The 60,948-nt window shown below is 36.9% G+C and overlaps 6 protein-coding genes, 1 long non-coding RNA gene and 1 pseudogene across 8 annotated transcripts; 4 read left to right on the top strand and 4 right to left on the bottom strand.

Annotated features, from left to right (window-relative positions):
- The first annotated feature begins 660 nt into the window (after window positions 1–660).
- On the top strand, window positions 661–1,617 carry LOC121764140. Its single transcript, XR_006042549.1, has 2 exons — window positions 661–975; window positions 1,356–1,617. It is a non-coding gene; the product is annotated as an uncharacterized LOC121764140 (long non-coding RNA).
- Window positions 1,618–6,455: 4,838 nt separating this feature from the next.
- On the top strand, window positions 6,456–9,499 carry LOC121765780 (ACT domain-containing protein ACR6-like). Its single transcript, XM_042162007.1, has 7 exons — window positions 6,456–6,736; window positions 7,144–7,189; window positions 7,318–7,432; window positions 7,563–7,630; window positions 8,040–8,651; window positions 8,772–8,876; window positions 8,949–9,499. Exons 1-7 carry the CDS (start codon window positions 6,669–6,671, stop codon window positions 9,264–9,266), a joined length of 1,332 nt encoding a protein of 443 aa, XP_042017941.1. The 5' UTR covers window positions 6,456–6,668; the 3' UTR covers window positions 9,267–9,499.
- A 272-nt stretch (window positions 9,500–9,771) lies between these two features.
- Window positions 9,772–11,469, bottom strand: LOC121766146 (60S ribosomal protein L7a-2-like). Its single transcript, XM_042162494.1, has 6 exons — window positions 11,418–11,469; window positions 11,097–11,343; window positions 10,507–10,676; window positions 10,291–10,419; window positions 10,116–10,208; window positions 9,772–10,033 (listed from the first exon to the last, which is right to left on the bottom strand). Exons 1-6 carry the CDS (start codon window positions 11,418–11,420, stop codon window positions 9,902–9,904), a joined length of 774 nt encoding a protein of 257 aa, XP_042018428.1. The 5' UTR covers window positions 11,421–11,469; the 3' UTR covers window positions 9,772–9,901.
- A 12,592-nt stretch (window positions 11,470–24,061) lies between these two features.
- Window positions 24,062–25,857, bottom strand: LOC121766094 (60S ribosomal protein L7a-2-like). Its single transcript, XM_042162434.1, has 6 exons — window positions 25,783–25,857; window positions 25,465–25,711; window positions 24,828–24,997; window positions 24,612–24,740; window positions 24,439–24,531; window positions 24,062–24,356 (listed from the first exon to the last, which is right to left on the bottom strand). Exons 1-6 carry the CDS (start codon window positions 25,783–25,785, stop codon window positions 24,225–24,227), a joined length of 774 nt encoding a protein of 257 aa, XP_042018368.1. The 5' UTR covers window positions 25,786–25,857; the 3' UTR covers window positions 24,062–24,224.
- A 453-nt stretch (window positions 25,858–26,310) lies between these two features.
- Window positions 26,311–31,072, top strand: LOC121765297 (annotated as a pseudogene).
- Window positions 31,073–31,325: 253 nt separating this feature from the next.
- Window positions 31,326–32,464, bottom strand: LOC121765296. Its single transcript, XM_042161386.1, has 2 exons — window positions 32,139–32,464; window positions 31,326–31,906 (listed from the first exon to the last, which is right to left on the bottom strand). The coding sequence occupies exons 1-2, from the start codon at window positions 32,314–32,316 to the stop codon at window positions 31,569–31,571; spliced, it is 516 nt and encodes a 171-aa protein (XP_042017320.1). The 5' UTR covers window positions 32,317–32,464; the 3' UTR covers window positions 31,326–31,568.
- Window positions 32,465–47,891: 15,427 nt separating this feature from the next.
- LOC121765064 (GRAS family protein RAM1-like) lies at window positions 47,892–50,066 on the top strand. Its single transcript, XM_042161113.1, has 2 exons — window positions 47,892–48,856; window positions 48,945–50,066. Exons 1-2 carry the CDS (start codon window positions 47,951–47,953, stop codon window positions 50,064–50,066), a joined length of 2,028 nt encoding a protein of 675 aa, XP_042017047.1. The 5' UTR covers window positions 47,892–47,950.
- A 515-nt stretch (window positions 50,067–50,581) lies between these two features.
- Window positions 50,582–53,267, bottom strand: LOC121766158 (membrane-anchored ubiquitin-fold protein 4-like). 2 transcript variants are annotated; one of them, XM_042162510.1, is made up of 4 exons: window positions 52,837–53,267; window positions 52,218–52,388; window positions 51,227–51,285; window positions 50,582–50,738 (listed from the first exon to the last, which is right to left on the bottom strand). In XM_042162510.1, the coding sequence occupies exons 1-3, from the start codon at window positions 52,964–52,966 to the stop codon at window positions 51,230–51,232; spliced, it is 357 nt and encodes a 118-aa protein (XP_042018444.1). In that variant the 5' UTR covers window positions 52,967–53,267; the 3' UTR covers window positions 50,582–50,738; window positions 51,227–51,229. The 2 variants fall into 2 exon arrangements, with proteins under 2 accessions (XP_042018444.1, XP_042018443.1); XM_042162509.1 differs by lacking the exon at window positions 50,582–50,738 and having other exon boundaries at window positions 50,962–51,285.
- Between the last annotated feature and the right edge of the window lie 7,681 nt (window positions 53,268–60,948).

Here is a 60,948-nt window from a genome sequence, read left to right as displayed (position 1 = left end):
AAATTACTTAAATATCCAAAGCTAAGGAAGCAACTTAAGTAATTTACATCCTAAATAATGATGAAAACATGATTTGATGAGTCGTAATTTACATATAAATGCATAGTCTAAGGGGACAAAATGTAGGAAATATGCTTCGCATCAAATTCCTCGCAACCAAGCAGAAATCGTAAGTTAACAACTCAGATCCGACAGATGTAACAATGACAACAAATTAGTTGACAGATCATCGTAAAACGGAAATCAAAGATGATTCAGAGAATTCATGCATGGAATAGAACAGTGCAAGGTAAACAGAAACAATTCATCGGATATACTTCGCAAAAACATTAGAGTTAATAACAGTAAGAAAACATAAAACCAAGTGTAACAAACTCAAAAACAACATATTGTATCTTCGTCCCTTCTCGGAACGGAATTACAGAACCAGAATGAGAGTTTGAAAACCAACACCCAACTAGGGGTGAGCATAAAACAACCGGAAACCGAATATCCGAACCTAACCAAACCGAAAATTTGAAAAGTTTGAAAATTTTGGTTCGGTTTGGATAAAAAAAAACGAATTATATTTTAATATATATATATATATATATATATATATATATATATATATATATATGGTATATTATATAAATAGTACTTAAAACAGTATAATCCTAATTCACTCCTTTACCGTTCCGCCTCCATTCTCTTCTCCACCCCTCTCCGAATCGATTCTCTTCTCCACTCCTCTCCAAATCGGTTACGGTAAAGATTCTCCACCTCCAAAGTTCACTCCTTTACTGTCGCCATCTCTTCTCCACTCTGTCGCCCATCTCTTCTCCATCCCGTCGCCTCCGCCCTCCAGCCGTGCTCCAGAGTCTTTTGCCCGTCGGCTCCTCTCCACGTCAGCGCCCTTCCACCCGACGACTCGTCGCCTTCCAGGAATCCAGCAGTCGCCTCCTCCCTCGGCCAGCCACGCTGCTCAAGAAGAAGGTAAAATCTCCTACTCATTTGATTCCTATTTAATTTGTGTATTGCATCCAAAGTTGAGTGTAATTTTTTATTTAGTGAAATTGAGAGTTTAATTTTCTAATACAATAAAATTTGAGTGTTTAAGGCTCTGATACAGTGTATAATTTCATAGTATGTTGAATTGAGTGTTAAAATTTTTGATACAGGGTGGTTAATTTTCTACAAATTTTAATTGTTGTAATTTATGCATTGTTAGATGTTTAAATTGAGTGTTGTAATTTTTGATAATGGAGTGTTGAATTTCATATGGTGAAGATTGGAGATACCATTGTCCATTGATGTTATAATTTTCTCCAATTTATGATTTAATGTTATAATTTCTTAAATCTTTCTTCTTGTAGAGGTTGAATAATGAAACAGAAACCATTGGATTCTTCCCTTGATACTTGGAATTTTGATAAGAAAAGGCTGAGAAGGCTTTAGCTTCTATGCGAACTTGCCAAGATTAAGATAGACATTTGAAACTAAGACATTGAAGAGTGGACATATTATTAGATAGTATGAAATTTTATTTTGGTTGACATAGGTGGCATTGCCTAGATATGTACATTTTGTTGGTAGGATGTTAATCATGTTATTATAGTTTTGTGATTTTTTTTATTATTTTGGTTTTTTGGTTTTTGGTTGATATTCATACAATTTCGATTTTTCAGTTTTTAAAGTTCGGTTTTCAGTTTCGGTTCGTTTCTGTTTTAGCCTAAATTCGATTTTTCGGGTTCGGTTCGGTTTAGGCGAAAAAATGAACCGAAACCCGAATGCACACCCCTACACCCAACCCCACTAAAACTAAAACTAAAACTAAAACTAAAACTAAAACTAAAGAACCAAGTGTGTGTGTGTGGCGAAAATCAGGAATTTGGAGTGTTGGGAGCCCCCATTTCAACATTGGCAGAGAGCTGAAGTCTATTGAGTGCTACCTCCTTCCTCCTCTATTTCCATTTATAGGAAGGAGTGCGGTATTGATCCCTAGGGCAACTGTCCTCTGAAAAGTCTGTATTGCCCTTGCTTTGGGGGATCTTTCTTGTATTTCGCTCCATCTCCCAATCGAGTGCTCCTGTTGCCGCCAATTGCTTTGTCTTGATCCATTTATGCAGCAAAACAACTCCTCTTCCTTGATCCGCCTGTCCGCCCAACTGATCAGTTAATTCTCCGAATATGGCGGACCTTTGCACACACCTGACTCACAATTGCACGTTAGAATACAACATTGGACGTAGTTTTAACACCGAACACATGCATGAAATGAGTCCTATCAGTATATTAAATAGACAGATAAAAAAGTAAGGAAAAGAGAAAAATATAGATAATAGAGTAAAAAATAAATAAAGTAAAGAACAAAATAAGAGAGAGTTAAGTTTGAGTGAGAAAATGTTAATTATTAGTATCACTATAGTCTTTATATATGGATATGACTCAACTACAATGGAACTTTCTAAAAAAAGTAACTCAACCATGAAGGACAAAGGAGTATACTACTAGTACTAGTTCTAGTTTAATTAGAAATACTTCATCCGTCTGTCATTAGGAGTCTCATTCTTTGACGGCGGATTTCAATAAATATTTAGAAAAGTGGGTGAAAATGTGAGTGGAATGAATTAGTAGAATGCGAGACCTTATTATCATTTATGGTAAAAGTAAACCGGAACTTTTATTTGCAAATGGAATAAAATAAAAGAGTGAACTACATTAAAAGTCCCTAACTTTTCGGTTTGTGACACTGCAGGTCCCTAACAAAAAAAATATTGCCAGATGACCCTAACGTTAAACATAATCACGAATCATATTTTTTTAGCCACTTTTCAGACGAAAATGCCCAAATGGGTTGAAGGGCATTTTTGGCAATCCCTAAATTCGCTGACCTATGAATTCTGTCACATTTATGTCAACAACTTCTTATGTGATATCCTAATAAGTTCTGATACTTTATATGTGATTAAAGTTTTGTCAATATTTGTACACAAAAAAAAAATCTTATATTCCTCTATTTCTAGTTAGTGGTAACAATATACTAGGTATATCATATAGGAAATTCATTGAGAAACAACAAAAATATGAAAAAATGAAGTTATTTATGAAATAAAATCTAAATCAATAATACACAAAATAAAAAATATTTCATATTTAATTAAATGATACAATATTATTTTCTTGAACCACTGACATTTAAAATATTTTTTCATTATATATCATCGAACTAATTTGTTAATGTAAGCCTAACTTTAATACGATTTTATATTTATTAATATTTTATTAAGAATTATAATTTAGCTCAAACTGAAATTTTTAACATCATATGAATATTCAATGTTTATATATAAATTTGCATAGTTTCTTGTCATTCATGATAAAATTGAAACATGAGTAATATTTTGAAAGTATTCAAGCAAGTGACATTTGCTATTTAATCCTTGTAGATTTTTTTTATTAATAATAGTATCTGAAATTAAGACAATGTAAATTTCTAAATTAATACTGCGAAATTGGGATACTATCATAATAAATAAAATCGATCGATAAATCAAGGTAAATAAATAAATAAATATTAGTGAAAATAGAAAACATCGAAAAATACCTGAAAGTGAGTTTTATAAGGAAGAAAGGGTCTCATTTTATTATTTTCATATTAATTAATGCAGATAATGATAAATATGTATATTATAAAAAAATTAGAAAGTGTAAATAATGACAAAATTTTAATTACGTATAAAGTACTAGAATTTATTAGAAAATTACATAGAATTTATTAGAAAATTACATAATAAGTTGCTGATAAAAATGTGGCAGAAATCGCTTGTCAACAATATAATGGAGTGACAAAAATGCCCTTTTAGGGCCTAAGGGTATTTTGGTCCGAAAAAATATGATTCGTGATTATATTTAACGTTAGGGTCTTCTGGCGTTTTTTTTTTTTGTTAGGGACCTGCAGTGTTACAAACCGAAAAGTTACGGACTTTTGAGGTAGTTCACTCAAAATAAAAAACTCCAGAGGGAGTAATGAATAACAAAATTTTAAAAAACTCTAGAGGGAGTAATGAGTAACAAAATTTTAAAATTATAATATTTTATTGGTCATGTCACATGGCCATCCTTTATGTTAAATTGTTTTACACGGCCATTTCATTAATTTTGTGGTATGAAAGATCATACTTTTCTTAGTACAGGAATTGATGTGAGATATTTTCCCCCCAATTGTAAATATTGTTCTAATAAAAAATTAGTGTAAAAGCGACCGAAATAAAGCGGTGGGAAAAAATAGTGAATTAATTTATTGATTTGAAATGGATGTGGGCCGAAAAAGCAGTCGCTGATGGCATCATTAACTTCGGCCGGTTTCATGCCCAAATCCCCCCACGTCATTATTCTCCTAAATTTGAATCTTAGACCCCAACTACTCTAACCCTACAGGCCACAACCCTTAGTCGCAACTAATAATTGACACTATTCACAACTTCAATCTATTTGACTCGTAAATGCAATACGTTGAACAATTCAAACCGGAAAAAAAAATTATTTATTCAAAAAAAGAAATTACAAATCCTAGAAAAAAAATACAAATGCAAAAAAACTAAAAATTAAAACATAAAAAATGCAAAAAAACTAAAAATTATAACATAAAAATGCAAAAAAATTAAAAATTAGAAAATTGGATCCGCCGCCCCTCTTCTTCATCCCCCTCCCTCTTCTTCCTCTTCCAAATGCAAAAGAAATCAGAAAATTGGGCTCCGTCACCCATCTCACTCTCCCTCTTCTTCCTCTTCCTCCCTCTTCTTCCTCTTCCAATTTTTGGCAAAAATTGCAGCTCCGTCATGCCCCCGAACCATCCAACGCGAGCCCGGACGGGACCCCGGGACCGTCCCCAGGCCGCAACTGCAGCCCCGAGACAGGCCCAGCCCTCAAATCCTCCCCCTCCAACGCGCGTCTCGGGCCGAGACTCGCGATTTGTGGCCCGACCCCTTGCGTTAATGATGCTCTGATATTCACACCATTGCCGCCAAAACTGACACACTCCATACATTCAAAGCCACGTGCACTAATCACTTGCCACGTCATCCTTTTCGATGGTTCATATTTTATTATTGATATATAGTACTTCCTCCATCCAAGATATTGGACTATTTTTTTGGCACATAAATTTAGGAGGAGTTGTTTAGTGGTGTAAATGAAGTTGTTAATAAATTAGATTAAGTGATGTGATGTATTTTTATTTTTAAATTTAAAATAAATGAAATAATTATTTTTTAAACATTAAATTAATTAACATTATTTTAATGATATTGGACTATTTTTTTGGCACATAAATTTAGGAGGGATTGTTTAGTGGTGTAAATGAAGTTGTTAATAAATTAGATTAAGTGATGTGATGTATTTTTTATTTTTAAATTTAAAATAAATGAAATAATTATTTTTTAAACATTAAATTAATTAACATTATTTTAATGCTAATTGTAATAAAGGTGTTAATTAAACTGTAGCCAAATCATACTTAAATTTTCTAATTTTTTTATCATAAATAGAAATAGTTCAAATGTGTTGAGACATCCAAAATAAATTAAGAATCTAAGTCAATAATCAATTAATGTTTGTATTGAAAACTAATCTAATGGTAAATGGATAATGCCACGTGTGCCATCGACAATACTCCATAGCAGAAAATTCCGACAGCCACACTTGCAGTTGCCTCTTGGGGTGTTGGGACCGCCGCACCTGCTGCCAAACGGTCCCCGATTTTGGAACGACCTCATACAAATTTACTTTAATTTTATTTACTAGTACTAAATAGTTATATACTTATATCTAATGGCAAAATAATTCGTAATATTTCATTTATTTGTAGTTGTAAGCGATAAAAGTCTTGAGCTAGCACTAGTATATGAATAGAGAATGATGCTTTTTTTAGCACCACATATATCACCTTATAAACATGATATAAATAAAATTTTAGAGACTATTCACGTTGACATTAATACATCGATCGATCATCACACTCCACCAAACACTATTTTCATAAGATAAAACACGTTGATCTTGATATATCAAATCTAAAAAACGGTGAACACTATTTTCATAAGATAAAACACGTTGATCTTGATATATCGAATCTAAAAAACGGTGAAACACGTCGATAACCCTTTAACCTCATGATTACTAGAAGAATTAAGTGGCCACGCCTCGAATATCTCATAATAGATATATTATTCACAAAAGTTTGATTCTATGCTTAATTCTCCAAAGAGAAAATCACATAGTAGAAAGTAAGAGCATATCTATTCTTAGCCCAATTTATTTATATTTATTTTGTACCACACATTATGTATATTGAAACAAATAAATATGAATGTTTTATTGGGATGCACCGAACCTCTGCATAATTAATTAATTAATTAGAGTAATTAATTAGGAATTGAAATGAATTAGGAATTAATTACTACTCTTTGAGGCGAGTGAAGGGTCGCCTACACAACTGATTCTGTCTCCCTACTCTCTCTCTCTCTCTCTCCCTCCATTTTTCTGCAAATATTCTTCCTCCTCAGATATTGGAGAAGACTCTGTTTTACAGCGCATACGCATACGCATACGCATACGCACTCGCATTTTCCCTCCCTACTTTTCTCCACTTCAATTCTCTTCCTTTTCTCAAGGAAAATTTCCTCAAAATGCTCCACAGATTTGAAGAAATGGATGACGAGTTTGCCAGGCTTCTCCGTAGGATCAATCCACCCAGGTTTGCTCTTTTATAATATTACTAGGGCTTTTTTCTAGTTTGATTGTATCCGATTCTATGCTGGATTTTTTTTGATTTCCTGTGAATTATTCGTATTTCCTTTTTTTTGGCGTTGGAACTGCTTTGTTTTGGTTTTTGCTCTTGGTAAATATAGATGATTTTCAATTGCGGTGAAGAGCTTGATTAAACTAGATGAATCGTGTTCCGTTAGTAATTAGGTTATCACTGAGAAATTTAGGGCTAGGTATCTAGTAATAGTGTTAAGATGCTACTAGCATCACACACATACATATTGAGTTCCATATTGTGTCAAAATATGGATGCTGTTGAGTTATGTTTTTCGGCTTGCTGTTATTTTAGAGAAATTCATATTTGTATGAGGACTTAGTTATTGATTTTTATTGCAGGGTTGTGATAGACAATGATGCTTGTGAGGATGCAACTATAATACAGGCATGCTTCGTCCCTTGCCCCATAGAAATTTAGAGTTTTTTTATGCTTTTGAGTTTTACTAATGTTTGTTTTCATTATAGTAATCTCTTCTAAAAAATCTTATTGGTAGATGGTTTTAATTTGTCTAGGTTGACAGTGTCAATAAGCATGGAATCCTCCTTCAGGTGGTCCAAATTCTCACAGATTTGGATCTTGTGATTAAGAAGGCATACATTTCATCTGATGGAGGATGGTTCATGGATGGTAAGCTTCATACACTGATTTTCGGAAGTTGGGGAGGGGGAACATGGGTGATGAAGTAATAGTGTAATACTTGACTTAAGTTTCTAATATTTCTTCATGTCAACAATATATCTAACCCAATATCATACAGTGTTCAACGTGATTGACCGCAAGGGGAACAAAATTAGAGATCAAGAGATCATCAGCTACATCCAAGAGGTTTATATCTCCATTTTTCTTTCTTAATGACTGAAACGTGAACCACTTTGCAGTATATCATTTCTTCAAATAAAATGCTTGAATTTTTATTATGTTGGACATGCATTGGTTGCAATTAGACCTTAGAAATGTTAAAGCATTTTACATTTTCTGCATCGACTGGGATAAATTAGATCTACCTTATCATTCTTTATATGAAGAAAAAAGAATGCCGGGCTATGCCTAAGCACATGGAATATATTTGAGGAACATGCGTTAATCTAATTGGATATAGGATGTTTTATTTTTTTGTGAGCACATATGTAGATTATGCCAAATTGCACAAGGAAGACTGCATATTATATTTCATTCGATGGGCTCTCTGTCCTCATTTATTTTCTATTTCTGATTACCACTTAACTATCTGCAGAGACTTGAAAGCAATGATGATTTAGTTGAACCTTCTTTGAAAGAACTGGTTGGATTAGTACCTTCTGAAGAGTATACATGCATTGAGCTAACAGGAAGGGACAGGCCTGGTTTATTATCTGAAGTCTGTGCTGTCCTTACTGATCTTGAGTGCAATGTGGTGAATGCCGAGATATGGACGCACAATGAGAGAGCTGCAGCTGTGGTTCTTGTCACTGATCATACCACGGGTTTTGCAATTGAAGATCCAAAGCGCATAGCAGCAATAAAGGAGCTCTTGTGCAACGTTCTCAAGGGAAATAGTGATCTAAATTCCGCAAGAATGACACTTCCACCACCTGGTGCTACCCACAGGCAAAGAAGGCTACATCAGATTATGTTTGCTGATCGAGACTATGAAAAGGCTGACAAATTGGTTGGTGGAAAAGTCCATGCCAAGACCTCCAGACCTCATGTAATTGTAACAGATTGTGCAGAAAAAGATTATACAGTCATCACGATGAGATCAAAAGATCGACCCAAGTTATTGTTTGATATTATCTGTACTCTGACTGACATGCAGTATGTCGTCTTTCATGGGGTAGTCCACACAGGACGAATGGAAGCATATCAGGTACATATGCTCAGTGCCTGCAATTTCTTGTATATGTGATTTATGCTTTCTTCATAGATTAACTGAGTGGTTGCTCAGAGCAACATGCTGAAACTAAAAGTAAATTCTTGGTGAACATAGGAATACTATATCCGGCACATGGATGGGGTCCCTATTAGTTCAGAAGCTGAACGAGACCGTGTGATGCAATGTTTGGAAGCAGCCATCGAAAGGCGAGGCACTGAGGTACAGATTTCGAGCTAGACAAAAAATTGCCCTATGAGTAAACAGGTTCTTATAATTGAGTGCATTTTTCAGGGTCTTGAGTTAGAACTATGCGCGGAAGACAGAGTTGGACTTCTCTCTGACATCACCAGGATATTTAGGGAAAATGGTCTGTGCATCAAAAGAGCAGAGATCTCAACCAGGGGCGGGAAAGCTAGGGACACATTCTATGTCACGGACGTGACTGGCAGCCCCGTAGACACTAAGACTGTGGACTCCATCTGTGAACAAATTGGTGGAGGCATTTTACATGTCAAATGGGACATAAAGTCTTCCCCAAAGCCACAACAGGGGAGCACAATTAGCTTCCTTTTAGGAAGCTTCTTCAGATCTCGAACCTTTTCTGGTTGAAGGAGGAATGTGGAAAGTAAAAATAGTGTATATAGATGTATGGCTTAATGGCGATATTCCTCAGTAGGAGAAACCACCCCATACTGTTAATAGGTCAAACAGGGTGGTGTAGTCTTGTACATGAATATGTATACTCTCTACTGAGGAAGCCAAACTCTTGTACAGTATATAGAAGAAAAATATGTCAAATAAGTATTGAAGCATATAATGTTAATGAAAATGCTTCTTGTGTATAATGTGGTGAAGTTCGATGTCTGCAAAAAACAAGTGGTTTTCTACTTACAATATACATTGCTCAACATCTGCTAAATTTTAAAACATCAATAAAGCTGAAAATTTAAATGGATGAAAACACAAGAGAAGGAAAAGAGCATTGAACAAACTTACTGCGCCAACAAATTTCTACTGAAATCTATCACAACACTAGTTTAAGGTAGATATGAAATTACAAAGATGGAAAGAAAACAAATATTGCAATAAACACTGGGAAATAAAACACGATCCATTCAAACATAAACAAAAAAAATTGCATAGAAACAAAAACAAAATTCATGTCGGATTTAACAATGGCAAAAAGTAAGATATCTTAGATTTGACACTATTAACTAATTGGCAAACAAAGACACAAGAACTGCTTAGGTCATCCTCTGAGCAGCCTCCTTGGCAAGAACCCTCTCCTTAGCCTTGGTCTTGGCCTGTGACTTTGATCCCATGACACCACCTCCCCACTTCTTCCTGGTCTCGTCGTATTTGTCGTTGAAGTTGGCCTGTAACAACAGCAGATTAAAAGAGTTAGATCTGTCATTAAACATCCAAACTGAAAGACCATATTTATGTTGGTCCAAGTACCTTGATAGCCTCAAGGATTTTGCTGAATTCCATCTTGTCCTCATTCTTTACTGAGGTCAAGCACAAAACTGAGGCAGTTTTCTTGTGGACGATCTGTGCAGAACAAAACAGTATCATATCAGGCTAAAACTAATGAAGATGAAATCCCGACTTAAGCAGGTGAAGTGCAACTTACGCTTCCCAATCTAGCTTTGCCCTTGACAATGCAGTACGGGATCTCCATCTTCCTGCACAAAGCAGGGAGCCACACAACCAACTCAATGGGATCAACATCATGAGCAATCACAACCAACTGAGCCTTGTTCTGTACACAAAGAACCCACAAAATCAGTAAAAAAATACAACACCAGTGAAATTAAGACGGCAAATGGGAACAGGAAGAAAGCAAAACCTGCTCAATCAGGTAAGTCACATGGTTCAGACCATACTTGACCACAATTGGCTTCTTGGTCTCAGGGGTTTTGCCCTCAGCCTCAGCTTGAGCTCTCTTCAAAAGCCTGTCTTTCTTTTGTGCTCTATCCTCAGGCCTGTACTTGAGAAGTATCTTGAAGAGGCTAGTTGCTAATACAAACATTAAAATCAATATACAATGTCAGTCTAAAGCAGTAAAGCATAAGATAAACTAATTTTAAATTGTTATGCAGTTTCTTGTCAAAAAATTTTGCAGACATACAGAGACAAACCACATAAAGTTTAGAGCAAACCTAATATAATTTGAAACGCTGGATTAGAAAATCACATATCCTAGTAGTATTTGATAATGTGGGACTAGAAACCTCATAAAACAGGTAACAGCTTCTCAACAAAGCATAATAGATAGACATTACTCTATTAAATTGAGATATATGGCATACTAGAAAAATTAAAATTCACTAGAGTAAACAAAAAAACTCATTCAAACGAGTAGCTATCCAGTCCTAGATAAAACAAAACTAAAACTAAAATATATCTTAAAGCACAAAAATCAGAAAGGGTCATTACCCAAATTCTTGTCAAGCGTTTTAGAGAACTGATGAATCGGCGGCGGCACCTTCAAGCGCTGCTTCAAGATCATCTTTTTGCGCTGAATCCGCACGACTTGGGGCCATCTCACGAACCTGTGAAGGTCCTTCTTAGGCGGGAGGGCGCCACCGATTCCGAACTGCTTCGGCCTCTTCTCGAATAGTGGGTTGACAACTTTCTCCACCTTTTTCTTGGCGGCGACCGGCTTCACACCCTTCTTTGGAGCCTGAAATTGAACATAATTAGATATGAACGGAGGAGGTGAGAAGATCACGGCGACAGATAAATCGATTTTTTTACCATTTTCTTCAGCTGCTTGAACGAAAGAGTGAGCCAAACCCTAAATTCTATAATGCGGAGACGACCGTATTTGAGAGAGTTCATAACTTATAATCAACGGAAATTGGCCCAAAACCAAAATTAGGCCCAAAACCAAAATTGGGCCCAAACGTTTTAACTCAAATGTGTTAAAAGATCATTTCCTAACCATGTATCAGTAGAAAATTTCTTCAATTATATCACATGTTCAGACTATTTTTGTATTTTTTTTATAAACCAACACCAAATATAGAGCTACTTCAAATATATTTATGAGATATATACTAAAAAAAGATGTAAAATGTGAGTTTGGTGTGACATATACTCAAAAATTAATTTAAATTTATCGTAAATGATTGGAGATGCGGCATGCACACGGTTCAAAAACCGCCGGTTTCGATTCGGAACCGGCGGTTCACGGTTCAAGATTTCCTTGAACCTGAACCGGCCCACCAAGGTCCTCAGCGGTTCCGGTTCAAAAAACCGGCGGTTCGTAAATTTTTTTCTTCTTCTTGTTTTCGTGTTTATTTCAACGAGACTACAAGTCACAACTTATAAGTTACAATTTACACTTAATGTTGGACTTGAGGCTTTGGGTTGAAAAGAGAGTGTATTGGATGATTCCCTTTTATAGTTACATGTTCTTGGATGTGTTGCTCTTTCTTTCAATGTGGGATAAAACTCCTTATTTATAACTACATGATACATCTCCATCATCTTTGTTTATATTAGTTTATATCTTGACTATCTTCTATTATTATAACTTAACAACAAATATAATTACATAAAGTATTATTCTTTAATTCTTTATCATTATCGATTTGTTTGTGTATAAGTTTATGTGTATGTTAACTAATAAATACCATTATACACATTAAGAGAATAATTATTATACAAATTGTATCAATCTAGCGATAACTATAATATTTATAATTATTTATCTATATACAAATCATATTACTCAATAAGTGTTTATTCTTATCTATCAAGAATATATTCACAAATAATAATTTTATTTATATTAATTATACTACATCTATTAGAATAACAACTATTATACAAAATCATACTATTAGTCTACTACTAATATATAAATATATAAACTATATTATACCACTAAACAAATCATTCTTTAGTTATCTATTTTTATCATTATTATACCAATTATATTAATTGTTGTTTTTTCACATTTTAATCAATATATTGAGAAAAATTAGCAACATGCTTACATTTAAATCCAATTATTTGAACACGTCCACATTCTATAAATATACAAATGATTAGCAACATGCAACATTCAAATTTAATTAAACTATTCTAGTTGATGCTATTATTATCTATAAATTTGTCTTAGAAAAAGAATCATAACAAAAATAAAGATAAAGTTAGTGAATAATAAAATGTAGTAAAAAATAAAGAAAACTAGAAAACATAAAAAAGTTTTATATCCCACATTGGAAAAAGATGAATGAATGATCTAAACATGTAGTTAAAAGAAACTTCAACATATTTTGTCCCACATTGACAGTGAAACAAAAAATATTCAAGGATGTCTCTATAAAAGAGAAACAACCTAGAATGGTTTCATAAATTCGCAAGTCCATCAAATATATATGGGCTATTATGAATTTCTTGTATTCATTTATTTGTAAAAAATGTTTTTAAATATAAAAATCAATTATTATAAATATATATTTTTTAAATTTCAGTTGAACTGCCGGTTTAACCGTTGAACCGGCGGTTCCGGTTTCGCATTTCGTTGAACCGCCGAACCGTTCGGCGGTTCGGAACCGCCGCGCCGATTCTGATTCTGGTTTATGAACCGGCGGTTCCGAACTGGCGGTTAACCGCCGGTCCGGTTCGGTTTGTGCATGCCAAGGAGATGCCTAAGAGCATTAGCAATGGGGCGCCCTAAGGCGCGCCCTATGCATTTTCTTTTATTTGAATATTTAAATAACTAAAAAAATTGGGGAAAAACTTCATTTCATTTATAAAAATTAATATATTACAATACGAATTAAAAAAATACGCAAACTCAGCGACGACGGTTACGGGCACACACTTCTTCAATCATGTCGTTCATGAGCTGGGCATGGTCTTGTTGGTTGCGCATTGAGGCCTGTCTAGATAGAACCTCATTGAAGCCCGTCGGTAATCCTCTAGAGGGGGCTCGGTCGTCGTGCTGGACGAGCTAGATGCACCTTCATCGTCGTTCCAGTCGGTGATGGTCCCACCTTCATGCTCGACTATCATGTTGTGCATGATTATGCACGCATACATGACATCGGCGATGACTTCCTTGAACCAGAGACGAGCCGGCCCTTTCACAATTGCCCACCGTGCTTGGAGCACACCAAATGCCCGCTCGACATCCTTCTGCGCCGCCTCCTGCTTTTGCACAAATAAAACCCTCTTCTCACCAATTGGGCAGCTGATCGTCTTCACAAAAACAGGCCACCGTGGGTATATTCCATCGGCCAAGTAGTACCCCATGTGGTATTGGCGCCTGTTGGCAGTGAACTCGATGGTCGGGCCGTTGCCATTGCATTGCTTGGTGAAGAGGGTGGATGAGTTGAGGACATTAATGTCATTGTTCGACCCGGCCACGCCGAAGTAAGCATGTCAAATCTAGAGCCGATGGTCAGTGACGGCTTCGAGGATCATCGTCGGGTGGCTGCCCTTGTATCCATTAGTGAATTTACCTCTCCACGCCGTCAGATAATTCTTCCACTCCCAGTGCATACAGTTGATGCTCCCTAGCATCCCAGGAAAGTCGTGCGTCGTCTCGTGCATCTTCATCAGGCCCTGGCAATCAACGGCAGCCGTCCTGCACAAATGTGTGTCGTCGTAGGCCTCCACAACTCCTCTACAAAATCTCTTCAGGTACTCCCGGCCTGTTGTCTCCCTGACGTGGAGGTACTCGTCGAAAATATCCGCCGTGGTGCCGTAGGCCAACTGACGGAGTGCAGCCGTGCACTTTTGCAAAGGTGTAAGGCCGGGTCTGCTGACGCCATCTTCCCGATACGTCATGTATTCATCACGTGACGATAAAGTCTGGACAATGCTGAGAAAAAGGTAACGGGGCATTCTAAACCGGCGGCGGAAAAAGGTCGATCCCCACCGTGGTTGCTCGGCAAAATAGTCTGCAATCAGACGTTGGTGAGATGCTGCGTGGTCGCGTCGGACAACCGTCCGACGTCGAATATGCCTGTGGATCTGTTCCGCCGCCTCCTCGCGCTGCATTTCGACTAAGCATTCCACCATGGCCTCTTCAACGGCTACATCTAAGGCTTTCGAGGTCAGACTACCTGACTCCGAGGAACTAGAACTAGTGTCGTCGTCGTGGTTCATTTTGGTATGTGAGAGAGGTAGAAATGTGAGAGATGAGAGAAATGAGAGATGCGAGATGTTCGTATGAACAAGTGAATGAGAAACGAGGTTTAAATAGACAAAATTCGAAAAAAAAAATTAAAAACACGTGCCATCGTCCCGCGCCCATCGTCCGACGGGCCCACAATGGTGCCCGATGGCACGGACAATAGACCATCGTCCGCACTTCTTCCGCGCCCGAACTTTAGGGCGTGGGCATAGGGCGCGCCCTATGGCGAGCACCCACAATGGAGGCATCGTCCGCGCCCGAGGATGATGGCACGCATAGGGCGTGCCATCGGACGCCTCATTGTGGGTGCCCTAAGTATAGGAAGAAGGTCAATAAAACGGCTTACGAAGACAACTAGAATGTGTTTATGAATTTCACCCTTCATGAATAGGAGTCTAATTTCTTTCAGCCACGTATTTTTAGAAATGTTTTAAAAAGTGGGTGGAAAAAGTTAGTGGTATATGATCTCACTTGTATATATTACTTGTAAGTGGGGTGTGCATTCGGGTTTTGGTTCGGTTTTTACCTAAACCGAACCGAACCCGAAAAACTAAATTTTGCCTAAAACTAAAACCGAACCGAAACCGAAAATTGAAAAACCGAAAACCGAACTTAAAAACCCGAATTAAACCGAAAACCGAAATTATATAAAAACTGAAAAACCTTAAACCGAAAACTCGAATTAAAAAACCAAAAATCTGGAGAGAGAAAAAACAGTCCAGAAACTTAGAAATTTTCAACCTACAAAATATAACATGATAAAAATGATAATATCCCTAATCCATCGAAGGCATTAACCAACAAATACAAATATGCAATCAACATTCCACAATAAAAACATCAACCAAAATGTCTTCAATAGTTTCAACACATTACATCAAAATAAATACAAAATGAAGTTCCATGACAAGTCTTCAATATTGTCCAAGTGCAAGCAAATTTCAACAAATAATGGAGATTGATTAATTTGTTGAATCTTGAGTAGACATCAATGCAATACCTACACAAAAAAGAGTTATATAAGTACTATTAATGAAATAATCAATAACAAAAAACTTAAATGTATAAAACTACCTTCTTCTGTCTTTTGGACATCTTCAAGAATTTCTTCAACACTAAATTTGGAAGATTTGCGAAGCCAATTTTGACCACAAACAAGATACTCGACAACTTTAGGACTTAAAGAGCTCCTAAATGGATCAAGAACTCGGCCACCAGTGCTAAAAGCGGACTCAGATGCTACAGTGGAGATATGAACTGCTAGAATATCACGGGCAAATTGGGAGAGTACAGGATATTTATATTCATTATTTTCCACCAATCCAAAAGGTCAAATTTTGGCCCACCACTCTCAATATCCTCATTAAGATATTTATGTACATCATTGACTTCATCATACCTTTGGTGAAAAGTCTCATACAAGGGACCCACCATTTTCATTGCATTCTTCAATACATCATTATCATTAGGTGTAGCATTCAATTTCAACTCTGCATGTCCTACATTTTGTTGGACAATTGGCTGTTTGTAATCACCACACATGTTAACTAATTCAGCCTCAGCTTCATTTCCAAATGAGTTAGCCAACTCCTCAGCGTACATATGTGCCAACACAAGTTTCACCAACTTCAACTTGTATCGAGGATCAACAACAACAACCATGATAATGAGCTTATTCATCTTCCTAAGATTCCCCCAATACTTGTCAAATTTTTCTTTCATTTTCTTTGCCATGATACTCAATTCGAAATCATCACCCTCGATGAAAGCCTTCAACAATGCATGCACTTTGTAAATCTCATGAAGAAATAAATTAGAGGTAACATATAAAGATCCAAAAATCCTATTAGTTGCCTCATAAAAAATCCTCAAGAAATTCAACATTAATTTTGCTTTCCTCCAATCTTCCTCTTTTGGCACCCCGTGAACTCTATCTCCATCCACATCCTCATCCTCATCCTCATCATCATCATCATCAACTTCAAGATCCTTATGCCTTACTTCAAGATCCTTTTTATATGATGAGTCTATCAACTCATACCTATAGAAAGCTTTCTCAAAAGTTGTCGCAGCTTCCAACATGAAGAATGTTGAGTTCCATCGAGTTGCAACATCTAAGCACAACATGTTGTTACTAGATATTTTTTCTAGTTCACAACACTCCTTAAATTTGCCCAGCCTTGTAGATGAGTGCCTAATAAACCGAATTGCATTTCTGATTTTCTTCACCGAAGGTCCAATCTCTTTCAAGCCTTTTTGCACCACTAAATTGAATATATGAGCAATGCACCTCATATGCACATAGTCACAATTTCCTACACTTTCCCCCCATTGCCTAATAGTTTTGTTCAAATAAACCAATGCAGTATTATTCGAAGAAGTATTATCAACAGTAATCGTGAACACCCTATTGATTCCCCAATCATGCAAGCACTTCTCAATTTCCAAACCAGTATCTATACCTTCATGACTAGAAATTGGACAAAAATTAATAATTTTTTTATTCAATTTCCAATCATTATCAATATAGTGAGCAGTCAAACACATGTAGTTCACCTTTTGACAAGAAGTCCATGCATTTGTGGTAAGACACACTCTTTGGTTGGCCGATTTAAGCAATGTCATGAGCAATTTCTTTTCATCTGCATAGAACTTAAAACAATCACGTGAAACTGACCATCTAGATGGAATCTTAAACTGAGGACATGACTTCAAACAAAAGTATTTAAAACCCTCCAATTCAACAAACTTAAAAGGCAACTCATCCACAATGATCATATAAGCTAAAGCTTTCCTAACCTCTTCTTGCTCAAAATTCCAACTACAAAGTGATGAGCTTTGACCAGATTGTAACACCAACTGTGTTTGCCTAGGACATGTAGTTGAAATTTTATTGCATTTACTCAAATGTGCTTTAAGTGAAGAAGTGTCATTCTTAGATTCTCCACACAATGTTTTGGCACAATGCACACACTTAGCTCTCTGTTTCTTATTGTTATCTAAGAACGGAGTAAAATGGTCCCAAACCTCTGATCTTTTCTCCATAGTTTTCCTCTTTTTTGCCTCTCCTTTGTCTTGAGGATCCTCAGATGGAGTATCTTCAGTTGCATTATTTTCGATGGTATCTCCAACCGCTTCACTTTCATCACACAACATCTATAATAAGAAATTTTCAGAGATACGTAGCAATCAATTTGCAACTTAACAATACATAAATTACATCAAAATTAACGAATAACTTACATTACAACTTGTTGCTGAATAATCTATGTTGTAGAGTGGAGAAAAACTGTCTGCCTTTTACTTACTAAATCTGAAATCTGCAAGTACGAAAGAATTAAAGAAACATGTCAAAATTAGCATAGCAGTATAAGAAATCTGCCAATCTGGAAAAAAATTCATTGATAGATGTTGTGTTATTTCTTCAAACGCTTACGGCTTACACGAATTAAACAAGATTGGGTAAAATCATGTAACTGAATAATACCTTTAGACAAAAAAAAAAATCATACTCCACTTGAAGGTGGGTTTAGGGATGCAATTGAAGGTGTAAGTAGAGATTTACCTGGAGTCGGAGCTGTGAAGAGTGGAGACAACGGTGTGAAGGGCCGACAGGAGCTGGCGAGGGGTGACGGGGCGAGGGGTGACAGGCGACGGGGCGAGGGCCGACAGGAGCTGGCGAGGGGCGAGGGGCGAGGGGCGACGAGGCGAGGGCCGACAGGCGACGGCTGGAGGGGCGACCGGCGACGGAGGATGATGGAGTTGGTGGTGGATTGGTGGAGGGATTTAGGGTTAGAGGGAGATGAGAGTTGGACGATGGATTGTCGGCGGATTACTCAATTAGGGGTGTATTCCGTGAGTTTCCAATTACTCAATTAGGGCATTTACTTTTAGTTTTTTAGTTATAATTAAATAATAGTAATATATATATATATATAGTATAAATAATTAAATAAATTCGGTTATTCGGTTTTTTGGTTTTTTTCTTCACCCGAACCGAACCAAACCGAAAAACTGAAATTTTTGTATTTTCAAAACCGAACCGAACCGAAAAACCGAAATAACCGAACTGAATTTCAAAATTTTGGTTTGGTTTGGTTCGGATATTCGGTTTTCGATTTTTTTGCTCACCCCTACTTGTAAGTGAAATTGAGACATATTGTCATTTATAGTAAAAATGAATCGCTACAATCCGCGGATGGACGGAAATAAAAATGGGACTCCTAATTGCAAACGGATGGAGTATTTATTAAAATTGAGAAAATATTTTTTTTGTATTCAGTGCTAGTGAATTTTAAAAAAATAAATTGAATATCTATCTAAAAATAATTGACGTTAAATACTTCCTCCGTCCCAACTCCCTATGTAGTTGAAGAAGCATTGATTGGGCATGGGAGTTAACAAGATTTATGTGGTAAAGGTTAAAGTGAGAGAGGAGCTAAAGTAAGAGAGATGAAGAGATGATAAATATGACGAAAGATAGAATTTTTACTAAAAAAGAAAATGACTAAACTACTTTGGGATAACCCAAAGAGGAATACGACTCAATTACCATGGAACAAAGGATGTATAAAATAAATAAATTAATAATTCAATTGTATTTGAAAATATTGCCAATCAAATCTCTATAAGATGAGAAAAGAAGAATTGTATTCACCTATAAGTTTTTAGATGAAACGTTTAAAACGCTTAATCACATGCTGCAAACTACGAACCCAGGTGGAGTCGACCGACCCAACTATTGGTCTATGAGATCCACCGGAAAGCTACATAATTTTAAACTTCACCTCTAACCCCACCAAGATTGGAGAAATATAAGGAATAGAGAACTAGCAATTTTGTGGATTACTAAAATTTGGGAAGAAAGTTATACTCCATTCGTCCTATAAAAGTATGCACTTTCTAATTTTGGAAACTATTTTCACTCTATTGAGGTGACACGCATTCTGCACTAACAATACTTTAATTATATTTTCTTTTGATCACTCTTACTTTAACAATTGTGCATTAAAATCTGTGTCTGACCCAAAGTGCATACTCTTGTAGGACGGGGGTACAACACAAGAAGCAAATAGAGCATATAATGTAGAAATTTTGTACAATTTGCTGAAAATAAATCACGAAGAAGAAGATGCGGGTTCTTTTTGTGATATTAACCTAAAAACATCTCCAACCATTCACACTAAACTCCCTATGTAGTTGAAGAAGCATTGATTGGGCATGGGAGTTAACAAGATTTATGTGGTAAAGGTTAAAGTGAGAGAGGAGCTAAAGTAAGAGAGATGAAGAGATGATAAATATGACGAAAGATAGAATTTTTACTAAAAAAGAAAATGACTAAACTACTTTGGGATAACCCAAAGAGGAATACGACTCAATTACCATGGAACAAAGGATGTATAAAATAAATAAATTAATAATTCAATTGTATTTGAAAATATTGCCAATCAAATCTCTATAAGATGAGAAAAGAAGAATTGTAATCACCTATAAGTTTTTAGATGAAACGTTTAAAACGCTTAATCACATGCTGCAAACTACGAACCCAGGTGGAGTCGACCGACCCAACTATTGGTCTATGAGATCCACCGGAAAGCTACATAATTTTAAACTTCACCTCTAACCCCACCAAGATTGGAGAAATATAAGGAATAGAGAACTAGCAATTTTGTGGATTACTAAAATTTGGGAAGAAAGTTATACTCCATTCGTCCTATAAAAGTATGCACTTTCTAATTTTGGAAACTATTTTCACTCTATTGAGGTGACACGCATTCTGCACTAACAATACTTTAATTATATTTTCTTTTGATCACTCTTACTTTAACAATTGTGCATTAAAATCTGTGTCTGACCCAAAGTGCATACTCTTGTAGGACGGGGGTACAACACAAGAAGCAAATAGAGCATATAATGTAGAAATTTTGTACAATTTGCTGAAAATAAATCACGAAGAAGAAGATGCGGGTTCTTTTTGTGATATTAACCTAAAAACATCTCCAACCATTCACACTAAACTCCCTATGTAGTTGAAGAAGCATTGATTGGGCATGGGAGTTAACAAGATTTATGTGGTAAAGGTTAAAGTGAGAGAGGAGCTAAAGTAAGAGAGATGAAGAGATGATAAATATGACGAAAGATAGAATTTTTACTAAAAAAGAAAATGACTAAACTACTTTGGGATAACCCAAAGAGGAATACGACTCAATTACCATGGAACAAAGGATGTATAAAATAAATAAATTAATAATTCAATTGTATTTGAAAATATTGCCAATCAAATCTCTATAAGATGAGAAAAGAAGAATTGTATTCACCTATAAGTTTTTAGATGAAACGTTTAAAACGCTTAATCACATGCTGCAAACTACGAACCCAGGTGGAGTCGACCGACCCAACTATTGGTCTATGAGATCCACCGGAAAGCTACATAATTTTAAACTTCACCTCTAACCCCACCAAGATTGGAGAAATATAAGGAATAGAGAACTAGCAATTTTGTGGATTACTAAAATTTGGGAAGAAAGTTATACTCCATTCGTCCTATAAAAGTATGCACTTTCTAATTTTGGAAACTATTTTCACTCTATTGAGGTGACACGCATTCTGCACTAACAATACTTTAATTATATTTTCTTTTGATCACTCTTACTTTAACAATTGTGCATTAAAATCTGTGTCTGACCCAAAGTGCATACTCTTGTAGGACGGGGGTACAACACAAGAAGCAAATAGAGCATATAATGTAGAAATTTTGTACAATTTGCTGAAAATAAATCACGAAGAAGAAGATGCGGGTTCTTTTTGTGATATTAACCTAAAAACATCTCCAACCATTCACACTAAACTCCCTATGTAGTTGAAGAAGCATTGATTGGGCATGGGAGTTAACAAGATTTATGTGGTAAAGGTTAAAGTGAGAGAGGAGCTAAAGTAAGAGAGATGAAGAGATGATAAATATGACGAAAGATAGAATTTTTACTAAAAAAGAAAATGACTAAACTACTTTGGGATAACCCAAAGAGGAATACGACTCAATTACCATGGAACAAAGGATGTATAAAATAAATAAATTAATAATTCAATTGTATTTGAAAATATTGCCAATCAAATCTCTATAAGATGAGAAAAGAAGAATTGTATTCACCTATAAGTTTTTAGATGAAACGTTTAAAACGCTTAATCACATGCTGCAAACTACGAACCCAGGTGGAGTCGACCGACCCAACTATTGGTCTATGAGATCCACCGGAAAGCTACATAATTTTAAACTTCACCTCTAACCCCACCAAGATTGGAGAAATATAAGGAATAGAGAACTAGCAATTTTGTGGATTACTAAAATTTGGGAAGAAAGTTATACTCCATTCGTCCTATAAAAGTATGCACTTTCTAATTTTGGAAACTATTTTCACTCTATTGAGGTGACACACATTCTGCACTAACAATACTTTAATTATATTTTCTTTTGATCACTCTTACTTTAACAATTGTGCATTAAAATCTGTGTCTGACCCAAAGTGCATACTCTTGTAGGACGGGGGTACAACACAAGAAGCAAATAGAGCATATAATGTAGAAATTTTGTACAATTTGCTGAAAATAAATCACGAAGAAGAAGATGCGGGTTCTTTTTGTGATATTAACCTAAAAACATCTCCAACCATTCACACTAAACTCAAACACATTTTAGTGTAAATGTCATATCAAATACTCCCTTCGTCCACGAATTAGGAGTATCGTTTTTTCATTTAGTCCGTTCGTGAATTGTAGTCCCGGTTCATTATTACTATAAATAGTAATAGGTCTCACATTTCACTAACTAATTTCACTCTCATTTCATTTAAAACTAATATATACAAGTTGGATCCATATTCCACCAACTTTTTTCCACCCACTTTTCTTAAAACCCGTGCCGCCAAGGAATGAGACTCCTAATGGCGAACGGATGGATTAGTTAGTTAAATGTTTCTCTTTTATCTTAGCTTTATTTCCTTCATTTCTCTTGCTTTTGTCAACCACTTCCTCATTCAGCCATTTATAGTCACATTTTGACTCGTCACAGGTCATAAGAAACCATTTGACTTTAAATCGCAGCCAGGGGGAGTACTATAACTTCGTCTTTCGCCTTTCATCTTCATTTTGCTTGTGATCATAACAATTAACAATGCCCTTCTCACTTCCATGTCTGCAACCCAAACCCTAATTTTTTTGACTACGGACAATTCGGGTTATAATTGTTTTTTGTTTTCTTTTCAAATTGAACCCTAAACTTTTAGGTTACAGAATAACACATCAGCTCAATCAGAGTTCAAGACAATTTAGAATTCTTTTAGCTAAGCAATATTTTTATTGATGATTGTATATCTATAATAAATAATTGAGTGTTATTTCAACTCTAAACTAATAAATGTACCTCGACATATAGGGGTGAGCAAAAAAACCGGAAACTGAATATCCGAACCGAAATTTTGAAAATCGGTTCGGTTTGGTTCGATTTTGAAAATACAAAAATTTCGGTTTTTCGGTTCAGTTCGCGAAGAAAAAACCGAAAAACCGAATTATATATATATATATATATTCTATTAATTTAATATATTATATTATATATATATATATATTCTTTTAATATATTCTACTATATAATACATATTATATGTATTATTAATTTTATACTCCCTCCGTCCCGCACTACTCGCACGTTTCCTTTTGGGCACGGAGATTAAGGAATGAGTGATAGACAAAGTCAACAATTACGGCTGTAGGTATAAATTGTTACTAAAAATGGAAAGAGTGCAAATAACTTGAGACGCCTAGAAAGGAAATAAGTGCAAGTAGTGCGGGACGGAAGGAGTATTATATATAAATATTGTATTAGTATAGATAAAAAAAATAAATTACACACACACACACACACACATATATATATTAATATTAATATTATATTTATTTTTTCGGGTTTTTCGGTTTTTTAAGTTCGGTTTTCGATTTTTCAGGTTCGGTTCGGTTTGGATTTTGAACTAAATTCAGTTTTTCGGTTGTGGTTCGATACCCAAATGCACACCCCTACTGATATAGTTGATACTGAATTCAAGTTAGGGCACAAACAGTAGAACCTTCATTCGTCACTCTGGATGAATACATCGAGCACTACACTAACACTAACACCGCCCCAAGATAAATCAAACGCATAGTAAAGAAAAAATTATTGAAAAAGAAAAGTAAAGAAGGGAGGCAGTATTGTGGATGCCATATAAATAGTCTATTGGAATAGTATTGCCATCATTAAGTAAAAAGTAGCATAGCAACAAAACCAAAATTCATGTCTAATGTTTGGTGAAACAATGACATGTAAGAAATATCTGTTTTGACACTATTAACTAATTAGCAAACAAAGACACAGGAACTACTTAGGTCATCCTCTGGGCAGCCTCCTTGGCAAGAACCCTCTCCTTAGCCTTGGTCTTGGCCTGTGACTTCGATCCCATGACACCACCTCCCCACTTCTTCCTGGTCTCATCGTATTTGTCGTTGAAGTTGGCCTGTAACAACAGCACATAAAAAGAATTAGATCAGTAACTAAACATCCAAACTGAAAGACCATAATGATGTTGGTCTAACCACCTTGATAGCCTCAAGGATTTTGCTGAATTCCATCTTGTCCTCATTCTTTACTGAGGTCAAGCACAAAACCGAGGCAGTTTTCTTGTGGACGATCTGTGCAGAACAAGCAGCATCAAGTCAGGCTATAACTAATGAAGATGAGATTAAAATTAAGCAGGTGAAGTGCAACTTACACTTCCCAATCTAGCTTTGCCCTTGACAATGCAGTATGGGATCTCCATCTTCCTGCACAAAGTAGGGAGCCACACAACCAACTCAATGGGATCGACATCATGAGCAATCACAACCAACTGAGCCTTGTTCTGTATACAAAGAATACATAAAATCAGTAAAAAACTGAACACTAGTCAAATAAACACAGAAAATAGGAAAAAGGAAGAAAGCAAAACCTGCTCAATCAGGTAAGTCACATGGTTCAGACCATACTTGACCACAATTGGCTTCTTGGTCTCAGGGGTTTTGCCCTCAGCCTCAGCTTGAGCTCTCTTCAAAAGCCTGTCTTTCTTTTGTGCTCTATCCTCTGGCCTATACTTGAGCAGCATCTTGAAGAGGCTAGTTGCTAAATCAAGCATTATAATCAACATACAATGTCAGTATAAACTCTAAAGCAGTAAAGCATAAGATTAACTAATTTCAAATCTTTATAGAAAACAATTTCTTCACACAGAGTTTAGCAGACATACAGAGTCAAACCACGTACAAATTTATAGTATAAACTAATTTAAAAATGACTGCTTCGACCAATTATATTAAATCTACTTTGAAACCATCTAAAAACCAGATTACAACTCTGGATTAGAAAATCACACATACTATTCTCTTTGATAATGTGGAACTAGAAAGCTCGTAAAACAGACAGCAGCTTCTCAACAAAGCATAATAGATAGACATTAACATTCGAGGTAATTGGCACACCAGAAAAAACATCCACTTTAGTAAACAATAACTCAATAAACAAGTAGCTATCCAATCCTAGATAAAACTGAAAAATAGCTTAAAACACATTAAATCAGAAAGGGGCAATACCCAAATTTTTGTCTAGCGTTTTGGAGAATTGATGAATCGGCGGAGGCACCTTCAAGCGCTGCTTCAAGATCATCTTTTTGCGCTGAATCCGCACGACTTGGGGCCATCTCACGAACCTGTGAAGATCCTTCTTAGGCGGGAGGGCACCACCGATTCCGAACTGCTTCGGTCTCTTCTCGAAGAGTGGGTTGACAACTTTCTCCACTTTTTTCTTGGCGGCGACCGGCTTCACACCCTTCTTTGGAGCCTGAAATTGAATATAATTAGATATGAACGGAGGAGGTGAAAAGATCACGGCGACAGAGAATCGATTTTTACCATTTTCTTCAGCTGCTGGAATGAAAGAGTGAACAAGAACCCTAAATTCCACTTATATCGCGGCGACGAAGGGGATTCAGATATTATTACTTAATCAACAATAATTATTTATAGCCCAAAATTAGGCCCAAAACCAAAATTGAGCCCAAATATTTTACAAAATTTTCAAGCTAAATTTAACATGCAATTGATATTAAAATAATTATGGGTAAATGACACTACAGTTTGGTTAAATTCTGATACAAATTTAAATAAAGGTTAATCATATCATAATTTTGATATTTTTTAAAGGTGTAACATAGATTATGATTTGGGGGAAATTATATTATGTTTTAGTCTATTACGCGGAGTATTTAATTTCTACGTACGTTGATAATTTAAGAAATGTTTCATGATAAACATTTTGGTATAGGAGACTGGAAAAAAAGATGAAAGTTATGATATAATTTGTTATTTCTTTAAAAAAGGTTTATTTTTAAAGGGTTACAGTTACTACTGATTACAGATTTACAGCATTGATTTATAGAATCATACAAATAACAAAATATGTAGGGTAAACTAAAACACTTGAGAGAAACCATTGAATTTGAGAGAGGTGATCCTCATTGATATTTTAATGGAGCTGGTATTCTTCTGAGTGATATCCATGGATAGCCGGAACGTCGTCGTTTGCGACAACGGCACCGGTGTAATTCCCCTCATCTTCAACCACCTCCACATTTCCGTGTATCGATCGATCATCTATTTGATTTTATTATTATCGCTGCTGCATGTCTAGCTGATCTTGCAACACTTAAAAGTTTTATTGACTGCTGAAAATTTTAATTTCGGATGTTGATCTGGCCTGTTAGTCTTAGTTATAGGTTTTTATTATGTTTTTAGGGTACTTTGAGTGTGAATTGCATCAATCTTGCTGTTATGCTTTTGGTTATTACCGATGCTCATGTCATAGGTTTTGTATGAATTGATTGCAGTATGTGAAGTGTGGATTTGCGGGAGAGAACTTCCCAACGTCTGTGTTTCCGTGTGTTGTTGGAAGGCCAATGCTTCGTTATGAAGAGTCTTTAATGGAACAAGAGATCACGGTTAGCTTGTTGCTCTTTTAATGCTTCTACTTTTAGTGTTTGTCCTATTTTCAGATTAAATTTCGCACATGAACTCGTGTGTAAGTTCCATTTAATATCAACTAGTATTAATTGAAAGAGAAAGTGTCTAGTTTGCTCCATATAGGTTCACGAAATAAATGTTGTATTCAGTTCTTCATCTGTGGGACAGGACTCACGTTCAATGTGGATAAAGGTGGATCAATACATGTAAGTATACCCTTAATTAAAACAAGGGGGCAAAGTACGACTAGGAGCCAAAGGAAAGGTTGGCCATTCCCATTAGTAAATTTTGGTTGGTACCACAAGGTTCGTTGGAGTTTGGAAGCGAAATAACTGGATCATTAATCATTCTCTACTCCCCACAATCTCAATGCTATGGTTCAGATGCCTACTTTTAATTCCTATCATGATTCTGATGCCAACTCTTGTCGTGCTGCGCCAACTTATTGTCGACTCAGTTGGATTTTCGAATCTTTTTGTTCCTAGGACACTCTTGTGGGTGATGCTTGTTTAAAGTGGAGACACCAATTGGACATATCTTATCCTGTAAACAACGGAATCGTTCAAAATTAGGATGATATGGGGCATGTGTGGGATCATGTATTTTCTAGCGAACTAAAGGTTGGTTTTTTTAGTTTAAGTACGTGCAATCTCGTTTAAGATGATATCTAATTTCTTCTACTGGTTATCTGTTTAAAGGTAGATCCCACGGAATGTAAAATCTTACTTACCGATCCGCCTCTGAATCCATCTAAAAACCGAGAAAAGATGGTGAGCTGACACCTTAAAATGATATGCTTAGATTTGCTTCTTAATGTTCAATATTGACTGATCTAGTTTCCACGTTGTCCTTGTTTCAGGTTGAGATTATGTTTGAGAAATACAAATTTCAAGGTGTTTTCATCCAAATACAAGCTGTTTTAACGTTGTACGCTCAAGGTGCTTACAAGAATACTTGATCTTTTAGATGTTAGAAGCAGAAGCTTCTAGTTTTAACTGCTGAATCCTGGTTATTATAAATCTGGTCTGAAAGTGATTAACTAATGTAATCCCTTGTTAATGGGTTTGTTTAATGAATTTGATGTCAAAAGATTTCAATTTGGATATAAAAGTGATGTGCTTTTAATGCTTTCTTGACCTGACTCAGGTTTGCTTACGGGACTTGTAATTGACTCTGGCGATGGAGTTACTCATGTGGTAACCATTATGTAATGTTGTCCTTGTAAATGCTTTTGAGGTGATAGAGGACGCTTGATGTGTCGTACATTCAAAATAAATTGCAAAGATAATTACAGCATTGTAAAGTTGGTCTCTAGTTTGATGGTGCCAGATCAAGTCAGAATTTAACTGGTTATGTTATTCTGAATATGTTAATGAAACTTATAACCCAGGTTCCAGTTGTTGATGGATACTCATTTCCCCATCTTACAAAACGAATGAACGTAGCCGGGCGCCACATAACATCATATCTTCTTGATTTGCTCATGAGGAGGGGGTAAGTGTTCTTGAAATTTCAGAACTCAGTTGTTGCATTATGTTGGTGGGGCTGGGCAATGTGGCATTTTTCTCATTAATGGGATGCCTTTTATCTGTGAAGGTATGCTACGAATAGAAATGCTGACTTTGAGACAGTAAGGAATATCAAAGAGAAGCTTTGTTATATAAGGTGAACATGTCTTTACTTCTTTCAATGACCTGTGACTGGATATACAGGTTTTAAAAGTTGCCTAGTTTCCTGCAGTTATGATTACAAAAGGGAGTATCAGTTGGGACTTGATACTACCATCCTTGTAAAAAATTATACTGTAAGTTGTTTTTGCTAAATCTTGTCATTTACCAAATTTATAGGATAATGTGCTGTGTTGGTGTTGATATACCTATAATAATTAGCTCCCAGATGGAAGGGTCATAAAAGTTGGGAATGAGTGGTTTCAAGCACCTGAGGCTCTATTCTCTCCCGTAAGTATGTTTGTGCCATATTATGTTGTGTCTAGTTGCCTACTTTCTAATTTGGCGTCCATTATGTTGTGGCAGGATAAGAAATGTTATTGGAAGCCTAATCTTTTATTCGCGTCCCTAATTATTCTTTTCTTAGAAATCTTTCGTGTGTGTGTGTGTGTGTGTGTGTGTGTGTGTGTGTTTGTGGGGGTGGGGGTGGGGGGGGGGGGATAATGAAAAATGCTATGTTATGAGTACTTTTTTTATCCACACTTCTTGACTGTTATGCATCTGCTGTTGTAATTCATACAGGAGCTAATAGATGTCGAAGGAGATGGAATGGCTGACATGGTATTTCGTTGCATCCAGGAAATGGATATTGACAATAGGATGATGGTACTCATATTTGTTTTAACTGCAAAGCGTCCATGTGATGCATTATGCAGTTTTTGATGCACTAGAATCCTTTTCTTCTTGCAGCTGTACCAGCACATTGTCCTCAGTGGTGGAAGCACAATGTATCCTGGATTGCCTAGTCGGTAATATATTATATCCCTCTCTCCACTTTCAACTAGACAGCAAGAAACATGATCGTATCGTAATATACTAGTGTATATTCTACGGAAAGTCCATTAGCTTAATTTTGTTGAGGATAACCTATTGTGTGGGTTCATTGTGTAAACTATTGCTCTGAGATGCAGAGAGAATATCATGCTTTCTTATCTTTATTATAATGACAACTAGGCTTTTCCTCAATCTCATAAAAGGCTGTGGCTGGAAAAGGTTCCAAGCCATGCCAACCCTGTGATACCATGTGATGTAGTACTTCATGCATCAATCGCCTCTTTAAAAAATTTAATGTGATGAAGGGCCTTTTTATTGATAAATTATTTATCTGTATAGCTATTCATACTGTCATTTTCTATTAATCTGACTGCATCAAAATATCATCTTTTCTTGTTAGTTTTTACTTTTTAGGTTCTGTATACATACTATGCTCATTATAATAGTTAAAGTTAGTGCAGAATCTTGCTGGTTCCTGGTGAATTTGTTATATTAGGATTGTGTTTTTTCTTCAATTCTCTTGAAACTCCTTTTAACTTGCTTATTTATGTCATGTTATTACCACCTTGGAGAAAGAATTATCGGATCGTTATCTGAATTCTGTGTTAAAGGGAAATAAGGACGGATTGAAGGTAAATTAATTCTAATTCTGCTTCTATCCTTTTCAGTTGAATAAGGACTGATTGAAGTTATTTAGTAACACTGCTTAAAAATTACTAACACTTACAAGTAAAATACATAGCAACCATATGCTAAGATTTCTCTCTCTCTCAACTTGACCCATTTATAACCTTCAGGTCTTTGATATCAATAAGATCTCTCTCTCTCTCTCTCAACTTGACCCATTTATAACCTTCAGGTCTTTGTAATCAATAAGAACAACTTAATCTCATCAGGTTCGATGTGCAGCATAATTAACGTGGTTTTTTGCAAATAAGAGCTGACTCGATCTTTTGAGAATTCCCAGGCTCAGTCTAGATCTACTCTATATTATTAATATGTGGATATTTGCATTAGTAAGATGCTATTTTGTTTTTACCACTCTAATGTCCACGATCTGTGGCGTTTACCAATGCTTCTTATTACTGTAAAATCTAATAACCAATAGTTTGTCATCCTCAAGTACATGTCACAAGACTTTCACCACGACCAAGTCGAGCCACCTATATTATAGTTGCTTTTGCTCCTTTTTGTCTAAAATATGAATTAAATGATATTAGTATATTTATTGTTGGGCATAGAAATAAAGGCTGCGGATAGAGGATCCACCACGAAGAAAGCATATGGTGTATCTTGGGGGTGCAGTTCTTGCTGGAATCATGAAGGTTCATATTCTTTATCCTCTTCCACCAATGCATATACAAAGATACTATATGTGAATGTCTTAAAATTGCTGATCATTACTTCAGCAAGTCATGACTCATGAGACCGTTTAACCACATTGCAGGATGCTCCGGAGCTCTGGATTAGCAGACAAGACTATTTGGAAGAGGGAATTGCTTGTTTGAGCAAACTAGGTCAGGCATGAGATTCACCCCATCATTTTCTGATTTAGCCGTTTTTTATTTCTAAATTTCTCATTAAAGCCATAGAAGTTAAGGTGGTATCATATATGTATCTATGACTGTGTTTAGCTAAATAGAAAATTTTAGTAATAAAAAGAAGGCTGTGCTTATTTTGGATGTCCAGTTCACAACATTATCTCAGTGTTTTCTGTCCTTGATACAAATTATGACTGGATTAAGGTGAAGGCATTAGGGAATTGTGAACAACTTTTGCATCTTATATTGGTCTAATTTTAGGGTTAATTATCGATAGACGTTTTACACCTGCTGAAGAAGCAAGTAATCTTTCTGATGCAATCTTATGGAGATGCATAAACTTGTGTGTGTGTGTGTGTGATGAATCTGTGAACTGTATCAGGACAGGAAAACAAAAACCTTAAACAGATGTACATTTTACTTGAAATCTATACACACCATATTATTAATGAAGTACAGTAGTGCACACAATTGACTAATCAAACAAACCGATTACTACATATAAAGATTGCAGCAAAAGCTTCAAGAAATTCCAAAAATCATCTCTTTATGACGTACTTATAATGTTCAAGTAGAGATATCGATCATAGGGGTGCATGAGAGGGGGAAAGAGTTGTGGTAGAACCAATTTATTGATTCATTTCCCACATAGAGAGACGTCTCTCTTGGATGGCCTATAACTCAATGCATTGAGGCTGTAAATGCACGTATTGGCTTGTTTCGATTTGGTCAAAATCTGGTCAGAAGTGGACTGGAAGCTGGGGACAGTGCAGGCCGGAGACGATGTCGAGAGCAGAGTTGCTCGGCAAGTGCTTCCTACAGCCTTATCCCTAGCACATTCTACTCCATCAACAGAAGGTACCTCCAGCTTATAGATACCATCCTTATTTGTTGTTCTGTTCACTGAAAATGATATTTGCTCAGCAGTTCTAGGAGAAATTGCCTTGAACATGCAATCTATTCTAACTTCAACTCCTGTTACATAAACAGAACCCAACTAAGAGAAAACCAAACACATCCTAAATTAAAGAAGGTAAGCATATTCTACAACTCAAGAAAAACAAGAACTTCGTAACAAGATGCAATCCTCTAATTGAAATGTTCAAACAAATAAAATGGGCCAAAAACTACATGCATTTTGCATATATCTGCTGAAGTAAAAAGGGAAATAATAGTTGAAGGTTGCAATTGACAAAAAAGTAGGAACCTGGTAAGAAGTAGCTATGTGTGGAGAAGGAGTTGTTGGAGCAGATGTCGCAGTAAACCAAGCCCATGACAGTAATTTGGGGATTAACATGGGAGTGAGATTTTGCTGCTTCAAGTTGCAGGAGGAATAATGAGAGAGTTGAAAAGAAACAGAATGCAGAGACTAATTTGGAGGCCATTGCAGCAAAGAATAGCAGTGGATGAATGAGATTATTTTATACAGAGGCTATGGAAATCTGGCTACATTGCTATGGAATTCTCATGTGAATGTGTGTGTGTGTGTGTGAGTGGATAATGAATGACAGAGCAGTTGTGTTGGAGCAGCATGTACTACCTCTTTTAAGCTTAGGAGTTGCATCACCTTTTTTGCTGTGTGCATATAAAAACAAGTGCATGTGAATTTCCTTTGGCTTGTTATGGAGCAGGAAAGAGAGCACTTTTTGGTTGATGAATTATTAAATGAGTGTTGGTATTATTGTCGAGGGGATTGCCAATTGGTGAGATATTTGATTGTTGGAAACGACAATTATGAAATTATCATATTTAGAGGTGATTATAATTTTAAAAAGTTATTCTGATTTTAAATTCAATATTACATGTCCCTCCTTCTGCACCCCACCCAAACCATCCTCTGTATATCTACATATGCTACTCAATCTTATATAAACGTATATATCAAAATAAAGTACAATATAGGTTAGGTATGTCAAAAATTTATAGTACTATAAATACTAGTAGTAAATTTTACTATAATAATTATAGTAAGTAGTGCAGATATGGTTCATACGCTGATATAGTAGTGTCTGGAGTCGGCCCATTTAAAATTTGAGCCTGTTTATACTGCGTACTCACGCCTATTCCATGAAATCATAAAGCCTAGAAGAAATTGCAACTCTTCTTGCAAAATTTGCCCCTGCGGACAAAAAAGAAATTGTAACTCTTTAGCAAGTAAAATGGTGCTCAATACAAATGCCAAGCACTAAAGTGCTCGATAACGGGTTATAATTGGGTGCTTGGTAGTAATGCATTACTATTGTTGGTGAGAAATATTGCCAAAGGAAAAATTACTAAGCACTAGTTGTGAGCACTTTGGTGCTCATTGAACTAACTGAAGTACTTTTCCCCAAGCAAAGGTAAAATTTACAAGCATCAAGCGCTCGCTAATTTCCTTCTCCCGCCCAATTTACATTTGCCATTTGTCACCAAAAGAGATGTCAAAAGTTTCCCTGAAGAATGAAGAGACGGAGTTTTTATCTTCCTCTAAAACATTTCTCAATTAGGGTTAATTGATGAAATGAATGCTTCTTTCTTGGCCGTCAATAGAGCTCACACAAATAAATAAAACGCCATTACATGCTTTATGTCATTATTCTTCAGTAATTTATACTGCCAAATTTCCTTATATGCTTTTTCGTAATATTATTATAATTTATAGCCTTGCAACAATGTTATTGGAGAATTTACGTTGTTTCGGCAAGTACAATATTTTATTAAGTGATTTTAGAATTAGGTACTAAAATGCCAATTCCAATAATCTAATTAGGTACTTTTGTATAAGCAAAAAACATTTTGAAGTCCTTATAATAATATATATGGGAATGTATGAAATGTATACTATAGAAAGTGAGTGAATGTATATGGGAAAATTTCACACATGAGGATATAACATTATAACTATGAATTTATTGATGAGTTAGATACATTTATTAATTATGTCGCGCATCAACTCTCTAATGTAGTTGTTTTGGTTAAAAAATTAGATATCCATGCAATTATGTTATAATAGTAAGAGCTTATATATAATCTATTATCATTATTTAATCAATTTGGAAACCAATAGATTTCATCCACACACATGAACATAGGGAGCATTATTCTCCTTTTCATCCCTAAGATCCTTTTCTCTTCTTAATATTACGCGTTAGCTCTTATGCATCAACAGATCAGATTGATTCTACAAATCTAGTTCCGCGTTGCATTATAGAGGGTGTTTCTATGCATTACAGGGGTAATATAGACATTCGGCCGAAATTGAACAACCATACTTTGGTAAGTGCGAATTTCAAGGGATTTGAAACAATCAGTCTCTTCATCTTTCTCATTCATTACTCACACATCCGAAACCACTCCATCCACTCTCTCCACTACCGAAAACCCTAGATCTCACTCCCCGTCGCCGTGTTTGAAGAATTAGCAGCATTCTACCAAGAGTTCGGCGACAACTAGCCACCGACGCTAACATCTGCTCCAAAACACCGACACCTTTCGACTAGGTATGTTTGAAAAGGGATTTTGGTATTTTTTTCGCGATTTTGCAGAGCCGAAAAGTTAAAATTGAAACTTTGAATATGCCCAGGCTCATAAATTTCAGAAATAACTTGTTGTTAGTTTAAGGTTTTCTCTGAATCTGCCGTGTAGATATTGGGTTCGGTTAAATAGACATGAATTCCGGTGTCTTATGTTTTTTTGTTTTCTGGCAGATCCAAAATGCCTAAGAGAGGTCGACCGCTCTCACAAGCATCAGAGGCTGCAGGTAAAATTTGCATCGAACCTTATGCAATTCAATATCTTATTTGTTGATTGTGTGAAATATTATTAGCAACTCTGTTGATCCCGCATTATCCATGTTGTGTGGTGTGGTGACTAAACACAGGAAAGAGTTCATATGTGCATATTTTAGTATAGACTATGCATTATGGAACATAATGTATGCATTATGGAACATAATGTATGCATTATGTTTACTAAATTTTGCATTACTCAGGGTATTGGAAGTGTTGTAATATATGCTCAGCCAGGATGAGTTTTTTGTATTATGTTGTGGGGGGCAATGCATTGTGGAACTGTAATCTTGCATTTTTTTTGTTGTATTGGCTGCATTATATGCGTTGTATTATTTATATAGTTTAATACATTTTGTGTAGTATAGACTATGCATTATGGAGCATAATTTATGCATTATGTTTACTAAAATATGCATTAGATAGGGTATTGGATGTGTTGTAATATATGCTCAGTCAGGATGAGCTTTTTTTATTATGTTGTGTGGGCAATGCATTGGGGAATTGTAATAGTGCATTTTTTTTGTAGTATTGCCTGCATTATATGAGTGGTATTATGTATATAGTTTAATACATTTTGTGTGTAACACATGTGCATTTTCATGTTAAGAAAATGCATTATCAGTAATATTTAATGCATTATGAGGCTGTGTTATGCATTAATTCATATGATATATGCATTAATATGTAAACATCTGTAAGCATTATGTAGTCTACTTTATTGAAAATGTTATGATAGATTACTTTGTTTGTTCAATTTCAGAGAAGCGGCTAAGATCAGAAATCGACAATGCAGTTGATGATGTTATTCCAGTTGAATTGGCTAAGAAGTTGAGGGATAGGTTGGCAGAGGGTGTCCCTAGTACATCCACAGGTGAAGGTGAACAGAAACAGATTAAGGGACGAAAGAGTGATCGTCTGTAATATATGCTCAGTCAGGATGAGTTTTTTGTATTATGTTGTGGGGGCAATGCATTGTGGAACTGTAATCTTGCATTTTTTTTGAAGTATTGTCTGCATTATATGTGTTGTATTATTTATATAGTTTAATACATTTTGTGTGTAACACATGTGCATTTTCATGTTGAGACAATGCATTAGCAGTTCATATGTGCATATTGTAGTATAGACTATGCATTATGGAACATAATTTATGCATTATGTTTACTAAAATATGTAAATTTCAAAAATACTTCATTTATATATAGGTCAACCGCGCGCTATTTTACATCGTTGTTATTAATGTGTAAGTACTATACCCTAGCCCCTAGGCCTATTAAACCCTTGGGGTAAACAAGACACGTGTGGCAAACATCGAAACACGACACATGAAAACACTAATTCATGAGGCATACTCGCGGTCCATCATTAATTCCTACAACGTATTATGCATTATACAGACAATAAATTTCATTATGCACTTTCAGTTGGTGCATTATATGTAACCGTGCACCGTTTTCATAACTTTATTCGGTAAAAAATTTTAATTACAAAAATACGTGATTTATATATGTAAGTACTATACCCTAGCCCCTATGCTTATTAAACCCTTGGGGTAAACAAGTAACGTGTTCCAAACATCTAAACACGGCACATCAAAAACACTAAATTCATGAGGCATACTCGCGGTCCATCATTAATTCCTCCAACGTATTATGCATTATACAGACAATAAATTTCATTATGCACTTTCGGTTGGTGCATTATATGTAACCGTGCACCTTTTTCATAACTTTATTCGGTAAAAAATTTTAATTGCAAAAATACGTGATTTATATATGTAAGTACTATACCCTAGCCCCTATGCTTATTAAACCCTTGGGGTAAACAAGTAACGTGTTCCAAACATCTAAACACGGCACATCAAAAACACTAAATTCATGAGGCATACCCGCGGTCCATCATTAATTCCTCCAACATATTATGCATTATACAGACAATAAATTTCATTATGCACTTTCAGTGGGTGCATTATATGTAACCGTGCACCTTTTTCATAACTTTATTTGGTAAAAAAATTTAATTACAAAAATACGTGATTTATATATGTAAGTACTAAACCATAGCCCCTATGCTTATTAAACCCTTGGGGTAAACAAGTAACGTGTTCCAAACATCTAAACACGACACATCAAAAACACTAAATTCATGAGGCATACTCGCGGTCCATCATTAATTCCTCCAACGTATTATGCATTATACAGACAATAAATTTCATTATGCACTTTCAGTTGGTGCATTATATGTAACCGTGCACCTTTTTCATAACTTTATTCGGTAAAAAGTTTTAATTACAAAAATACGTGATTTATATATGTAAGTACTATACCCTAGCCCCTATGCTTATTAAACCCTTGGGGTAAACAAGTAACGTGTTCCAAACATCTAAACACGGCACATCAAAAACACTAAATTCATGAAGCATACCCGCGGTCCATCATTAATTCCTCCAACGTATTATGCATTATACAGACAATAAATTTTATTATGCACTTTCAGTGGGTGCATTATATGTAACCGTGCACCTTTTTCATAACTTTATTCGGTAAAAAATTTTAATTACAAAAATACGTGATTTATATATGTAAGTACTATACCCTAGCCCCTATGCTTATTAAACCCTTGGGGTAAACAAGTAACGTGTTCCAAACATCTAAACACGGCACATCAAAAACACTAAATTCATGAAGCATACCCGCGGTCCATCATTAATTCCTCCAACGTATTATGCATTATACAGACAATAAATTTTATTATGCACTTTCAGTGGGTGCATTATATGTAACCGTGCACCTTTTTCATAACTTTATTCGGTAAAAATTTTAATTACAAAAATACGTGATTTATATATGTAAGTACTATACCCTAGCCCCTATGCTTATTAAACCCTTGGGGTAAACAAGTAACGTGTTACAAATATCTAAACACGGCACATCAAAAACCTAAATGAATGAGGCATACTCAAGGTCTTTCATTACGTCCTCCAACGTTTTATGCATTATACAGACAGTAGATATCATTATGCATACTCATTTGGTGCATTATATGTATCCGTTTTTTTAGACGTCGCTACTAAACCAAAGCCCATCAACTAATTAAACCCTTAGGATAAACAATAACCGTGTGCCAAATAACGAAACACGTCGCATCTTATTCGTATGCATTGCGGTTCATTTAACATTATTGTAACTCCCCACTTTTCGAACCCTAAGACGATTTCTTTAATTTCTTTAATGTCGCGAATTAAATGACGAATTGTTATGTGATTCCTTTGGCGACCTAATTTTGATTTGACCGAGTCAAAATTGTTGATTTTATGACGTGGCTTTAATTAATTGATGTGGAATGAAATATATATATAGCCGTGAATTATATTTTATTTTGGGGAGTGAGAATTAAATAGGATCATCAACAGTACCTTACCCATTTTTGGAATTTTCGACCACTATGAATTATTGGAGAGGAATTCTATTTTTCTTGGATTTAATTATTTGCTTGGGATAATTATCCAATTAAATCCAAAGCCAATTATTCTTTATTTCCTCCATGGAAACTTCGACCCCTATGACTTGTCCATGGAGATTTCGAAATCTCCCAATTTTTGGGAGGTGTGAATTATTCATTATTCATTTTGATCCCTTATATATTTCTTTCCATGATTTAATTGGAATATCCTATCAAATCTTACCTTACCTTAATTTATTAAAGATTTAGAAATTATTCCTTGTGGGAGAATTAAATCACATGCCTCTTTCCATATTGTGGGAGGATTTTATTTAATTTTCCTGCTTCGTATTATTTTATTCTACTCCGTGAAATACCAAATAAAATCATAGGTTAATTAAATAGCCCATGATTTTCGAAAATCCTCCTTATTCTCCCTCATATTTCACGCCAATCATCCCCATCAAATCTCCCCAAATCCTCCTCTAATTATTTCCCCCAAATCTTTGATTTAATGGTGAATATTCTATTCCTAAATTCTATAAATGAAAGACTAAACTAAAATCTAAACCTAGCCCCCAAATCACACGCCTACACTCCCTCTCACACGCCCATCTCCCCTTCTCCAATCCTCTCCCCTTGTTCTTCTACTCTACTCAAGATCCTTTCGATTCGCCAAGAGTTTGTTGAAGAATCAAGAGTTATATTCGTTTCCACCGATTGTTTCGTTCAAGAAAGGTACAATCAAACCTCTATTCTTCATTCCTCTCCATCCAAACATTCTTTTGACTCCCTCATGCATCTAGTGAGTGTAGGGATTTCAAATCTAAGGATTTAATCGGTGAGGAATTTGCATTTGTATGTGTGTATGCGTGATACGACCCTTTGTCGTATCCCTTTCTCCGGCGTCCTTACGTAGGATCGGCGGCGATCTAGTTCGTGGCTGTGCGCGGAGCTCCTCCGTCGGACAGCGGCGTGACTAGGTTTGATAGAACAATTCACGATTGTTTGTGGAAAAATAATATTTATTTCATTGATTGATTGAATTCCTAAAATGATAACACCCTATCTATTTATAATGCTAGAATATCTACTTAATGAACAAGAAACAAATATATGAAAAGATATTCAAATCCCTAATAAATCTAAACTATACGAAGGCTCATATCAACTCTCCCCCAGTTAAAATCCACCTTGTCCTCAAGGTGGAAACTACGAAGCAACAAAGTGTCGAACGCAGAAGCTTTGACGAGGCATCTCCTCCGGGATCAAACACATATCGAACAGTTGAATGCCTTCCTTTATCACCTCCAAGAACACTCAAATATGGCGCGTCATTGCACGGAGGGATGAATCGCGCATCGACGACGAGTGATGTCGAACGATGAACAATACTTGGAACATCGGCATCAACGAAATCCACATAGAAATAGGCAATTGTCCTTACACCAGTGCAATCACCACCTCTCTTAAACCCACAGTTCGCACCATCCGTCAATGACATTTGAGCCACATTGAACGATGCGATTATCTTCTCCCCTTTACCAATAGAACCACTCTCCTCTTTATCTTCTAGCAATGTCTCCTCTTTATCTTCTAGCAATGTCTCCTCCTCTTCTAGCAATGTGTCCTCCTCTTCGACAATCTTCTCATCATATACCCCGACGAGCCCTTGCAGCGGCATATTGTCGGTCTTATCGATCTCTTCTATGGCCTCGTCGTTTGGAACATCAAGATTAGAGGTCCCCATTGTGAGCGGCATTGTTGGGAACTTTCTCATCGTAAGTGGCCACGCCCTCATCTCCCTCCTCGGCGTAACACAATAAACACTGTTTGCACACATGACCCACCACCCATTTATCTGGGCAGTAATAACACAGACCCAACCGAGCTCGTTCCGCCTTTTCTGCCTGCAAAACCCGGACCCTCGGCGGTCTTGCCTGATCAACCGGACGTCCCGGACCTCCCTGGGTCTGAAACGGCATCTGTAAAGGTTGCGATGACTGCTGCGCCGGAGTACTCAACTGTAGCCTCTCCTTCATAACTGGTTTAGGGCCTTGATGATCAAAACGATCAAGCACATCCTCCAAGAAATCCTGCCACGTCACGAAATCGTTATTTGCAAAATAGTTGAATACCCAATCCGCCGCTGGTTGATCAAATAACATGACCGCGTAGTGCAATCGTTGGGCATCGGGCATCATCAAATGATTGAAGTAAGATTGGACCCTCGAGATCCAATTAGATGCATTTGTCCCCGCGAAACGAGGAGGATGCATTTTGACCCGCTCCGGTTTGACATACCCCGCGATTTGAAACCTCTGATGTGGGTCCCAGCAAGACGGCGGGCGATCGACTGACTGATCGTACCCGTTGGACTGGTTACGAGATTGGCGATAACCCATTTCCCAAGGTTTCTGTTGACGAAAATCTTCATCATCGAAGTCCTCTCCGTACTCGTATCCCAGTGGAGGTTCTGTATAGCGAGACCATGCGGGTTCCAGGTTCTCAAACCGCCGATCAATCTTGTCTCTCCACGCAATCAGCTAACCGGATCATCATGGTGTGACCCCTCTCCGGGTCTGTTCTCCATCTCACCGTCGTCGAACGGCCGACGGTTGTAATTCCCAAAATCACGACATCCAACCGGCTGTTGGCGACGTGAAAAGACATCGGGTCGGGACGATCCCCAAACCGACTTACCGTTGTTGTTGAAGCGTTTCATGAGTACATAGGATGAAAGCACCAGTTGATACGACCCTTTGTCGTATCCCTTTCTCCGGCGTCCTTACGTAGGATCGGCGGCGATCTAGTTCGTGGCTGTGCGCGGAGCTCCTCCGTCGGGCAGCGGCGTAACTAGGGTTGATAGAACAATTCACGATTGTTTGTGGAAAAATAATATTTCTTTCATTGATTGATTGAATTCCTAAAATGATAACACCCTATCTATTTATAATGCTAGAATATCTACTTAATGAACAAGAAACAAATATATGAAAAGATATTCAAATCCCTAATAAATCTAAACTATACGAAGGCTCGTATCAATGCGTTTTGAATGCAATTTCGTGAAGTCTAAATAAATCATTGGTGAATGATGTGCGATTTTATGAAAACATGAGTGTGAGGACTCTTTTAAGCATGTTTGTGTGTTCAAAGCATGAAAAGGTTGTGTTTGAATGAATAGGGATAAAACCCTAATTCGAATTTTGAAACATGAAAAACTGTGAGTTCAGACAGTAGATTCCGACATGTTTTTGACTAACCAAATGAACTCCTTTTTGTACGATTCATTTTTCTGAGTAAACTTCATGGTGTCTTCTGTGTTGTGTGTGAATTTTAACCTATTTGGATGAAAGATGAATTTTTGGTGAATTTTTAAAGTTGACTGCGCATTTCTGCCAGAAACTGTTTTCTCGACCAGTGAGTTACGTTTTCTATTTGACCGACCTAAAAAGGTTATTTTGACATGATTTTTTAAACTGGAAGTTATTTGATGAGTCTACTGCGGTGTGGTAAAATTTTAGCCCCAACGGAAGTCGTGTGAATTTCTAGTGATTTTTACAAAATGATATCGCAGTGCTGCCAGATTTCTATCTTTACAAAAGCAACTATGTTGTTATGTGAAATGATATACATGATTTATATAAGTGTTTAAGAACCACTCTATGATGAAGTGATGTGTTATTCGTTGATGTGAACTATGGTGTGTTCCCTTGTGTTGATGAACGTTTGGGAATGGGTACATTAAAGAGACGATGGAAGGAACGATAGGGCATGCATAATAATTTATTGTGATAAAAGGCTGATTGGATTGTGGTGTTAATAAGAGTGGTCGTGCGTACGTGAGCACAAGGAACGGGGTTTGCGTTGAGTTGTATATTGTGATATATAAGCAAGCGAGGTGGGCTCTCTTTTACTAAACTCTGTTACGTTTAAAAAGTATGATTGTGGAGCTATAAGAGTGGTTTAAAGTGTTTATCATGCTGTGATTTATTTTAACGTGCCTATCTGATATGGTTTTTGCCACTATTATTTAAATCGAATTCGGGTCCTCGTAGGGCCGCAAACCCTACTTGGATTAGTGTACACCTACGGTAGACTGTGTGCTAGCGTACGGGCTGGCCGGTCTAGTGACCTGGTTTGCGGCCGCATTCCTTGTCATGTATTGGCAGATATGGCTAACGTCTATGGGAAAATGACTGATCAGTCGACTTTTACAATGGGAACGATTTTGAGTGCCTCGGGCTTTTCTAAAGCTAAATCCCGATGGTTACTTACGAATGGCATGATAAACTATATCTTTATTGAAAATATTTTCGGCATAAGTCCACTGAGTATTTTTATAAGTACTCAGCCCTGCATGTGTTTTCCTTATGTGCAGGTTGAGCGGTGACGAGCGGTTGGCGGTGTTGAGCAAATTAAACAAATTGATAGTATAGTCTTGAAACTCCGAGTGTCGTCGTGTCTTCACACATGACTTCACTCTTTCTCTTGGTCGGTTTCCGCTGCGATATTTCTTTTACTTATTTGCTGTTGGGCTTGAACTTGAATTTGTTTGGTTATTGGATATTTTAAAGTCTTGTTGGATAATGTCAAACTCTTAATCTTTTCCTTGAATATTAATGTCCGGCCCAACTCATTTTTTTAAACCCGGGTCCTCATCTTGTTTTATACTTAATTGCTCATTTAATATGTTGGTCAAACCTCCTTGATGAAACCCTAGCCTATTTTCCTTGTTATATTTAAGTCTGTTTAAGTCGCGATCGCCGCATTTATTATACCCTAGAAGGGCGGTCGTGACAATTATATAGTCAATAATATCCATTACTAGTTAACATGTGGTGCATTATTCGTATCTTTTAAACTACAACCATATCCAGGCCGATAACTACACCCTTAATAATTCTCACATACACGCGATCCTCCATCACGGGACATGTTTAAACACAACCGATGCATAAACAACGAGCGATTAATCAGACTAATCGGACTTGCTCACCAATAACCGACTATTCGGACTGATCTTTATTGTTATTAACACAATCGATACAAAACAAACGAACGCGGCGCTTAATTACATTCTTCCATTTTTGAGAGAACAACGATCTCTACAACGCCGGCAACAAACGATAGTACCAATGAGGAAACGTGAACGGAGATTCGATAATTGGAAAGAGTGGCTGATCGAAAAAATCAATTGAAGAGTGAAGAATGGAGTAATTCACGTCTGCAGCGAAAAAATCAATTGGAAGAAGGAGAAAAACCGTGAAGATCTTGAGAGGAAAAATCAATTGAAGAGTGAAGAATGGAGTAATTCACGTCTGCAGCAAAAAAATCAATTGGAAGAAGGAGAATAAACTTAAAGATCTTGAGATGAGTAAATTAAGGAAGTTGCCATAACCAACAAATAATTTGATTTCCATTTAAGCCTTTTTCGGTTTTTTTACTGATTAATTTAAATGATTAAACTCACTAATTTAGGCCATAGGATATAGTAAATCAACGGCTAAGATGAAGAAGGAAATAAGAGGAAATATGGAAATAGGAAATGAATATATCCCTATATATATACATACACAGCCATATTCATTCTGCTATGTATCATTATCTACTATAATTCGAGGTCGAGGACGCCAATGAATTTCATCGAATGAAACACTCAATCATAACACAAAATGATAGTAACATCGTAGTAGTATCTATCAAAAAATCTTGTTCGACAATATTATAATATTACAAATATTTATACATATGGACATTCAGTACAATCCACCAATAATTCAGCGATCCAATACATAAAGTCATGGAATCTATATTTAGTAGTATAATTATATATTTGTCTTTTATTGAAATGGAACCAATCAAAGCAAGCCACCGACGTTCTCTAAACTTAGGTATGTGCTCAAGCGATGGAGCCAAACTTAGAAGTTTGGGATAAATCCACTTCTTTACTCAATTTATTCCAACAAATTTTCATTGCACTCGTCGCTTCTAAACATGAGATTTGTCTTTCCTATAAAAAATTAAATGAATTTCTTCAAATGACCTAGATGTGCCTATTCAAATTGAGTTAGATACTGATGATGCATATAATTTAGAATGCCCACAAATAATATACTCCATCGGTCCTAAAAAAAATATAGTAGTTTTATCATTTTTGGTTAGATCAAGCTTAAACATGAAAAGTTCTTACCGATTACAAACTACAAACAATGTTAACTCCACAATCCACTAATATTACTTCCACTATCTTTTTTCCCTTTATCTTACTTTTTCCCAATCCTCTTATTTTATCAATTGCTTATTTAAATTCATATTATTTACAAGTTTGTCTTTTTTTTTGGACGGAGGAAGTATTTGGGAAATTCCATGGCATGCCAAAAAGAGAATTGAGAGTGTTTAAATGTTGATGAATAAAATTAATTGAAGCATAGCTTATCAAAAATCTGTGATGATGAGAACTAAGAAGGCCTTAAAGTTGAACCATTTTTCAACAAAATAAAAATAAATAATTGATTTGGAGTAATGAAACTCTGTCAATATCATAAAAATACTCCCTCCCGTTTCTCATTAAGTGTTCCAGTTTTTTATTTTGATTCGTCCCATATTAATTATTCCACTTCATTTTACCACCTTTAGTAATAGACCTCATATTGTACTAACTTACTCCCACTCACATTTTATTACTCCCTCCCTTCTATAAAAATATGTGTTCTTTCAATTTTCGTCTGTCACATAAAAATATGAGTATTTCCATTTATCGAAAGTTGTCCCCAACTCATAACTCATAAATATATAGTCTACCATTATAACTCATTAAACACTAATAATATTGTGGGTTACACTATCCAATAACTTATATTAGCCACCATTCTCCTCATTTCTCTTACTTTACCAATTGTGCATTAATTTTCGTTCCATTTTAAATGCCCATATTTTTATGGGACAGATGGAGTATAAAACTAATACTATGCAAAAGTAGGATCCACATTCAACTAACTTTTTCAACCCACTTTCTATCACATTTCTTAAAACCCATGTCAGATCAAAGTGGGACACACATTGAGGGACAAAGGGAGTATCAAACACAACTTTAAAATTTAAAAATATACTCTCTCTGTTCCTGGCTAAGTGATTCATATTCCTTTTTAGGATGTCCCAGGATAAATGAGTCATTTTTTCTCTGCTTTATTTTCTCTTTATTTCTTTTATTTTTTTTCCTTTGGATATTCCTTTGGCATAATTTCTCTTATTTTTTTAGGATATTCCTTTTCAGGATATTCCTTTTGCATAATTTCTCTTATTTTTTTCTCTCTACTTTATTTTCTCTCTTACTTTATTCTCCTCCACTTAATTAACAAATGTACAAAACCCCATTTTTAGAAATCCCTTACCAAATAAAAAAGTCTCATTTAGTGAGGGACAAAGGGAGTACGCTAAATTATCCATTTTCCGAAAATATGTTTTATCTAATTTTACCCAGCATTGTATATATCATAGTGGTACATGTTTGATGTTTCTATGTAGGTAGAATTAGAAAAATAATGTAAAATTGAAGACGTCGCCCATCCGACCATGGTGTTGCTGGAGAGGTTTCAAAAACTATGTAGCAAGAGAGAAATAGAGAGACAAGAAGTTGAGTCCTTTGGCAAATCCAAAGAGTAGGCGGTTGCATGAGACGATTTCTTCAACGTCCAACTCTTTTTGTCATCTTCACATACGCCTAAGAATAATTACTTCTACTACTACTACTTAATTATTTTCTCTTGTTCCACACAGGCCCCATCACGTCATTTACAGTAAAGCAAACTTCTTGTTAACCACACAACAAAACTCATTTGGAAACAATCATTAAAAACGACAAATTATTGCATTCTTGAGATTAACAACTATTTGGAGATACCAACTAAGAGACTAACCTCCAATCACGCGACACTACAACACGGGATTTGTCCATACATCATTTTCTCTCTTTTATGTCTCGGTTATTCTTCATCTTTCCCTGATTTTTTTTTAATTTTAAAAATCTAGATTTAGAGTTGGAAACAATTCAAGTCGTCATCGACATTGTCTGTTATAGTATGTCACCATGAATAAACTTTTTTTTTACTTTAAGTAGTAGTGTTAACCAGATCCAAAGTTTTGAAGATCACGTTGATAGACCTCCGAAAAATAAAGGGAGTGATACAAAAAAGTTGAGATATATAATCAAACCATTCCAAAAATATTGTTCAACCTCATTATTCTAGCTAGTCATAGTTTATCATGGAGTCCGCGTACCAATTCATATACATTTACTTGCTTTTTATAACAATTGTTTTAGTCACTGTTCTTTTGTAATATAGTAACAATAAAACTATAGATACAACCCGCTATAATCGAGACGCTTCTTTTTTTGCACTCGTTCTGAAAAATGATAACTACAATACTATTTTATAAGTAAGAGAGAATAATGCAAAACGAGTGCAAAAAAGAAGCGTTTCGCTTATGATTTGATGGAGGGACTATACAATATTGAGAAAGATTTGTTCAAAATTTGTTATACACAAATATATTTTATTTAGTTGAACACTATTTGGACTCTAAGCATTACGTAACATCGAATATATTTTCTTCAGTTGAACTCTCTAATTTAGCCTCAAGAGAGACTTGTTTAGTTTAAGATATTTTGAGTTGTCATAAAACCCTGAATGAATTGAATATGATGATCAACAAGTTTTGAAAAGTTAACGTGATCCTGGTGAATAAAAATGATCATAGTTTTATCATACAAAACCATGGATGAATCATGAGGCGAAGCTTCCGTAGGGTTGTTAAACGAACGTACAGTGGGGTCGATCGACCCGGGCAACCCCACCCTACATAAGTCCATGTTTTAGATAGCTAGATGTAACTAAGATCATAAATCTACACACCCTCAGTGCGAATACTTTGTCATCAGGACTTAAGGTTTTTTTATCATATAACTTTTCATTCACAAAAATTCATGCCAGACTGTTTAATCACAAAACAATTAATATTTCATAGTATAAAAAAACATATTAACAATTTTATCGGCATATATAATTAAAATTTATTATTGGAGATTTTGTATTTGGACCAAAATTATCTATATACCAGTGAAATGATCTCACACAAGATTTATACTCCCTTTGGTCCTCATTAGAAGTCCTATTAGCACAAATTTTAAGAAATTGTTTGACTTTGAAATAGATAAGAGACATATTAGGTTTCAGTTTAATTGTTTGACATTATTTATTTTAATATTGAAGATAAAATTTATTGTGATTTTTAGTAAATTCTAAATGGACTTTTAATGGAAAACCCGACGAAAACAGCAAAATAAGACTTCTAATGGGGATAGAAAGGAGTAACCAGCAAAAATAACTCCGTCCTGATCTTATGAACCGAGTTGGATGCAATGGTGGACACGCGTTTCAATCGAGTGAGGGCTCAAACCGAGTTGGATGCAATTTGTGTTTTTATACATATATTATTGTAAAATTTAGGGTATTTATATCAAAATTTCAAACTCAAAATTTAGAAAGTAAAGCCATAGCAAAATAAATTTTTGAATTCGCCCCTGAATTTGGATGGAATTTTAGCCCGGTGTACATAATTCCCCATTCTCATTTTGTCCTTCCCAACAAGACAAACAATTTAGTTCAATAAAAAGAGGTGCAACCACAAAAACCACCTTTAAATTTTCTAAATTCTCAAACAAGAAAGGAAAGGAAAGGAAAGGAAAGGAAAGGAAAGCAAAGATAGAGAGACGGCATGATTACGTACATATAAATAAACTCCAATGATCAACCCTTGTTGTCGTAGCATGGGAAGTCTGATCAAGAGTGAGACAAACACCATCAAAACCGAGATGGTCAACCTCAAAATCTCCGAACCATGCCCCAAAACCGAGACCACTTGTTGCACGAAGCAAGAGCCATCGTCTTCATCCTCATCCTCATCACTCAAAAAACCCCCCTCCTCGTCTGATTTCGACACCCATAATAGCTTAACCCCCGTAGCCAGCCTCAGCAGCCTCCTCAACCACCCGAATCTCAACGTGCCCCCTCTCAAATACGAAGAAATCCAATCCCCCGATTACTCTTTATGGGAGTCCATCTTCTCCGACCATGTAACCGACAACGACTTCATGATCTGCTCCCCCGTCAGAAACATGCTCTCTCCGCAGAACAACTATCCGGTCGTCTCGTCTCTAGGCCCGGGCAAGGGGAAGGGGCTGAGCCCTCTCCACCGCGTGTTCAACTCGCCAAATAATCAGTTCATGCAGGTGGAGAGCCTCGCCTCGTTGGAGACGCTCTTGGATGCCACCTACGACGCTGCTAAAGACGATGATTTTGTCGTCTTCTCTCCCATGAAGATCGCCGGCGGTGAGACCTCAGCGGATTGCTACGCTGGGCTGGACACGATGCCGGAGCTTCTGGACTGCCTCACGATGGATGATTCGGGAAGGTTTGTCGATCAGGAGGCTCCGGCAGTTCAAGATAACGGTGTTTATCAGGTGCTGTTGTCGCAGCAGTTGCAGCAGGAGCGGCAGCGGGAGGAGGAGGAGGACCGACACCGCCACTTCCAGAGGCGGATCCAGCCGCCCAACGCGCCGCTGCACAGATTGCATCACCAACAATCTGCTCATCAGCAGATTCCGAACATACACAATACCTTGATGGTGCCCCTTCCTGAACCTGAACAGGTGACTCAATTTATGGACTAATTTCCATTCAGTTACTACCATTTTTTTGTCCAACTTTGTTTGTTATCTTCCAACTTTGTAATTGCAGGAACAAGATAGTGGCCTGCAATTGGTGCACCTTCTTTTAGCTTGTGCCGAAGCCGTCTCTAAGGAGGACTACATGTTGGCACGCCGGTATCTCCACCACCTCAACCGCGTCATCTCTGCCATCGGCGACTCCATGCAGCGCGTCGCCGCCTGTTTCACCGAAGCCCTCAGCGCAAGGCTCGCCGCAACTCTCACAAACAAACCTTCCACCTCAAACCTAGTACCTTTCAACCCTTTCCCTCCCAACAACCTAGAAATCCTCAAAATCTACCAAATCCTATACCAAGCCTGCCCCTACATCAAATTCGCCCACTTCACCGCCAACCAAGCGATCTTCGAGGCCTTCGAGTCCGAGGAGCGCGTCCACGTCATCGACCTCGACATCCTCCAGGGCTACCAGTGGCCTGCTTTCATGCAGGCCTTGGCAGCTAGGCCCGGAGGCGCACCCTTCCTCAGGATAACTGGGGTGGGCACGTCCCTCGAGGCAGTGAGAGAGACAGGTAGGTGTTTGACCGACCTAGCTCTCTCTCTCCATGTGCCCTTCGAGTTCCACCCGGTCGGGGAGGAACTCGAGGACCTCAAACCCCACATGTTCAACCGGAGGGTTGGCGAGGCGCTGGCTGTGAACTCAGTCAACCGCCTCCACCGCGTCCCGGGCAACTGCCTCGGACCCCTGCTGACGATGATCCGGGACCAGGCCCCGAACATCGTCACCATAGTTGAGCAAGAAGCGAGCCACAACGGGCCATACTTCTTGGGCCGGTTTCTCGAGGCCCTCCACTACTACTCTGCAATATTCGACTCGTTGGACGCGACGTTCCCGGCGGACTCTGCACAAAGGGCGAAGGTGGAGCAACACATCTTCGCCCCGGAGATCGGGAACATCGTGGCTCACGAGGGGCCGGAGCGCGTGATGCGGCACGAGCGCCTCGAGAAGTGGAGGAAGACCATGGAAGGGAAGGGGTTTGAAGGGGTGGCGCTGAGCTCAAATGCAGTCACACAGTCAAGGATTTTGCTAGGGTTGTATTCATGCGATGGGTATAGACTGACGGAGGATAAGGGATGCTTGCTTCTAGGGTGGCAAGATAGGCACATTCTTGCTGCTTCCGCATGGCGGTGCTGATGCCATGCATGCAGAGTTTTCTTCAGATGGAGTAGATTGATTTAATATTGATAATTGTTGAAATTTGATGTATAAGTGTTTTGAATTACTATAAGTTTAAGTATTTGATCATTTGAGAGGAGTGAAGGTATCCCTCCTACCAACAGTTAGAAGACTAATATCTTGTCCCAGCGGTCAGCACACTAAGCGGTAGGGACTGGCCAAATGGCTTACTCCATTCACTTGGGCAGAATGTATTAGTCTTTTTATTGTATGTAGAAGTACAAAAAAAAGGCGATGATCGAATATTGGTTAATTTACGTACGATTTGGTTGGTAATAAATTACTTTGATTTCTGTGCATTTTTCATATCAGTACATATACATGACTCTCATTGCTCATATGTAGATTATAATTAAAAAAATAACATATTTCGTTCATAAATAAAGCTATGAATGCTACACTAGGTTTTGGTTTCATATGACACATTTCCTATATACATACATGGTAATGATAATATAGGATAGGAGGGATGGTAACAACAAAAGAAATATGATATTTTCATAAAAGGGATTGATGAATGAATTCGACGATTTTCATGTATCAAGAAAATAATTTGGTTCCAAAATCTAATGATAACTTTAGATTTTACTTGGTGGCTGGTGCAGAAGACTGAAATATCTGGATCAAGATCTGCCAACCAGAAAAATAGACTAATATAAATCACATCCTAAATCAAGAAATACAAATTCTCATCAAGAAGAAATTGTGGACATGCATCACAACCAAACAGAGCCACGAACGCCTGAAAAATAGTGATTGTGAATGTACATCGTCTGTGGAGATAGAAAGAAGTTTAGCTAATAAAGTTGAACAGAAAGCTGGTTTGTGGCTCAATAGAGGTACAATTAAGGAGTTGCATTCACAAGAATTTCCATATAGTATTGTGGCCAAAGATGTATTCTCATAGTATGTAAAAGTTCTGCACCTACACATGTACAAGCAGCAAATTTTTATAGAAACAAGCATGCATGACAATCAACTGTTACACAGAAATGCTCTCAAACATACAGTGAATAATGACTGTTTACAAATTATTGGGTTTTTCCGACTTCACAATCTGATGATGGCGCAGGTGAACTCCCTAGAAGTCCAGAAGATAAAGGCTGAATTAAACTTACACTTCACATGATGGAACACGAACAGACGTTCTTCTTGGGAATCTCATCAACCTTCTTCTCTGTTAACACAATGGAAACTTTCAGCAACTAAGCAACTATATTGGGGAAAGGAAAATTGAGGCCTTAATGATAGCATCAAAGAAATGAGATTGCATTTACAAAATCCAGACTTTTCACAGGAATATATTATTATATGAAACTGAGACATGAACTGTGATGTTAGATTTCAGGGCATCATATAGTAAAACGAAAATAAACACTGATAGATGAAGAAGGTCGGATTTGTGATGAACAGACAGAAATTTAAGGTCTGGAGAGTAATTCTAGAGTTCCATGAAAACCCAGAAATAGGCTACAATTATGCATGAGAGCACGAACTCTATAATTGGCTAAATTCTTCTCTACTACTAGTACACAACATTATGTCATTATCTTTAACCAACCGAGACCTATATTTCTCTAACTATCAATATCCGACACCAAGATTAGGACCAATCATATTATTGAACCTTTAAACTTGCCAAGAATTTCAAAATCCACATTCAACTGTATGCTTCTATTCTCAGTTTCTCACTGTACTATTCCCAAGATCCAACCATCGAACCTTGATGCCTCCCAAGAATCTATAGATTTTACTATCCCCAGTACCTGACTCCCATTTTTAGGAGTTATAACTTATAAGCCATAGCTACAATTCTAACGTGATCAACGTTACAACTCGCATGATAAACAAATTACAAACCCATATAAAACTATGCCAGCAAGTAACTGAAACCATAGAGTCACATGCATGCAGATTATGTTATTCACAGAACCTATCTGCAATAGTTGTGTAGTTCCATGTCACTAAAATTTCCAACTCCGAGTCAAAATGTTGTAGGAAAAATTAATTCGGCAGGAAGTATGAAAGCATAATTATAGCAACCAAATGAATTATGATTCACAAAGTAACAATCGGATTTGCAGCACAACAAAAAAGTAAAAAAGTGACCTGTCTTAGCTTTCGCTACCGATGGCTGTACAACAGCATGCATGGTTATAACTCCTTTTGGCAGCTCTCCAAATGGCATCTTGCACTGTGCAACAGTCTTGTTATTCTCCAAAATTTTCCCAGCACTTATTAATTTCACATCATTTGCTGCTTTTGGGGAAACTTTTTTATCTGATAATAAGAAAAACTGCTCCAATTACACTCCAATAAGCATGCAAAAGATCAAGAAATAAGCTCTCCACTACATTTATGATTAAGGTATGCATTAATGAGTAGTCTCTGAAACTCAATTTGTCATGTGCCCCATAACCACTACTTCATTCAAATTTGCGCTGCTTTACATTCTTTCAATTGCACGAATTCTGCAGTTACTCCTGCCCCAAAATCAAAGGGCATTTAATCATAACACATTATCCAAGGGCATAATCTCAAACATATCGTTAATTACTACGACAAAAATCAAATTTAAACTTCACTAATTAGTTTACTGTATGTTCCCGCAATCAAACGCCGAAAAGAAAAATGGAACATAAGAAGACGATAAAATCGAATTCAACAAGCTCAAATTCTAGCAACAAAATTAAAAGAGAGCATCAATTTTGTGAAGAGTTAAGCTAACCTTTAGGCCACTCTACCACAACTCTTTCCTTCAGCATAGCAACAGTCGACGCCGGCGAATATCGGAACGGACCGATATCTGATCCATCGTACAATCTGAACTTCAGCTCCACCAAATCCTCCTCCGGCATTTGATTTCCTCACAATTCTCTAAAACCAAACCCAATTCTTTTCCAATTAAATCAAAACCCTCGAGTTCCCCCAACCCTTCACCCGCCAACCGCAAGTTCAAATTGGGGGTGCCAACCGAAAATTGTCGAAGTATTCAAAGGAAATGCGTCAATTACAATTCGAAATTGAGAAACCCAAGACCAGATCTTGATGATTTACGCTCAGCTTTTCCTCTAAATGCAGTGGTTTCTCACTTCTTTTTTCAGTTTTTTCCCCTTTTCTCTATCGAATTTTGAATTTTTTAGTTTTCATTTTTTCTTTTCCTTACCTTTTTCTTATTATTTCTTTTCCTTTTCAATCTTTTGCTTGCTTTTAAGACTTTAGTTTTGAATTTTGTAAAAAGAAGGAAGAACATTTCAAAAAGAGAGAACATTATTTTACATAATATTTGCATATAATTATAAATAATAATATAGTTTAGAGAAACACAAGTCATTCTAACATGTTTTAACCTAACTTACATGCTCCATAGAGGTCACCAATCCGAACCGAACCGGACGAACCTGCCCGGAACCGTCACCGGCGGTTCCGAACCGGAACCGGAACCGTCGGCGGCGGTTCGAACAGGCACCGGAACCGCCGGTTCCGCCGGGCCGGTTCCGGGTCCCATATTTCGCGAACCGTACCCGGCGGTTCCAAACCGCCGGTTTCGCCGGAACCGCCGGTTCGGCGGTTCCCGACACCTTTTCAGACCTACTTCTTAGCCTTTTCAGAAACCGCTCCCCCGGCCGCCGGTTTGGTCAGAAGCCGTTGACGGAAACCGCCGGCTTCGGCTGAAAAACCGCCGGTTCCGGCGAAAACCGGCGATTCCGGCCGCATTTTTCAAAATTTGAAATTTCAAACGATCCTCAAAACCGCCGGTTCCACCGAAAACCGGCGGTTCCGGCGGCAAACCGGCGGTTTCGCCGTGATTTTTCAAAATTTGATTTTTTTTTAATCACAATTTTCCCCTATAAATACCCCACATCCTCTTCATTTCTACTCACCCCATTCTTGTGTTAATAAGAATTTCTCTCTCAATCTCAATTTCTCTATTCTCCATCCTCATTCTCTCAAGTTGTTTACGTTATTTGCGCTCATAATTTACTCACGTTGTTCACGTTATCATATTCACACAATCACACTACTCTCTACTCTCCACTTTGAATTTCCATAAATATCATGTCTTCATCTCGTCGTGGCGGTGATCGGGGAAATGGACTTGCCCAAGATCAAAGTGATACTCGTCGTCGCCGTGCCCCTACTAGAGCACAAGTTGCGGAGGAGGTGGGAAGGCGAGCCGCTCTTCGAGCACAAGTAAGTTCTAATGTGTTTTATTTTTATGTTAGTATTAAATTCATTTGTGTTAGTATTTTTACTTAGTCGTATCGTATAATTTTCGTAGGAGGAAGAAGATATAAATGCGGCCTTGTTACTTGCCCTCGGCGGGCCCGACGACGACGACCAACAAGGGGGGCATTCACATTCGGCTTCGCGGTTCGAGTACGATGTGAATCTATCGTCGGACAAAGGCGATGATGGATCGCATCAATTTCCCCCTTCTAGCACCGGCCAAGTAAGCGAAAATGATGATGAGGAGGCCGATGCTCCTCCTCCTTCCGCAGGACGACAAAAGAAGAAGATGCCTCCCAAGTTGAAATCCGATATCTTCACCAAACATTACAAGAAGGTACCGGTTGTAATTTTAAATCCTAATGATCCGACCACTACCGTGGAGACAAGTGAGTTCAAAGCATATTGCAACTATTGCGATAAAGTCTATCCCTTTGGAACCGGTGGGGGATATGGTACTCTCCATAAGCATTTGAAGACAAAACACCCCGTGGAATATGGGCATACTAAGTCCCAAACCCAAATCAACTTCCCCTCCGGCTCATCGTCTCAAACAGGTACGCCACTATTTAAATATGATCCTAAAAATGTTACCGATACCATGGTAAGATGGGCGGCAATGAAACATTTGCCGTTCAATTTTTTTAATGATAGAAAATATGAAATTACTATGCAACAAGCTTTTAATGTTGCTGCAAAAAGAATTCCCCCACTACTGCTCAAAGATCTAACAACCGTCAGTTTTTTGACAAAAAAAGGGAGATTGGAAAATTTCTATCCACCTTGGGGCACAAAGTTAATATTTGCTCCGATGTGTGGACGGATTCTTTCCAACGAAATTCCTACATGGGAATTTCATGTCATTTTATAGACAATAGTTGGTCTTTAAATAAACGTTTAATTGGTTTTAGACAATTTCCTTCCCCACACACCGCACAAGCAATTGCATCTCTAATTATTCAAGTTTTGAATGAGTATGAGTTATGCAACAAGATATTTTCGGTTGGTTTTGATAACGCAACCGCCAACACCGCAAGTATATCCGATTTAATTGCGGCTTGTTCCCCGGTGATAAGTGGTAAGTATTTTCACCAACGATGTATTTGTCATATTTTAAACTTATGTGTACAAGATGCTTTGTCTTTATGGCAAAGACATATTCAACCTATTACTACAGTTGTATCCTTGATCCACTGGAAGCCTCAAATTGGCAAGGCGTGGAAGAAGTATTGCCACTCGAAGAAAATAAGGTACACAAAGTTTACTTTAGACGTGTCTACTAGATGGAACTCTACATATGACATGTTGCAATCTACATTAGAGCATATAGATTATTTAGTTGATTTTTATAGAACTTACCCTGTTGATGATTTGTATCTAACATCTTCTTGTTGGGAACAAAGCATGAGCTTATTTAAATTATTCAAAGGTTTTCGAAATGCCACTATGGAGTTATCGGGTGTGTATTATTGCACATCCGTTCGTGTTTTAGAACATTGCATGATCATATCACTTGGTTTTAAAACTGCAATGAAAAATTCCACAAACAATCTTGAGCTAATGTGTGTTTTATATTACATGGTTGAAAAATGGCTCAAGTATTTCAATGAGATCCCAACTGTTTTTTTGCTTGCCAAAGTTTTGGATCCAAAGTGGAAACTAGTTGGTACTTTCAAAATTTTAGAATTTTATTACAACAATTTGGCTTCTATTGATCTTGAACCACTCCGAGCTTTGCAAACTGACGAAGATGACGACAACTACATAAACCTTGCCCAAACATTCCAAATAAACCTCCCCCACCTCCCAAGCCTCCAAAGAAATTTTGAGTTCGACTTGCGGGCTCTCTTTCACGATTACGAAGCCAAGTACAACACTACCCACCAAGTTCGACCTAGACCCCCTCGTCAAACACATAACTTTGGCTTCTTCCAAGTTGATGACCCCGACGACCAATCCCAATTGGCGGACCTATACGGCTTCAGCAGCGGAGGAAGGATGGCACATTCGACAAGTGAGTTAGATTTATATTTTGACTCACATTTTTCATTAAATGAGGAAGAAGGAGGTCCCGTTCCCCAACAAATCGACGTCCTAGAATGGTGGGGATCACACGAGAAAGATTTTCCAATCCTTGCATCAATGGCCAAGGAAATCTTTGCGGTTCCGGCTTCCACTGTCGCCGTCGAGTCCGCCTTTAGTGTTGGAGGCAACGTCTTGGACGACCGAAGAAGTAGACTCACCGGGCAAAACATGGAAGCCACCATGTTACTTGATGATTGGTGCTCCGCCGAAATTAGAGACCAAGAACCGAATTGGGACAATCAAGTAGTACAACCCGACCAAGACTACTTCCCCGACGAAGAAGAGTAGGCGTCAATTCCTCCAATCAAGCCAAATAGGTAAGCAAGGTAAGAGAACTACGTGGACTTTGATTCCAAAATGCAATTGAGCATTGAGGATACGTAGGCATCTCAACTTAAATTTCAACTTAAATTTTAAATTTAAGTTTAAATTTAATTTGAGCTCAAGTCCTTTTCCTTTATTTCTTTTTTCTCCCCTTTGTTTCGAATATGTAATTTTGTAAATTGTAATCAAGACTTTAAGTTTTTGTAATTTATAATTGTGAAGTTGTAATTTGTAATTTTAAAGTTGTAATTTGTAATTTTAAAGTTGTAATTTGTAATTTTAAAGTTGTTTGTAGTTTGCAATTTTAAAGTTGTAATTTGTAATTTTAAAGTTGTAATTTGTATCAATAAAATTGCATTTGAACATCGCTTTATTCTAATTTTATTTATGCAAATATATCTACATATTTTACTTGAATTACAAATTTAAAATGCAAAAAAAAAACAAAAAACCCGCCGAACCGGATGAACCGGCCCGGAACCGGGCAAACCTTGGCGGTTCCGCGGTTCACGTGAATCGGTGGTTCACGGTTCCGGAACCGGAACCGCCGATCCTTGGCCGGGCCGGTTCCGGTTCCACTATTTTCGAACCGGAACCGGCGGTTCCGAACCGTGAACCGCCGGTTCCCGAACCGTGGTGACGTCTAAATTGCTCCATTAGAAACTTTCTAGGCTCACACGTCTTAGAATTGCTCCATGGATTAACAGTTAACATATGTCTTTTCTAGTGTATTTTTATCCTTTTTTGCACACCTCCTAAGATATAACCATCTTAAAATTACTTAAGACTACACACATTTGAACTTGGAGATTTTATGAGATGGATGTCAGAAACTATAAGATATATTGTACATTGTTGGTATGATTAGTAAACCTATCAAATCTGTTAAGCTCTCATCGAATATGCCGTCTCATACCTATGACTATATTCTCAAAATCCATCTTTTTCTAATGTATTTTTCGGTTCATTTATATCCCCCAACGGTTTACAAGTATGGCTCACTCGTTTTCTATGCTTTATGTATCGATGTTTACTCCCTAGAAATAACTCATTGTCCTTTTCTATGCATCGATGATTATTTCTTACTTTTGCTCCAGATGTTAAAATAATATATATACTTATTGCTAATATATTGTACTCCCTCCGTCTAACAATAGGAGTCCCATTTTTCCATTTTCGGACGTCCGGGAATAGGAGTCCCGGTTCTACTTACCATATTTGGCTAATTTAATTACCTTCTCCTTCTCACTAATTTACACAATTGCCATAAAAAAACACCCCCGCTAACTCTAATTTCACTATCACTCTCTCATACCCTCATTCTATCCCACTGTCGGTCTCACTCTCTCGCCCTCCTCTTCCTACGCGAAACCCTAATTCACCGCCGCCTCCTCTTCCTCCTTCCGATCGCCGGCTCTCTCGCCCTCCTCTTCCTACGCGAAACCCTAATTCACCGCTGCCTCATCTTCCTCCTCCCGATCGCCGCCTCCTCCTCTTCCCCACTCTACCCTAAATGGATCAATTACCCTCTGAAACCCTAACCCTCGTCTATGGGTTAGATTCAGAGGGAAACCGTATTCAACTTCCACGTTTTCCTCATCCGAATCCGACGCCGGAGTGGACCTTCGATGCGTCGGAGGGGTCGATCCCGACTCCTATTGCAACCCACCTTTCTCCTATCCCCACATACTCGTGGGAGTTGGGTGATTCGATGTCCACCGTGGTTCCTGAAACTCCGATGATCGAAGGCCGTTCCTGGACCGATTCTCTGCCCTTTATGTTCCTTGAAACCCCAGATCTGGAAGCTATGCCGTGGATGGTGACTGATTCCACCATAGTTCCTGACACGACGGAGACCATGCTTGATTATGAGCTTATTGTCCCTGACACGCCGGAGACCATGCTCGATTTCCCTGACACGCCAGGTTATGAAAATTCTGACTCCACTGTGGTCCGGGAAACTCCGATGGAGAAGAAGCGGAGGCGTCCTGTTGAGGAAGAGGAGTGGTTCAAGGAGATTCTCCCGATTCTCTTGTCCGGCATGGCAGATCTCCTCTAAAATTGTGAGTTATGTAAGAATCACCCCCTATCTAGGGTTTGGAGATTCTTGCTTGATCTGTATTAGGGGTTTCTGAGGGGTTATTTTGTTATTGTGATTTAGCCACTTCCATTTTGGGTTAGGAGATTTAATCTTGCCCTATATGATGAAATTTGTGATGTCTGGACCATTATGTTGCTAGAATTTATTGTTGGTTAAATTATTTGGTCATTCTAATGTACTGTGGTGATTGTGTTTTGATTAAGCCACCCCAATTTGGCTTATGAGGTTTAATCTACTGCTATATGATGAAATTTGTGATGTTTGGCCGATTATGTTGCTGCTATATGGTGTATTGTTGATATACTTGGTGGAATTTGTTGTTGGTTGTTGCTGTGCTGATGGGGCTTGTTTGTGGTGATTATTTTGTGTATAATTGTCACCCTTTATCTGGTTTGGAGGCTTTTCACACTGCCTATGATGAAATTTTTCTGAGGTCAAATGCATGATGGTGTAAAGGTGAAATACTTGCTTCTACTTGTATGCAAGATGAAGTAAAAAAGTTTAAAACAATTGAGGTGGGTCACAAATTCCACTATCACACACCATCTATTACACACTCCAAAACTTTCTTAAAACCCGTGCCCTTTAGAAATGGGACTGCTATTGTTGGACGGAGGGAGTACTTTGTTATTATTATATATATTTTGTTACTTTATATTTATTTATTTGTTTGTACATTTATATTTCTGCCTTCTAATACAATCTTCTAGCTCTACCCCTTAGAGCATCTTCAATAAAGAAAGGTAAATAAAAATGTATATCATCTATTTACCTTCTCAAAAAGTGAAATATACCATTTCAAAAAAAGTAAAATATATCATTTCAAAAAGTAATTGTATACTCCAAGAATACATTTTGAATAAAACTTCGAACAAGAACATTAAAAGTAATTATAAACGTATACTAATTAGAATGACGAGGTAAATAATTTAGTGGTAATAGGGAAAAAAGTATCCGGTTCTTATATTAAAACTAGCGACAATTATAAAAAAAAAGTAAAACTAAATGTACATAAAATGGTGTATGTAAATGTTCCTAGATTTTAAATTCAATTGAATTATTAGCTACTACCATATCACATTATCACTCGTAGCAATAAAAAAGAAATGATATAGAAATGACAAATTTTCACATGATTTCTAGTTTAATTCGAAATTACAGTAAATAAAATAATTAGTACTACTATGCAATTTATTTTACATAGTAGGGAAGAATAATATAGAGAAGAGTCTTCTCAACATTATTCACTCTCTTATTTTACGATTTCTCAACTTTAACTATTTATTGAAGTATCATTTTTATGAAACAAATGCATAAAAATGATCGGGACTCCTAAAGTGGGACGGAGGGAGTACAATTTATATACATTTCTCACTACTTATAAAAATATACTAAGACATATACCATATTTTTACTGAATGGACGATTCCTTTAAATGTTTATGTCTAAAACATTCGGAAGAAACATTGGAATAATTTATGTAGAAAGTTAGCATTTTAGATTTCGGAAAAAAAGTATGCATGAAAAAGTAGGTGACAGGATAAATCTGTATACCAGCCGGGAATTGTGGGTTTATACGGAAAAAGACATTATCCAGTAGTGCAGGGACGGAGCCAGAAAATTATAACAGGAGGGGCAAAAATATTAAAATATAAATAAATAAATATTAAAATAAAACAAAATATATTATATTATTACATTTAAAGGTAAAAGGTGGTGTGTTTTTAGGAGAGGGGAAAATAAATTATTATTTTCTTAAATGTAAGGGGGCAAATAGTGTGAATTTACATATATTAAGGTAATATAATATAAATGCCTACATACTTATGAAAAATTGAGGTGGGGCATTTACCCCTTCTCATTCTATACTAGATCCGTCCCTGCAGTAGTGAGTGTCGATGGGATAATTGAAGGGATAATCTCGTTAAATTTGATGGGATTTATTCAATAAATCGAAGGTCGGTGGATGGCTTCGATCCATTTGATTTTAAAAGTTACCCAGCTTTATATCATGATAAGTCAAACATGCACGAGAATTTTTTTGAAAAGTATACCTTTTTAGCTGTGTTAGAGATTCATAGGAGATGATCTTGATAATTG

The sequence above is a fragment of the Salvia splendens genome, chromosome 14 (genome assembly GCF_004379255.2).
Source record: "Salvia splendens isolate huo1 chromosome 14, SspV2, whole genome shotgun sequence".
Classification (NCBI taxonomy): domain Eukaryota; kingdom Viridiplantae; phylum Streptophyta; class Magnoliopsida; order Lamiales; family Lamiaceae; genus Salvia; species Salvia splendens.
This window is presented reverse-complemented; position numbering and strand designations above follow the sequence as displayed.

Bases quoted from the DNA above. Each gene is read 5' to 3' on its own strand.
- LOC121765780 (XM_042162007.1), top strand. From the start codon at position 6,669: ATGCTCCACAGATTTGAAGAAATGGATGACGAGTTTGCCAGGCTTCTC. The intron at 7,190-7,317 runs GCATGCTTCGTC...TAATTTGTCTAG, and splicing joins AGGATGCAACTATAATACAG to GTTGACAGTGTCAATAAGCA. The intron at 8,877-8,948 runs GTACAGATTTCG...TGCATTTTTCAG, and splicing joins TCGAAAGGCGAGGCACTGAG to GGTCTTGAGTTAGAACTATG.
- LOC121766146 (XM_042162494.1), bottom strand. The intron at 10,420-10,506 runs GTTTTGCTTTCT...CTTTGTGTACAG, and splicing joins TGACTTACCTGATTGAGCAG to AACAAGGCTCAGTTGGTTGT. The intron at 10,209-10,290 runs GTAAGTTGCACT...TGTTCTGCACAG, and splicing joins GCAAAGCTAGATTGGGAAGC to ATCGTCCACAAGAAAACTGC.
- LOC121766094 (XM_042162434.1), bottom strand. The intron at 24,741-24,827 runs GTTTTGCTTTCT...CTTTGTATACAG, and splicing joins TGACTTACCTGATTGAGCAG to AACAAGGCTCAGTTGGTTGT. The intron at 24,532-24,611 runs GTAAGTTGCACT...TGTTCTGCACAG, and splicing joins GCAAAGCTAGATTGGGAAGT to ATCGTCCACAAGAAAACTGC.
- LOC121765296 (XM_042161386.1), bottom strand. From the start codon at position 32,316: ATGGCCTCCAAATTAGTCTCTGCATTCTGTTTCTTTTCAACTCTCTCA. The intron at 31,907-32,138 runs GTTCCTACTTTT...TTTATGTAACAG, and splicing joins ACATAGCTACTTCTTACCAG to GAGTTGAAGTTAGAATAGAT.
- LOC121765064 (XM_042161113.1), top strand. From the start codon at position 47,951: ATGATCAACCCTTGTTGTCGTAGCATGGGAAGTCTGATCAAGAGTGAG. The intron at 48,857-48,944 runs GTGACTCAATTT...TTGTAATTGCAG, and splicing joins CCCTTCCTGAACCTGAACAG to GAACAAGATAGTGGCCTGCA.
- LOC121766158 (XM_042162510.1), bottom strand. From the start codon at position 52,966: ATGCCGGAGGAGGATTTGGTGGAGCTGAAGTTCAGATTGTACGATGGA. The intron at 52,389-52,836 runs GTTAGCTTAACT...TCTTATTATCAG, and splicing joins TGTGGTAGAGTGGCCTAAAG to ATAAAAAAGTTTCCCCAAAA. The intron at 51,286-52,217 runs GTCACTTTTTTA...TTGTGTTAACAG, and splicing joins GGTAGCGAAAGCTAAGACAG to AGAAGAAGGTTGATGAGATT.